Here is a 71,886-nt window from a genome sequence, read left to right as displayed (position 1 = left end):
GCATCCTCTTGAAGTGTGTCTTTGTGCCATCTGTGATAAGCAGGGCATTTGTAGCACTGTTACATGACCTCTGAAGGTTACTTCTCGCCCTATTTTGAGTTATTCTAGTCAGCCTGCATATCGATAGGTGGCTACTGGCTATTACTGTGTACTTGAAAGCATTATTGCTATTCACTGCCTAAGCTTGTGCTTTCTCTCTAAAGTTCACAAATTTAATTCTGTTCTTTCCTGTTGATATTGGCAAGTATCTATCAGAGAGAGCACCCTGTGTGTTTTCATTGTGGCCATCTGTCTTGGTATTAACAAAATGATTGCATAATCCAAACAACAGGATCCTTTGAGAGGGGAGGAAAAAAAGATACACACAAGTCATGCGGCTGACATGCACCACAGTGATCCAAATAATTATGAAATCAGAAATAATAATAATGTATTAGTTTTCTCAGTGGAAAAATGCCTGAACTTCTAAGGAACAATTAAAAACACAATATGCAGTAAAAGCACTGAACTGTAATACAAATGTGTACCTCAGGCTCCAGAGCACTTATAAAACAAAGTCAGCTTGGTGCATTTTGACACTGAGAAACATAATTAAAATTCCCTTCTTGATAATGAGAGGAGACATTCTTTTCTCATTTGAGTGACTTTCACATCTTCCTCCCTCTCTGCTTAGTACACAGGGAGAGCGGGGCTACTCCTGCTCTGCACCAGGGGGTCAGGATGGCTTGCAGCTCCTTGCTCTTGTTAACTTCTGTAGCATGTTTGAGGCAGCATCTGTAGGCACTGATTTTAAGTGGTCTCTACTTACAGTGACACAGATGGGAAATCTGGTTTATCTGTTGTAATTACTAAGCTGATGAGTCATATATGTTGCTTGAAAGAAGGCAAAGTTTTAATGTGATGTAGAGTCTAAGCTAGCACTGAATCTAACTGATCTATTTGAAAAGACAGAGACACCTGCAAGTGAAAATATAACTGCTCAGGAAAAACTCATTTAAAGCAAGATTTGCAGCCATCCTCTGTCCTGTTATGATGAAAACCAGCCACACAAGTTGTTTCATAAAGTAACTTCAGGCTGCTTTACTTTCTCACCTGAGCCTGTACAAGACAGCAGTACAATTTTTGAGATCATCTTAGAACTAGTGGTGGGGTACAAGTGTGAGTGGCTTTGTTATACTCCCAGAATTCAAATAGATTTGTGATCTTTGAATGGGACCAACATGTGGTGGTCATGTTTGTGATGCATCTTTCTTTTTGAGAAAGAGACAGGTCCTCAATGGGTTTATGCAGTGAAGATGCAGAAAGTGCAGCTCTAGAAGAATCCCCTATCCACAACTTGGTCACTCAGTGTGTGGTATCCCTTCTTTAGAGGAAGGGCCAAGCTTGCCTCAACTTTGACAACAAATGGGCCAAAAGAAAGTTTGTCTTGAATTAGGATAATTTCACATTGACTAGGGTTTTTACATGCAAAATGGTCATTCTTTATTGTTTAAAAATGGAATTTTGCTGATAGTAATGATTCTTTTGATCAAGTGCAGAAGTAATACAATTTTTAAAACATGATCTATTTTTTTAATATAAAGAATGTATCGTTTTCTTCACCTATTTTTCACTAGCTCTATTTAAGCTTTTATCCTATAATTATTTTAATGCCAAACTATTTAGTTTTAGTGATATTTATGACATAGATGATTTGTTATCTTTAGTAGCAAGTGTTTTTTCAAATTGTCTAATTCTGTTTCTTTTAACTTGGTAATGCATGGGAGAAGATCAGCCTATTGTCGAAGGCAAAGGAAGAGAAAGGGCAGTTTCTGATAACTGCTGCCTTTGATGTTCATATTGCATGTTCAAAGAAGAGCACACAAAGGCTATACTTTAGTACTTTCAGTAATTTACAATGACCATCATAAGGTTCAGCATGCTGGCAAGCAAAATGTAATTTATTTCATTCTCTCAGAGAAAGACTTTCAATGTATGATATGTTATGGTTACTGGATAAGAGGATCAGTGGTTGATGTGATTTATATATACTCTCACTAACATTTTGCCATTTTTTTCCCGTATATGGGAACTGTGAGGATAAAGAGGGAAGATTTGAAAACTAAAGAATATACTTTTAATCTTCAGGGAAACGTGCTCTCAGATAAAAGACTTTTTTCTGCCCCTTTACCAACGCAAGTAAGACTGGCAGAAATGACTCCTCCCAGAGAAGATGAATGGATCTGATGGTAGCAAACATTTCATTTTGAGATTATATATGGTACTAACTTTGGTTCACTGTGAAACAGCAGGGTAATGCCTGCTTTTGTTTCCTTTTTAGTTAGAGCTGGAGCTTCAGGCAAAAGTCGGCTCTTGCTGTGAGCAGAGAATTAGTGCAAGGGGCCCAACGAGAAGCCAGCATCTTACATGTTGCTCCAGAACCGGTATGGGTGAAGGTGGGCAGGACACACTCTATGGGACAATGATAGACTGGCCATTTGCTAGCTTCTCTTCAAGGCATTTTGCAAAAGCTTGGCAGGAGGAATGCACAATGCCAGTAAGGAACACAGTGCTGGTAGGGTAGTCTTTTTTGCCAGACCTCTTCATTCTGGCTGAAAGACGGTTAGTCCAAACTGACCTATAGGAAGCCTCAAGGTTCTTTATTACACTGCTCCTATTGCTGTAGCAATGAGAATAATTCCACTGGTAAGCAGCCCTTGCAGTAAAAGAGAAAAGCTTGGTTCCTTCAGCTTTTTGGACATAAAATCAAGGCAAAATTTCAACAGGCAGCTGAATTGCAGCTAAATTTTTCCACTGGGAGCTGTTCCAGTGGAACACATCCAGTGGCTTGTGACCAGATATGTTGTCTCTAATGTCTGTCCAGCTTGAGAACAAAAAGAGAGCCACAATGAGCTACACAAGTTTTGTCCTCTGAACTTGTGGCAGGCTTTGTGCAAACAAAATGTAAGTACAGTGGACTTGAATTCAGTAAGGACGAGCTGGTAGTAGAGGTTGTGCCTGAAGAAGGACTCCATAGCTCTACACAGCACACTTTATTAACAACCCTAGAGAGCACAGACAACCCTTCTGACTTAATGAATGTCTGATGCCACAGAAGGGCAGTGTATGCCAGCACAGTGGGGAATATTGCTCAGAACTTTGATTGTATGAAGACTTGTTCTTCCTGCCTCTCCTTTTTCTGCAGTTCATAGTAACTGTGGGCTAGAAATATATGCTATTTTATTGTGAAAGAAATTAAACCAGGCTCTGACTTGAGGGAAATCTTGCAGAGGAGCCAAAAGGACTGTCTTATCTTTGCTTATGTTTATGGATTCAAGAGTCTCTCTGAGGACAAGGGCAGGTTAAGGGAGGATGGTGGGAAATATCTATGGTTCTGTTCCTTGTCCTGAGCATGGCTGTAGGTTGTTCTGGACACAAATCAGAGCTTACTCACACCAAAGGAAACTTGCATCGTGTCATGCCTTAGAAATGGGAATGCCACCCTGCCTTCTTATCTCCCCACACCCAGCACAGGATCAAATCTTGCCCTTAAATGCTGGGCTGTAATATGGTTCTTGCTGACATTTTTGCTTTTGCTGTTTCGTTCTGGCATTAATTCTCTCAGGCTGGAAGGCTGACAGGTACAACCTGTATTTTAACAGCCTTGATTTTTAACTCTCATTGAAGTTAAGCTTGGAAATGGGCTTCTCTTCTGCATCCTCTTATGGGCTATTGGGGTTGTTCTGTTTTGTGACTATTGTATTTCTTCTTATGTCGGTTACTGGAACTGCATTTTCAGCTTTATGTGTACAGCACACATTTATCATTGGTTTTCGGTAATATAAATATATGGTAACAAGAATGAGGTCCTTTGATGTTAAAGAGGAGGTGATGACCAACACTAATGATTTCATCTTTAGTAAATTGGGCTAGAGGAATGAGTCTTTCCCAGAGCAGATGAATAAATATGATGAATAAATAGAGTACCTGTGCAGGCAAAACCTCTTCAGCTTCTTTCTTTCTGTAAGGTTTAAACTTTCAGGCCCAGTTTAGCATATGCTGAAGCAATGGTGATCTGCCAGCTTGATTCATAACCCAAGAATCACTTGTCCTCAGCACCAAGAAATGTATGTGAGAGAACTGAAATTTATGTGGGCATGAAACAACACCCAAAAGCATTTATTTCATACTTTTTACCTGGTCATCTGCTGTTTTGGGGCAGTGCAATTGATGTGGGATATTTTTCAGTATTTTAGTTTGACAATGTTGTATTTTACAGACCCCTGGCACAATAACCCTGCTCCCTTTACAGGTCTTTATTGGGCACTGAAATAGTTGGTGTGGATGCCTATTATAGAAGCAGAACTGGATGGTTACTCATACGTTGTTGCTCCAAGCTATTTGTCAAGTAAGGTAGACATTACTGCATAGGTTACATTTGACTTCTGTTTTCAAGGTTACCTTCGCATCATATGAGCACCAGAGACCTTTCTTCCCCTGCATTTGTTTTATAAAAGGTTTTAAAAAAATCACCCAGGAGCTTCAAAGTTGAAGTGAGGGTGGGGGTTTTGGTTGGCTGGTTTAGTTTTGGTTTGGTTCCCCCTCCAACTCATGCACATACACACCCCAAATGAATCCATCTCTTGTGGTGTTTTTTTTCAGTCAGAGACCTGTCAATAGCTAAAAGATTCTGGCCTAGTGACCTCACATTACCTCCTTTGACATGTCATGGAATAACAGAAATATTTGTACTCCATGTTCAGACTTAACAATAGCATTTTAAACCTGCAGGCTCTGCACTTCAAATCCAGCATGCTGGCTCTCTTTTTCTGGTGCTCACATTTTATGGCAATAAGCACTCTTAACATCAGTTGAGAGCAAGATGAAGGGAAGGTTAAGTTTTGAACTTAACTAGAAAATTAAGCAGCAAGAGTATGCTGCGGCATTGAGCTGTGTGGCCTTTGGGCTCTTTGCTCATATGAGCAAGTAGATGAGCTTTGCTGATGGACTGAGGATTGCATAAGTTGGTTACTGGCTGATAACTTTGTGGATCTTGGCCAAGCCACTTGGAAGCAATTGCCATACAGAACATACTGGAGTTGAATCTTGGCATCCAGATGACAGGTAGTTTTCTGCTACAATTGTACTTAACACACTCCATTAGCATAGGCGAATTCAGTCCCAAGGACTCACTTGTTTTACTACTGATCTGTTTGTCCTGAGGCAAAATGAGCCATCAGAAAAAATGTTTTGTCAGTGTGACTGAATCTATACTCTGTATTTTTCACTGGCATAGCTCTGTGTCAGGGCAAAGCAATATCTGCAAGGGGCATCAGTAGTCTAGGAAAAGCATCACAACCTGCAGAAGACAAGTGTATGAATTTATAGCAGTGAAAGAAGTATCTTCCATATGTTGATGAAGCCCAGTCATGTGCAGAGATGCTGGTTACTGACTGCTTTAATTTGAAATCAGAAGCTGTCTATTCCAAATGTCAATATGAGAACTGGTTGAGCATTCCCATAAATATGCTTCTAAGAGGAAATGACATGGGCGATCTGTATTGGAAATGAAACACAGAGCATCTTTTGAAATGTTTATGGATTTATTTATCTAAAGGGAAACAAAATACGTCAGCAAATGTCTTGGCTCTTCTTTGTCCTTTTCTGCTTGATAAAGGAGAATAAGTAATCACAGGAAAATCTGAAATGCAGATATTAAAAATAATAAGCACTCCTTAAAATGTCTGGAGGAATTTTCTGTCTGCTCTGTTGAGTGTTTGCCTGGCTGAGCCTTTTCTGAGGTGACTGGAGCACAGTCCCTGCTGTGCAGACACTGTCCCTTCCAGACAGCTGTGCTGTGAGCACTTTGTGTTTGTCACCCTGCGTCCACAGCAGTGACACTTCAGTCGTTTGTGCTTCCTTGTGTGCTGCAGTGCCAATGTAGGGCACAGCAGACAGAAACTGGCTTTTACTTTAGGCAAAGTGCAATCAATGGGAGCAGTAGAGTGGTGGAGCAGCAAAAATGCTATGACCCCAATGTCTGCCTTAATTATTCCAGATTGTCTGTAATGTCCTGCTGGTTGCTGTCAGGAGAGGACAGGATGCGCTGGTGTAATGGCAGCTGCTGCAAAGGCAAAAAGTGTCCCCCAAGAAGCAGCAACTTCAGCACTTGCTGTAACATGAGTGGCAAGCCCAGCGCTCAGGTGTCTTCCTGTGGGCTTCTGTCCTTCACCCTTTTTCAGTGGCGGGAGCTATCTGAGCCCTTGGCAAGATTCAGCCTTGCGTGTACAGCTAAGAAGCATTGGCACTCCCTGCAGCGTCACATTTCTGCACTTGTAACAGCCAGGAAAGGTATTCATGGTCGCTTGTGTCACTTGTTGGGACACTGGCCTTTCTCTGACCACCATTACTGACTACCCTAACCATTGCTTCTAATAACAGCTAGCCAGGGCCCTGCCCAGGATTTCTCCCTGAGTTTCCACAGGTGAAGCATCCAACGGGAAACAACTGCGTGTTTAAAAATGGCATTAATGTGGAGGAGAGCGTCACCCCCCATTTAAACTGTCTTTTATCTGTTCAGTTCTTCATAGGTCAGGGGAATGAAGAGTGAGTTTTATGTTGAATGCCAAGGGACCAAGTGTGGTTGAAAGCCATGACCTCTCCAGCTACCCATTTTTTCAGAGGCTGTCTTTCCTTTCCCTGATCTCATTCATGTTGCTATGGAGTTTTGCAGTGCTCCGCTTGGAGGCTATTTACACGTTACTTACACGTGCTTTCAAATGATTTAATGAAACGTATACAAACTCTTACTGAGATGATCTCTGATTTATTGATTGTCTACAGTGTGCTTGGTAAGATATAAACACTGGGGAAGATTTGGTCTCTGTTCCCAAAGAGTTATAATCGGCTTTAGCAGAACAAATCAGGCCAAAATGTAGCCTGCAAGAGCTTTGGCTTAAAAAACTCCAACAAAAATAAAAGATGAAAACTGCCTTAGTCTGAAGATTTAATAGAATTTGAGTGATGGAAAATGGAATGTGTATTTCAGCCAGTATCAGTATGTTCCAGTGCTTTATTCATTTGTCAGGTGTGAGAAAAGGGAAGATGATTGTTCCCTCCCTGACTGCTCTGCAGGTGTTTGCACCACTTTACTTTGGTTTAACAACTTACCATGTGTCATAAAAACTGCAGTAAGTTGCCTGGGAACATTTTCTTAGTTCACAGCAAATACAAGCCAATTTAAGCTACAGTAAAAACATTAAAAGTATTGTCCCAAGTTGCTTTTGCTGCAAGTAAAAAGCATGCTTACAGGCAGCTACTAGGTCTCAGCTGTTAACTGGGGGCTTCTAATTTATGGATCTGAACTTTAGCTTTCATCCACAGTTCTGTTGGACCAGCCTCTGCTTAAGAGATTTGCCAGCATAGCTATGTTAACAAAACAGTCCTGGTGTAGAATCATCTTTTACTGAAGGAAAAGTGCATTTGCTAATAAAGTTTATCAGATCTGTTGAGTGAAATAAGCCAGACCAGTAAAAGGACTTTGAAATTCTTGAGCTTTCACTGCCAAAGCAATGTCAGTTATATCTAATTAGTGTATCTATACCAGCGAAGTCTCATACTGGAGAGTTTGCCTTAGTTTCATTTAAATTCTTGTCATTGTCCCTCTCGACATTGAACCTATGAATGGAAAATGGTGAAGGTGGGAACATTCACAGTGTATGCACTGCAGTCCCGCAGTCAATAGTGCTTGAATGGATTAAGCATCCTTCTGTAATGACTTTTTCACCTGCAAGTAACTCCATTGATTTCAAGCGAGTTTCTCACATGAAGAAATCTTCATCATATTCAAACCTAAAATATGGTGAGAAAATAGAGCTCAGAGTTCAGGTTTAACTACACTTAATGCAAATACCTTTCACATGCATGGAATACTGTGGTATAATGTAATTTTGTCCATTGTATATGCTGATGACCGGTTTAAGTGCTTAGTCAAATCATTGTGAAAAATTATTCATAATGGTATAGAACTGTGAGTTTAGGTTATAGATCTTTAGCCCATTAAGTATTACGTATAATTTGCTGGGGAAGATCAGTGCTGTTTTGCGATCTCCAACTTCAATGCTTTCTGTACACCTGTCATGGCTCATTAAGCCTAGAACACACAATAAATGGGAATGTCTTTCTCTTTTATTATTGTTCTGCTCCTGATTCCGTTCATTACTAGTCTGAGTGCTGCAGAATCTCTCAAACATGTTGCAAATGTAACGAAGCTCTGTCACTGGTAAGTTGCCTGGAGCACATAATGATTGCAAGGCAAGACTGTCTGCTTCAGTCAGGTTGCCATGAGGATGGAGCAGCATATCAAAGCCTTTTCAGAAATCTTTGTCATGCTCTTGTGCTACAGAGGTTATACCTCTTATACGGTGAGACGAAGTCTGCTTTTGCTCACACCTGGGTGGCTTACCCACCTTCATAATAAACTGGATTGTAAAGTCGGTGTGAGCCTAGAAAAGTGAGAGCTGAGCATGTCTAAGGAAGCACCAGCTTTGCAGCCTGGGGTGTACCAAACCTTCTAATGGCATCCTTGAAGTTTTCTATTGTTGCTAGTAAGCATAGGTAAGGCTACGAACACTCTCTGTTGCCTGTCTGCTGTGATGCTCTGCTGTATTTACTCTGGGCTCACATTTGGCCCCTGTTCCCAGATCTCTTCAATGAAGTGCTGTTGATATATTTGCTGGTCACAGGTTTAGAAAAGCTTGTCAGAAATTCTGGCTCTAAATGCTATGGTGCAGGTTCAGGCAGAAGAGGTGGTTAAAGTCTGCCGTCACATTCTGCTTTGCCTTTAGCTCTGATGATGAGGAATATAAAGTCATTCCTGCCACGATGAATTATGTTATGTGTTTAAAAAATAATAGATATCTATGACTGAGTAATGAAATTTGGTATAGATGTGCTAATTTAATAGGTCAGAATGGTGCACTTGTAATAGTGATGTCTTATTTAATTGCTATATTAACCTGCAGTTTAAAGCTAGCTCAAAAAGGTGTGGTAACTGGAGTTTGAAAAGCACAGAATATATTTCCATGCAATCTGCTTTTCCTTGCTTTAGCAAATGTACTTGCGCTCCGGCATCAGTTTTAGACCAGGGAAAGGGGAAAGCACTTGCGCTTAGTGTGGGCTTCAGTAGTACCATGGGGTAGAGAGTTGCTTGGCTGCTAAAGGTGCAGCAGATGAGGAGGATTTGTACCACCTTCTTTCACTGACACACTGCATACTGTCTGTCTGAAACCTACCTGAGCAATAGGAACCTGTGAGACTGCTGAGATCTGGGAACAGATTTTTTTTGTGATGTTTCCAACACATCACGCTTCTGGTTGGTCTGGAGTTGTGTGAGTACAGCCTGTTCCTCTTTGGTGGATTCGAAGTCTGGCTGAACCATACTGCTAGGATGGAGCCCATATGAAGCTGGGGGAGTGGGAGAGGCGCAGAGGAAACATGAGTTACTTGTGTGGATTTCTGGTGTCTGTGTGAGAAATATCCTTTCAGCAGTAGCCAAAGATGAAAAGCGATCCTTAAGCCTGATCTCCATCTTGAGTTCAGACCATCAGCAGTTGGTTTGGGCTCCTACAAATCTCAGTTAAATGCAATGGTAGCACAATCCTTCTGGCTGCTTCAGCTAAGCAAAGCCCTCAGTGCAAACCCTAGTGCTTAGCAAGAGCCCCACAGAGTATTTCTGCTTCACTAGCCATGCAGCTAGTACAAAGAGAGGGAACAGCAACATTCATTTTGCAAAAAGCAAAGTATTCTTGCCACTCTATAAGTACAATTCCTACGTATCTCTCTATAGGAATAAAAATCAGAAGAAATCTCTGTAAAAGAGAGTATTTAATCCTCCAGTTTTCATGTTCTTCTGTGGGCTGGATTCCCATTCATTTTAGTAGGAGGTTCATACATGTTATGTGGACACCGGAATGTGGTGCAGATAGAAGGGACAGTTTTGCCTGTGGTGACATGAGATGGTAATGACACACCTCATTTTCAAAAAGGTGATTTGTGATTGCAGCAAGGCTGGTCAGTCTTGAGTTGTCATTTAGGGTTCTGCTCTCTAGCAGTCAAATAATTCTCTGGGTAAATAAACAAAGGAACATGCCCTCCATGAAGAAAATGCAGATATTCCTTTAATTAATTCTCTCACTCTCTCTTCTTTCAATTTATGTTTTAAATTAAGTACTGGCCTGGCTTTTGGGCAGTTGAAATGAAGGATTCCCCATGCTGGTTAAATAAAAAGTCCCTTCATAGTCATAGAATAAAAGGGAAGGGCTGGGAAGAAAGCAGGTCATGGCTAGGGATGCACAACCTCTGGAACTCCCACCCCTCAAAGAGACTCTCACTGAGCTTCCCAGCTGAGTGGAGTAATGTGTGGAGCTCTGTTTGCTGTTTTGTTTGATGTCCTCTTTATTTCCTGTTTGTTGAGTGATCTGAAAGTAAAACAACCAGCCCAACCAACCCAGGAAAAAAAAAAAAGTGCTTTTAGAATTCTAAATGGGGCGCAGCTGTGTAAGCTGGACTGCACAGACACTGACTGAGATTGCCAAAGAGACACGTGTCTTGTATCCTTTGCTCTGTGGGTGCTCAGCCCTTGCAGAGTGATTTCTCTCTCTTCTTCCTCTGTATCCCCTCTTTTGAAAGCATCTCTAGCAAGAAACTCCATTAACTCCTGAGCACAACCTCTTTTCATGTCCATGTCTATCAGAGCTAATGCTACTGGGGATAAGAGAGGCTAAGTAGGGATACTGCAAGCACAGATGGAAATGTCACATCAGTTGTCCATAAAAGTGTAATATCAGTGGTCAAGGGTAAAGGATTTGCAGGATACATTTCTCAAAGCACCTTTTGTTATTGGTACTGGAAGACAAATGACCCGCAGGGACATGACATGACTGTTGTCACGGTATGACTTGCAACAGGTGTGCTACAGTTATGATAAATTATACAGAGTATGTCAGTAGTGACCTGTGAATGATGCAACAACAACAAAATCCTTCCTCACCTTCCATGATGCTACCTGAACACAGTTTATGCAAGATGCTGTCTTGAAAGCATTTGCTTTGCTTGAGAGGAGGCGATAAAAAGCAGAAAGAGAAACTCAAACAACCAATATAAAAGTTACACTACATAAAAGTAGGCTCCTGCAGACAACAGATAGATAAACAACCATGCACCTCAGCATTGAAGATGATAATACTTAATTTCAAATAAAATCTATTACTGCTCAAACCCTGAGTGTATTGACGAAGGCTTTGCTCTTTTCAGTCGACTGAACAGTACCATGTGAAGAGGGGAAAAAAAAAATCAAACAATATCTGTGTGCATTCAAACTTTTTTAAAGAAACAGCAGGAAAGAATTCACTGATCTTTCCCAGCGCAACTTTATGAAGGGCAGCACAGGTAAGGAAAAAAAAAGTTTTTCTTTCCAAAAAAAAGATGTTATCCTCTCACTTACCATTCAGAATCTTCTAAGTACTTGATTGCTATCTCTATAGATATGAAAACTGGGTTTGAGAACACATTTCTAAGCTGTTGCCAATCTCTTCAGTGAATTCTGTAAGTCACTCTATGTTTTGCTTCACCTTTGCCATCTGCAAAAGACTGTCTGGTGGAAAGCACTATTCAAGAGCTATTTTCTGTATTTATTTGCAAAAGCTGTTCCATGCAGCAGATAGCGCTTTCCCTTCCTCGCCTTCTGCTTGGCATGAGCAGAGCATAAAGGATGAAGCTCAAACATGTGCAATGGCCCCAGAGGTAGGTGGGGAATGCTTCTTGGTGGTAGGACACTTGGTCACCGAGGGCCCAGCCCCATGGGTGCTGCTCCTAGGGTATCACACTTGCAGAGGAAAGACTGGAGGAGCCTGTGGGGACCCTTGCTTTGTATGGAGGGAGAGGGGAAGGAGGGGACCAGGCCTTGGAGCAGGCTCAGCAGGCTGCTTGGGAACCAGCGAGTGGGGAAAGGAGAGGGAGCCGAAGGCAACCACTGCCATAGCCGTGTTGGCACGATGTCAGCAAGAGCAGTAGTGACTTGGACCAGCTCTCCGCTGTGACCCTTCCCGACTGCACCGCGGGGCCGCTGCGGTCACCACGGCAACAGCGCATCCCTGTGGCGCGGTTGCCTGGTGACGGCGGCGGGGCCGAGGCGGCCGCAGAGGGTGAGCGGGGCCTGACCGAGCCCCTCCGTCAGCGGCTGACCCGGGGCTGGGTCTCCTCGGCCTGGCTGGACGCTTTTCCCAGAGCACAACCCCTCCTGATGGCCGGCGCCGCAGGGGCAGCCGTGCGGAGGTGCGAGCGTGGCACCAGGATGGGAGCAGGCGTGGCAGGTCCTTGTCATAGCGAGGGCTGCATCACCTAGCCGGCATCCCAGAGGAGAAGCAGGTGTTGCTGATGTGTAGCAAGGGGACTAAGCTGTTCCCACCTCCATCCCAGCAAGGATCCTCACAGAGAATCTGGCATAGGATGTGGCCATGGGTAAAACTGGGGGGCTCTGACTGGGCAGATGTGGGCACGCAGGCACGCAGGAAGGTGTCCAGTGGAGGCCCAGTCTTGCAGGCAGCTCCTTCTGGGGTCTCATCTCGTCCACACCCTCCATGCTGCTGAGCACCTCAGTCATGCTATCGACATGTGCTGACCAGTGTGCATGGAACTATACAGGTCAGGCAGCCCTGGCTATCCAGCGCCTGCAGGACTAGAAGAGTTCTACAGAAGCATCTCCACATTCCTTCTCCCAGGCTCCCACCACTTGTGATTCAGGGACTTACTGGCATTTCTAACAGTCCTATGAGTGTGCAGTGACCTAGGACTAGGACTGAGCATCCATCAATTGCTGGCCCAGCTGAACGCAATAACTTGATCATGTGACTCAGCCCCTGATTGCACATACTCTTTATTTAATTCCCATAGGCAACTTACGTAATGGAAGTAGAAACTTACTTGTATTTAATTCCTGTGGAAGTTTTCTTTCCGTTTAAAAATATGAAATTATCTGTTTCATTTAGTTCATACATCCATACTCTTAAGAGAGTCCATGGACCTGGACAAGGTATTGTTTCAGCAGGTACTGTATCTGTATGCACTCTTGACTTCCACACATCTTTCTCAGTATCCTTCAAAACAGTATAGCTCTAGCATTAGATGTCTAGGGTCTTTCTTGCCCTCCTCCCCCACCTTGTCTTTTATTTAAAATTCTCAAACTGATCCCAGGAAATCCAGATGAGATGAAAGCTTTCAGCTCTAATATTCTAGATGCAAATCTTATTAAATTCCAAACCCCAAACCAAGCAACATTGAACACTGGGAATAAAACCAAATGAAGAAGATCAATCACTCTCAAGTCAGTTTAACAGCTCATACAGACATATTCTCTCTGGTCTCATCAAATTCATGTTAATGGACAAATTTGCCTCTTGGATAATATTCTATATGTTACACTGTGTAATGAGAAACTAATTGGAACTAGTAGGCAACATGCTAATATTTGTGGTGTTCAAAAATCAGTCACAGCTCCAGCATTTGAGGAAAAACCTATTTATTTCAGAGTTGTTTCCGACTGTGACTTAACAAAACTTGCTTCTGGATCCTCCTTCCCCCAGACTTCCAGGTTCTGGGAAGCTGAACTGCTTGTAGGTACAATGTTTAGGGATTACATGTGTAATTAAATTAAAAGAAATATTTAGGGTCACAAATCTAAGCAGTGAACATAAGCCTGCCACCTGCCTCAGGCTAATGTCAGCATTAGGAAACTCCAAATGTGTAGTTATCCTAGCCTTGAGGAAAAACTGAAGGATGGTACTTGGAAAAGACAGCATGGAACAAGGACTGCATATTTCTCCAAGACAAGGCTGTATGTGCCCTGTATGCATACGTGGGGGTGCATGCCCAGTTCACAGGTTGCATTAAAGTCTTAAAGTTTGACTTCAGAAGCTGAACATGGCATTTTGAAAAAGAAAGAAGTTCATCCCCTCAGAGGAGTAAGCATTCACAGGAGCAGCTGATGGAAAATGTTTGCCTCACATTTAACCCCCTGGGAAGCTGTTCCTCGCTAACTAAGCCCTCGGTTATATTTGTAACTTAGTTAGCTTTTGGGTAGCTGTAAAGCAAAACCTTATTCTAAATCAGAAATCTGCTCTCTCTAGGTGTGGTCTGGTTTACACTCTTGGCTGCGATTGTGAGACAGAGACACCATCTCCAGAATGGATCTTGGAGCCCTTTTCTGTGGTTTTGTGGGGAGAGCACTTGGAAACTTGGTCACCTGTCTGCAAATATCTGACCATGTGGTGGTACTTGGTCCAGGAATGGGTGAAGCTCATTCAGACATTGGTTATGAACTCTGTGTCCTTTTAACTCCTTTTCAATTTAGCATACTTTTCATGATCCCACCTCCTTGTTCTCTGGATGTGTCTGTACATATTGCTGCCAAAGGCTTTACGGCTGGGTATTCCTGCTTTCATTGATAAGTAACCATTAATCACCTGTGGTGGCCTCTCACTCCTTGTTCCTTGTTCCTCACTTCCTGTGTTACTCTTTTATCATGGGAGTCATGAAGAACTGTAGAGAGGAGAATAAAACATAGTGTCTTCTAGCTGCAGATCTTCTTCTGAATAGTTTCCCATGTTAAATGCATGAAAATTTTTGAATCCTTAGAGATTTTTGTAAAAACAAGGTCTGAATACTTGTGACTGACACTTGTTGCCATGCCAGAAATCAGTCTGACAAATTCAACCTTTTGTTTCTGAATAAAATATTCTTATCTTCAGCCTGGTTCCAAATAAGCTCATGGGAATGGAGAAAAAGCTGAAGAAAAATACACTTGCTAGCCTGTAAGCCAGTCCCCCCTCTTTCCAAATCCCAAAGCAGGAGAAAGAAAAGAATGCAAAAGGAGATACTCAGAACTCTTACAGACATATTCAAAGACTGGTCCCTTATTCTTTTTTAGCCGTTGGATTACATTAATTGGCTTAATAAACTTTAAACACTGAAGACAATGAAAGTCTAGACTTTTTGTCATAGGGTCAGTAGTTCAGACTATTTCTCTTCTGACATCTGACTCTTAATTTTCTCCAAGTTTATAATCCACTAAGAAAAGCTGCCAAAGTTTATTGGCCCGATTGGCTCATTTAATGAAAAATGAATCTCACCCACACACTAGAGCAATGGGGATTTCCTCTAATACAGTAGATGTCAGCCATAACAAGTCTCTATTAATAATTAACTGAGCTCCTGTTGGAACTGCTTGAACAATTTCCTTTGCTTCTTGTCAAGCACCATTAATGTGCAGTAGCCTCATTTAATCTGACTGTGTCACGGGCAAGTGCATCTGTCCTGTGTGATTTGACCACCCTTTCACCATTTTCCCTATGGCACGATTTGAAGCCTTTAAAGAAGTGCCCGTAAGTTCAGTTTTGTCATGTTGATTCGAAATAGTGAAGACTTAACCGCTGGAGTGGCATGGCAGGTTTGCTGGGTTTTTTTGTTCTGGCTAATGAAAGGTGTTTTAATGTCTGCTCACCTTGCTCTGGTAGCACACCTTCTTTCAGGTGAGAGTGCTATAGCCGTTCTATTTTCTCTATGGCTCAGGACTTAAGGTGATGCATTGTGTTGGGGAGTAAATCAGGTGCATGGTGTCTGCATGGTGTCTCTTCTACCCTTGCTTCTTCAATGCTTAGGCTGGGATAAGTGGTATTTCAGTGCTGTCTTGTATATTCAGGGCTCTGTGTCATCTCTCAGCACTGTTCAATGGCTAAATGTAGGGCAGGGATGCGCTTTCTGGGGATATTTGTGGTGGAAGGCAGCAAGAACAGATGCCTCTGTCACAGCCTTGAGTCTGAAAGACCTTTGTGGCTTCCCACATAGACTGAGATGAACTTGACAGAGTGTATTTAGACCAAATAGTCCCCTGCTCCTTGGCTGACTCCTGACTCTCCAGATTGCTCCAGGATACTGATTATGGCCATTGCTTAAGCTGGTGATCAGGAGTGCTTGGGCTGACAGCACTACTGTCAAGAACCAAGAAATTCCAAGTCCTAGACATAGCTGGAGGGATTTTATCAGCATAAACATGGCAAATCCTAACAGGGTTGAACACTTGTCCCTGTCAGCCCTGTTAATAATAATAATGTGTTAGGCTGGTCGAGTAAGTGGGCTACTCAGAGTCAATCAGTGAGGAAATGGTGATATGACTCATTTCTTACACTTGCTCTTAATCACAACTGCGCTGAGTCTCAGCTGCTTAGAAGAGACCTAAATCAGTTTTAAAGGAACACAGGAAGAAAGTAGTGTTTCATTCTCAGGTCAGCCCTCTTTGCCAACCACTATTTTCTTTATACAAGGATAAGCTGGAAATAATTGGGGGGGGGGGGGGGGGGAATTACAGAGGGTCATTATTATTATTTAGTTTATTTGTTACATGTCACTAATGGGAAGCAAGGTTTATTTTTTTGTTTGGATTCCAAAGGACAAAGGTCACTTGTTTTGCCCAAAGGCTCAAGCTTTAATCATCAGTGAAGTTATTTCCCTGGTTCCAGCCCTGTCCTTTCCAGGATGTGTGTCCTGCTATTTCAACCATTCCTTTAGTTGAATAGAATCAGTTAAGCTGAAGTTCATGTCCTGAACTGCACCCAAAGATGCATGATTCTGTTTTAAAAACAAAGCTTTGAGTTTTTGGGCAGCTTTAGTCTCCTTGAAGAGATGAGGAATACATAGGATCCCTGAATCTGCGTATTTTATTCCTAGACCTGAACAGGTTGTGCCTTTTCATGCTACTGGGATAGCAGGATTGTACTGTCTCAGTGTTTCTGTGCTCATGAGGAATCTCACTATTGCAAAACCCGTAAGTAGCTGCACATCAGGAACTATCTGAAATTTTGTGGAGCAAGATTCTACCTGGCCTAATCTTGACTGGTCCAGTCAGAGAAGCAGGCTGGGGCTGACACAGCTCAGACAGACCTCCTTTGTTGAGAAAACCTGCTAATTTTTATGAGGTACCTTTGAGGTACCTTAAGCTTATCTCCTTCCAGGTGAAAGCGTCTATCAAACATCCTCTTTTTTGTCTAGATTGGACCCTAAATCTCTCCTTCATATGGTACAAAAGTAGGAGCACATGAAAAAAACTTGTAGTGTATCCAGATTTTTTTGCTGTCTAATGTGCCTTTGTATTGTGAGAGTGAATTTAGAAATCACTTGTTTCGAAACCTAAAACTTTGCTGTAGCTTCATAACACCAAAGCTTTACCAAAGAGTTTGTTTTCCCTGTGTGAATGAGTTGTGCATTTCAACCCAACATTTAAGTTCAGAGCTCTAACAGTGCTGTTACTGTAAGGTCTTTGTAGTTTCATGCTCAGTTGGAAATGGCTTCTCAACTTTTGTAACTCCTACTCAAGTTTTGCAAAGAAGAGGGTCTTGAATGCAGATACAGGTTTTGAACATGGGATTGTATTACAGTTGTCACCCTGACTTCCAAGGTGAACAGAGACCTACCTTTTAATAACTCTGTATTTTGATACTTGGCCAGCATCACAAATTCTTATATACGTCTATGGAGTGTATAGGTGAGGGTGAAGACTGGCAGGCCCTACCCATCCTCTTTTGGTGTTCTGAGGAAAATCATGGTTTTATATTGCTTACTTGGATATGATAGTTGGGGATCATGGGAGTGGATATGTACATAACCCCACCAGATGTGTGAGGGTGCTTGGTCCAGTTGTAGGGTCTGTTGTCTCCCATATTACAGCTACTACCATGGGAAGACCGTTCTCCATTCCCTAGGGCTGTTGAAGCCTTAAATGGGGAGGACTGTGCTATAAATAGGGTTGAACCCTCTTCAACAGACTCTTTGACAGACCTTGAACACCTTCCTGTCCAAAACTTTTGGGGACATGCTGGGCAGTGCCTTGTTACTGATGCTGTGTAAGAGGCTGAGCAATCCCACATGAAAGGCAGTACAAAAGTTAACTCACATCTAGTGAGAAGGACTACTGGAGGACCAGCATGCACTGCTTCCTCTTTCTGACTGAGAATCACACGCTTCAGGCATTAATTATTCAAAGCTGATATTTCTGCACCATTTAGGAAGAATCCGGTTGCCCAAATGGCTCCAAGAATAGCTTCCCTTTGTTATTTTTTAATGTGAACATTTTAGTTTGCTTCATTATCCAGGGATATTCTTGCTAAAACTATAGACATCATCCTGCTGAAAGCAGATGAAGCATTCAAAATTTTAGCCCACTGTTTTTACCTGAACGTCTAGGTTTTGACAGCAAACAGCTCTGTCTCTAAAGGTCATATTATATCTATCTATGTGTGTCTCCAGAGATACAGGTACAGGATTGTGAGATTTTGGTACTGCTCTGTAAACAACCTGCAAGCTGCCTAATGCACTGCTTTGGTTGTATGCTTATTGAATATAAGCCTTCCTGCCAGATTTAAGAGAGGCTGTAACTGCTGCAAACTCTCACCATATTATAGATTGCTACCAACAGAAGCCTTATTTGTTTCTGTGGACGTTTTCTTGAGGTCACTGCTACAGTTCTGTCAATCAAATAAGCAAACATCTGCAGTGGCATCACTTTGTCTGTCTTGTTTAATTTTTGAAACATGGCTGAGAAGGCTGCCAGTATAAGAAGAAAAAGAATCAAACTGCTGGTTGGTACATCCTCACTATCCCAGAATGACTGTAGGCAAAGTAACCCTTGGTTTTGTTGTGTTTCTACAGTGGGCTGTGGTCTGATAACAGTTAGCTGCACTCTTTCCTCTAGATAGTTGTTCTACTTATGCATTATTATTAAATGTTTTTATCATGTTGATGGCCCAGCTGGAGCCCAGCCTGAGACATACAAGCAAATACATAGTAGCAGAGGACGGTTGCTCCATATGCAGCCCCAGTAAGACGTAGAAAACAGCAGGTGGCTATGATGAGCTGAGAGCAAGGTAAGAGAGAGCTGTGATTAGTGCAGAAAGCATTAGTCATAGCAGGACAGCTTCCAAGCCATTTTGTGCTGTTTGTAAGAAGAGAAGCTGTAAGAAGTTTTAATTTTACTTTTAAGTGAAAGTCTGTTAGCCTTTCACACAACAAAATTGGTTGATAGACTCATGGGTATATATATACTGACTGAAACAACACAAAGACATTTCCTGCTTTCGTTCCATCCTTGAATGCCAGAAAATTTGGGTTTTAACCTAAGCTAATACATGAAGTATTTGTGAATGTTTTAATAAACCTGTAAGTTGCTTTCAAATGTGTCGCCTTCCAGTCCTGTGTCCTCCCTGGTTTTCCCACTCCAGGGAAAAAAGTTCCCTTTGTAGATGTTGTTTCCGCTTGGGTTGGTAGGTGAGTACTGGTACTGCCAAGTGGCTCAGCTGGGCAGAAGACCATAGGAGAACATGGGAGATAGAAGACGTTGCTCCACAGGTCATTTGAGATGTTTCTCCCTCTCGCCTTCTCTCCCATTTCCACCTGCCCCATTCCAGCTGCGTCTCCCAACTGCTTCGTCTCCTTTGGTGCTCACTGTACCCATGTAGGAACTGATTTAACTAACTCAGCAAAATGCCTTGTTAGTTTTATGCTGAGAGAAATTCAGTTAGCTGCTGAGACCGGTGCCAGGCAGATCTCAGGAAGAGGCTGGACCATGCAGGAATAGGGGAAATGTGGAGAAAAGAGAGGGTCTTCTGTCTCAGCTGCAACTAAACGCTCTTCTGCTAGTGAAATTGCAAGCACAGGCTGAGCTGGAGGGGTGATTCAGGACAGACCTCAGATGCTGGAGGGTTTGGTGATGATGGAATGCTAGACATCCAAATCCTGCACTTCACACAGATAACAAATGCTACAAGCTATCACCAATCAACCTCAAATGTCTAGGATCTCTTATTTCTTTACAGATGAATTAAAAGTGGAAGATAGTCTCCTCAGGATGTTTTTAGCATTTGCTTATGAGCTATCAAGTGTCGCTTGGTTACAGTTCCACACATCTGTAAAACAGAAGTTATGTTTACTTTTTAAAAGAGGGAAAACATTTCCCTGTGTAATATTTGATGTATGAGACTATACACAATACTAATTTGTTTGGCTTTCCTAGGCAAATAATTGGGCTGGGAATTTGTCTGCCCACAACTACAAGCCTGGATGAGTTGTATTTATGTGATGTATATTGTTTTATTTTATATGATTACAGGAGTGTTGGAAAATATTTCTTGACTTAGGAAAGTGCCTGCCCTGGTCCCAGTTTACATGTGTACCTGGAAAGCTCTGTGTAAGAGCTATTGCTTTGTGTGAAGCTGTGAAGTGTGGAGCTTTGCTAAAATTATAAGCAATCAAAAGTCACACATCCAATTAATGTTTTGAAGCGTTATGACTGAGGTTGTATTTCTCATGTGGCTTGCTTGAACTGTCTCTGATGGGATGAAATTTGCCTACCAATGTGCTTTCCCTTCCAATGATGTGAGACATCAGCCTTTATCTAAGCAGCAGTCTTGGTGGCGTCAGTGGGAATTTTGCCTGATTTAGAGGATCTTTTGTGGAAGCTCTTCAACCCATTTTTCAATGCTACAGCTTACCAGGACTGTGTTATCATTCTGAGATACCTTCCTGTCTACACACTGACTCTTGCCTCAGAGCCATGACTTTCTGAATGTCTTCCTCCAAGTCTTCAGTGCCTTTCTGTATACAGACATGCACAGATTAGGGGGAGCAAAACTTCAACATTTTGGTGGTGGTTTGGGATTGTTTTGCTTGTTTGTTTTTTTTTGTGTGTGTTTTGTTTTTTTTTTTATATTTTTATTTGTTGTTGGGATTGTTTTGTTTTTCCTTTCTCCCCCTCTTCTTTTCCCCCAATGCGGTAGAAATTGGTGGTTCTGGTTTATTCTGCCTGTAAGTAGCGTGAGACTTGGAGAGGTTTGTGAGGCCATGTTCTCCTTTTATAAGGTACTAAAACTTCACTGGTAAAAGAATGAACTTGACCTTACAGGAACTCAGCAGTGCTTTTGGTACTGTCTTCCCTGAGGACTTTCAGTTACCAAATAAATCAGTGCACACAACAGCAAAAGAGCAAAGTGAAACTTAATCTCCACCTGCTTGTTCAAACAGCCCAAGGCACTGCTGATTAGTCTCAGCCATGCAGTCACGTCCGCCAGGGCTAAAAGCAGATAAGACATGTTTATTTGATAGCTGAACCATGTTGTGCTCTCATTAGTTGAGAATGATTCATGAGGTCTGAGAAGACTTTTCCAACTCTTTAAACTTTGGAGCAGCTAAACTCATGCCTGAAATACACATGAACCCCAGAATCATCTTAGAAACAATCTTCCTTTTTCCATGCCCAGTGCATCTTCTTGCTGAAGTTGCATTTATTATTTTTACTGTCTTTCCCAGCGCTGCAAATGGGGACTCTATCTTCAGGGAGAAACCTTAGGAATATATTCAAGGGCTATGGATGCATAGTGCTTCACACAGGGAAGCCCTTGGTGTGCCCAGCACAGGTGTGGACAGCACAGGAGGAGGATACTGGGTGGATAGGAACATACTGATGAGAATAGCCCCCTCACCCCTCAGGTTTGCAGCCCAAGATTCCTTTCTACATCTTGTTTTCTAGAAAGTGCCAAGAAAGGAGAGCAGCAATGGACCAGGGAAGTCAAGATTCCTTCTCTCCCATTGAGTTGCCCACCGTATTGCTGCCCCCTGAGCCTTGCCTTGCCTTTATGCGCAGCAGACAAGCTCCAGCAGGCAGGGCAGACAAGAGTCACTGTTGTGGGGGGTCTGATGGGTCAGCTTTTAGCATCCAGGAGAGTCTGAATAAAAGGCTTTCTAAGCTAACAGCTATCTCTGGAGCATGCTTTCAGATGTATTTCCTAAAACCAGTGTGTACTTCTGCTGTGGTTTCCTAAGATTCATATTGGTAGTATTTTTCTTCCACCAGAATAAACTGCAGAATAGGAAAAGAAAAAAAAGGTAAGGATATGTTTTACTGATCAATAGAATAATTTAAAATTTGTAATATCCTTTAAATAAGTACAGAATATTAATGTTCTTTATGAAATTCCTTATAATTAGCTGTCCTGTGTTCCCAGACTGGAAAATTGCATGTGGATTTTGATTTCTGGAAGCATTGTGAGATTGCAACTTACCAAAGCTATAAAGCAGTTTGCAGTGTTTAATAAATACATGTAATTACTCCAGGAAAATTGGATTACTGTTATGAAAAGAACTTGAAAAGCTGTTAGTATCACCATAAGTCCCAGCTCACATTCGACAATTAAGTCACAATTTGGATAACAGTTCATCTATAATGCTGTCATGTCAATAAGGAGAAAACACAACAGGGCTCATAAGAATATTTTCCTTTAGTATAGAGATTTTCAGAAGGCAGCAATAACTTGAATCTTCTGTTACCCAAAGCTTAAACCCATCTTACAGAAAAAAATCTGTTCAAGACTTGTCCTTTTCTGTAGGTGGATAGAACGTGAAGGTTGATAGAATATAAAGGTGGATGGACTATAAAGGCAAACTTTGTAATTTTTATCTTTTGCTAAAATGAATCAAATATTTGGTTCCCTCCCCTGACACTGTGATAGGCTGAGGCCAGTCCTTTCATGTGAGGCAGCAAGTGGAGGAAGTTAAAATGAGGCTGAATGTTGCTCAAGGTTATACAAGAAGGTGACAATTAACTGGGGTAGGGAAACCACTGTAGACCTAAATGGTGTTGAACAGAAAGTCAAGAAGTTGCTACCAATGCTGGAAGAAGAGTGGTAAAATTAGGAACTTTAGAGACACGGTATGAAAGGCAAACATTCAGTTAGGGAGGAAATCAAACTGTACAGTAAAACCGGAGACATGAAAGGCAAATTTCATAACAATGTTCAGCTTTTCAGAAAAAATCTGTTTCTTGGAGGTTGCTGAATGGTTGGAGAGCTGTTTTCCATTCAATGTATGTGGCTTTTCTACCCACTGATCTCTCAGAACCCAAACTTCAAGATAGTCATACAAGCTCCTAGGGCAGGTTAAAAAAATAAATTACATGCCTGAACTGAACTAAGTACTGGTCATTGTCTCTGGAAATTGTGGAGAATCTGAACATCCAAGAAGTGTATTTGCCACTGTTCTACATAAACGAGATATGGCTTTCCTCAGTTTGTATTTCAGCACGTAAGCAGATCATCAGCCACAACTCAGAAGAGCATTGTTATTCCTCACCTGCTAATGAGCACCATGCGCTGATTTCCTGCTTGCTGTCCATAAGACATCCCCTTATTTACCAGAGGCTGATCCAGGATGGTTGCAGGGCAGGTTCCGACTGGAGTAACATGGACATATGGTGGTGCCTACAACTTTCCATGGGGATCTTCACAGTTCCCAGAGGCCAGCAGCATCTCAGAAACCCTCAGTCACAAACATCAGGTGTGGGACTTGCCATAGCTGAGTGCTCCTGCGCCAGTGGGAGCTGGGTGTCCTCTGAAGTGTGTGACTGTGTTGACCTCTAGTGGCTGTAGAGCAGAGAGGGACAGACCTTCAGGTGGGTGAAGCAAGAGTGGCTCTGCTGACACTGGTGGAGCTTCCCCAGTCAACATGCCCTGTATAGCTAACTTGCCGATGGCATATCACAGCTGCTCTCTCGGTAGACTACTTTCTGTAAGATAATATCCTACCTGGATATAAGTGAACATTTTGCATTTAATCTGTTTATGGACAGGGGGTTCCCCAAGAAGTCTTTATTTTCCTTAAGAAATGCTGCAGCTGTTTGCTCTAGGGCAGCATACTATAAAGTCTGTAATTCATACCATTGTGTTCTTCTTATCTTCTATGAGCTTGCTTTCATGACACTTCATGATATGCTTCAGTCATTTCCCACCCATGGTTAAGTCTTCTACCTCCTGCAGCACCTTGAGCAAGGCTCCTCAGAAAGCCATCTTCACAGAGGAGAACAGGAGCAGGACATGGCTGAGCTAAGCTGTTACCAACCTTTGCATTAGGAACAGCAATTTGAAGATTTGAGTTGCGTACTTTAAGTGTGCACTTCTCTTCTGGTCAAGGCATTGACATTTTTATTGGGGTAGGAAAGATTTCTGCCTATCTCAAATGCTTCTGTGAAACAGCTCTTTATGGAGCTTTTTCCCTTTTTATGGGAAGCAAGTAGCACTTGCAGGTATTGCTGATAGTATAGGGGAACTGAAAGAATCATTTGTGATCCTGTGCGGAAGTGACAGCTCTTCCACACGGTGGTGGACCCTTAGCAGCCCTCATCATGGCATTGCAACGCTGAAGCTGGAATCTGGCCCTGTTCTTATACCATACAAACAGACATTCAGCCTCACTAGAGTCTGCGAAGACTGTCAGAGGATGACATTTATCCCAACTTTATCTCATAACTTAGCTGTAATTGAACCCAGTCCTGAAAGCCTCGGTTTGAATACTGTGAAAAATGGGCTGTCTCTCTCACATCTCTAACCAAAAATGGGCATAAATAATTCATAATAGATCAAATTTGCTGAAATATATAAAGGATGTCATCTGTCTTCTTGCCGGTTATTATGTTGAATAACTGACACTGATGACAACATTTAATGTCAGTCACTTTGTGCACACTGTTCTTATAGTGTGTAATTTGAAAATAGTGCTGTGGGCTAAAGAAGGTTAGCAATAGGAAAATGAATGCAGGGAAACCAATACAGCTCTCTGAAATGGAGGAAATGAAATAATGTGTCTAGCACATATCACAATAGCCCTGAGGAAGCTTCACAGCTTCCTTCCAGCTGGGAGCCTGCTAGTGCTTGTGCACGGTTTAGCAGGGACTGCTGTGCTCTGGGACATGCCTCCACCGTGTCTAAATCCCTCTTGTAGAGAACTGCAGTTCCGGCATCATTGCTCTCACAAAGAGAAGGTAGCTCTTCACTGGCCTCCAGATGCTTAAGGCTACAGAATAGGTGAACTAGAGAGAACCTGTATTCCTTCAGTTCTGTCACTTGACTTAAATAAAAGATTAGCTCTCCTCGGGCACCTGTCTTCTTAAGAAGAAAAGAATGAGGTGTGGAAGTTGATGGCTATATCTTGGATATGGGAACGAGGATGAGGCCAGTTTATGACAATGAAGTGTTTCCTCTCATCTTGTCAGCCTTGTCCTGTAATTAGAAACTATTTTGTAACTTGTTTTCCATGTTTAGTTCAGGTGCTCGTGCTCTTCAGATGACAGGAACTAGACATTGTGCACAAGCATTACTTGGTTCTAGTGGGTCTTATTTGTAAATTAATATAATTAATTTAGCTTTTCTGATCTTAGTTTCACTTAACACATTGTTTGAGAGAAGAGCTGCTGGTTTAGGGCTTTTGTTTATGGTGGTTAGCATCAGGCAGTCTTCTACTTTCACCTTATGATTGAATACATTACCTCAATGGCTGAAAATGGCTCTTTTTAAAACAATGCAATTAGCTGGTTGGATTTTAGCCTTTGGCTTTAACAGCTGCTGTAATGTATTTTATTATACCCTTAACCTTTCATGCTCCTCCTGTTAGACCTATGAATTGGAAAAGTCAAGTTTGTGTGGTAATTGATAAGCAGATTCCTAAAAGTGCTTGAAAGCCTCTGAATTTAAAAACAGACGCTAAAGGTGACTGAAAATTCATCCAGCCAAAACCCACATGCCGGCGCTAGTTTTGTTTAAGCAGGAGGCCTGCAACTTGCATTTTTTCCATCATTAACGTTGTATTGTTCTTGTCTTTGGCTGTAAACAGTTTTGCTCTAATAAATGCCAGAGTTTGTGTTTACATTTAAGAGGAAAAAAAGTGTGTTATTTATTTATTTATTGCTAACCCTCTTTCTGTGGTCTGATTTTTGGCAGACTGCCTTCCTAGTGCTCAATCTTGGTTGAACCCAAAAACCTTGAACAGAGTAATGCAGTTATTGACTTCTGCTTCCAGTGTTCTACTGCTTCTTTAAAAGGTGTGCAGTCAAATGAAAACAGTCTTTTAGTTCAAAGCCATAGCTGCTATTTTCAAGAGGAAGCTGAAAGATAGAGAAGCCTGTACTTTCTGCTGATTTATTAACAAAACCACTGTTCTGGAAAGCTTTGTGAAACTTGTCCTGAATCTAATCTTTCTTCTGAACCTGTCTCCCTAGAATATGTAAATATATAAATCCAAGAAACTGAAAAAAAAAGAGGAGGGCACAGAGCAAGTCAAAGTAATTTACACTTATTGTTGGAGTTACATTGTTTGAGATGCTCTGATCAGAGAAACAGGGCACAGAAATGTCAAGTTATTTGTAAATCAGAGGCGTACAAGTACTGTTACTGCCTCTTATCTCTCCACCGCTATGTTTCATGACTAGCAATGTGAAGCACAGATTTAACTAGGAGGGAACGTTAGTCATCCTTTTGTAAACAGTAATATGATTATAAACCCCCTACATGATATTATTTTGCATTTGAAACTTTCTTTATTAATACTTCTTATGCTGATTATTATGCTAATTATAAGAATAATTCTTATACTAATTATTTCCTAAGTTAAATCCAAACCACTTTTGATCTTTCTAGCTGTGGAATGTTTTATGGGTGAACTGAAACCTCCTGATACTATGGAAATAATCACTGTGTAGTTCTGAACTACACTCCTTTGTAATGTCACAATTTAGGATACGCGAATGGCTTAAACTGTTATGCAGAAGTTTGTGTTCTCTACATTTTGTTTTGAAGTAACAATCTTAGCACCCTAATCAGGGGCTATTGCTGTTTTGTCCAAACAGTCCTTTGTGCATTATTACATTCAAGTAGGACTGAACTTCCCAAGTCTGTAAAACTTGTGTTTATTCAGAGCATCCCTGAACATACCTCTGTTGGTGTCTTAGTGACTTAGCTTTTCTTTCTTTAAAAAAAAAAAAATAATGTTACTCTATAACCTTTTTCTATCTGGGGCTACTAAATAATGATCTAATACAGACAAAGTTGTGCCAAATGATTACTTGATTTGTCAAAGAAAGACAAACAAAAATGTGATATGTTACATTACACTGAGGCATTCATTTCTGCTCTTCTTATTTCTTAATTTTGTGGGCAAAGGCTGGAAGAAGTCGTATCTCTGAGCATGGTGCAATACACATCCAAAGCAATGTTCCTACCCACTGAAGTGGAAACAGCCAGATGCTTGAATGTCTGCTTGACTGAGGTGGGAGCACTGAGGCTGACTTCTTTTCCTTGGAGGGAAAACATTTGGGAGGAATACAAAACCAGATGAATTAAATAGCAGATCTCCCATGCAGAGACTCTTGGTATTTAAAGATGGAATTCTGTTAACAGTGACAAAAGATCCTTTCTTTTTTTATTGTGGTGTTTTTGTTTGTTTGGGTTGTTGGGTTTTAGGTTTGATTTTTTTATTAACAAAGAAGTTTCCAATTTAATTGGCTCTTTTGCTAGGTGAAGTTCAATTGCAGAGAGACATTTTGTTAATGCAGATGTTGTTACATGTGTTTTGTGTATCCAGATCTTTGAAATGTGGTTGTTATAGCAACAGGCTTAACTATAAAACAGGTTTTAGTCTTATATCTGCTTCACAGCATATAATGTAATTAGGTTTTTGCAGCATCTTTAAATATCATGCTAGCTAGGATATGGATATGAGTATCACTTACCTCTCTCAGTAAATTAGCTAGAGGGTATTATTCTTCCCCAAAGACATTATCTCTAAGATGTGTGCATTATTAGTCTGCCTAATTTCTTTCTGCCTGAGAGAATGTGGAAAAAGAAGTATTTTATCTACACATGCAGTGTTTAAATGTGCAAAAATTGTTAGATTTCAAAAAGCTCGCAACAGTGGTAATTCCAAAACCCGATTCCAACTGCATCCTTTCAGCATTTGATAGTCTTAGCCAAAGTCTGCGTTTCATAATTCCCTGCTCAGTAGAAGCTATCATTGCAATCACATTGCTCCAGGCCTGTTCCTGCAGACTAAGTTCCCAGCACAGGATAGAGTTAGACCATCTGGTGAAACGAGTACTTTTGACATGTCATTTTGAATCTGTTTTTCTTTTTAAATTTTGTTGCAATTAAACTCTGCTGTGTGAGCTTTCAGCTCAAAATCTACTTATTAATTGAATTTCCTGTGCTAGGATCTGCTGGCAGGAGTGATCTCTCAAATCCATTTTCCCTCTCAACCACTAAACTATAGGAAAGGGAAAGTGGGGATGTGAAGGGAGAAACCTTCAGTTTCTGTATGCATCAGCAGATGCTCCCAAGATAGGAATAATGCAGCTGTGGTGAAAATTTTACAAGAGGTACCTTGGTGCCTGTGGTGATGCCAAGCTCCCCTTGCTGCTCTGTGCAGGAGCTCAGGTGGGGCTGGGTGCTTGGATGGTTCCCGGGGTGCAGGTACCCTTGTGAAAGGGCAAATCCTGCTCCTCTGGTTACAGCTCCAGGGAGGACAACCTAAAGAAGGCTCTCCCAGGCACTACACCTTACGCTCCCTAGTCAGTCACACATGGGCGATGTGGTGCCAGGCCACAGGGATGGAGAGCTGTGCCATGTTGAATTCTAATGTTCAACCATCAGAAAATGGGCAGTATATAGTGCCAAAGCAGTTTCTGCAGGCAGCAGCTTCTTAGGTACTGTAGCTCCTTGGGGCCATGGAATTTTCTTTCCATCTGAGGTCCACCTTTCAGACGCTTGGGCTTTCTTCTGAATTGGGGTTTTAGGGGTTTTTGTTTTTTCCTTCTTCTTCTTCCTTTGATGTCTCTGAAAAAGGAAAATGCTGTTTAATGTGAAATAATTACTTGCAGGAGGAACTAAGCTTGTACTGCAGTTTGTTCAACAGCTTAATGTGGTGTGGGGCCTTTGGGGGCAGCTTTTCTGTTATTCACTCTTTGTAAGTGAAGCCTTTGACTTCGCTAGCTGCATGTTACTGCAGTGTCTTGACACCAAGTCTTGTGACTGAGGGTTTGTCTCTTGGAGCTTGGATCCAAACTCTCATGAATGCAATGAGAGAAGCTCTTCACAGTCTGGGGGGGGGGGGGGGTCAACACAGGATGAGGCGACAGAGTTTGGGGGTATAATTCCTTTAATTAAGAAGCCTGAAGTCTAATCATTACAATTACTAGTCGTATGATCAGATCACGAAGCTTAGAAAAAGCAGTTCTGCATTACAATTGGATAACTGCCAGTGCGAAAAGAACAGCAAGAATTTTAGCCATGTGTGCATTTTAGCATCTTATTTGCCTATGGCACTGTGATAATTGAGCATATACGAATTATCTGAAATCAGATTTGCATATTTCTGCACAAAATAAATGTGGTTATTTTCCTGGAACGTATGGCCAGAACTTCACCAGATAATCTTGCTATTGGGTAGTATTATTAGGTAGTATTGATCGTAAGAAAAATGCTATTGATGAATTTTAATTCATTCTTTTTAATAAATGAATTTTTCTTTAGTAAGGTTCCCTGTGTTAAAAGGTAGTAATAGGGGATCTACTAATGTGATGCCTACAGGACTCTGTGGTTACGCTTGTGCCACGGTGCCTGCAATACATTTCAGTAATAAGGTTCCAAAATTAGCAATATTGCAACACTGGGGTGGCTGTAATTCATTTATTGCCATGTGCACCACCCAGCTCTCTTTTGGATCAAGTTACTAAACCTGCAGTCCAGCTTTTAATGCTAAGAGGGCGTTCTTCTGAGACAATGTGTTTGGCTTGAGGGAAAAATAAATCTTGGATGAAAGAAACTACATTGTTGGGGGTTTGGTTTGGGGATTTTTGTGGTTTATTTTTGCCTCTCTGTTTTACTTGTGTTAAAAATAGATGGGAAATCTCAGTCGTGCCTTTAAACACCCTCTGCAAATTGATACTGTAAGTTTGTAAATAGTGTTCTGTCAGTTTAAAAAGCAGCCGTTGCCGGAACTCGTATGATACATTTGTACAATACCACCTTTTATTTTTTAAAAAAGTAGTTTTCAACTCAGCCTCCAAACCCTGAAACTTCTGGTTTCAGAAATATGTTTGATTTGTTTTGAAACTCTCTCTTTGGTCCCATTACCTCCCTGTAGCTCATTGTACAGAATGGTGTTGTAGTTGGATATTTCCTTTACTTATCAGTTGGCCTGTAGAAATCAGGCTGGTGCTCTCCTTGCCAACCACCCAAAGTATGCCTGCTTCCTGGGGTCAGCAGCACAGCAGTTGTCCTGTGTCACTTCCACCCTTGGCTGGTGGAGAGGCCTTGAAATGATGTGTTGTTTCTTAGCGAGCATTTAGGCTGCCTTAAAATCCATTAGCGTGCAAAGTAGCACTTGCCATACCCATGTGGAGATGTAGGAGCCCACCAACTGGAGCACCTCCTTTAACTTGCTTCTTTAGGGCAGCCCTGAAGCAGCCAAGAAACATCTACCACCGCTTGTGACAGGACATTCAGCAGACTCATTTAGCACTTGGGTGACTCATTTAGCTACGGAGGAGATTAAAATCAATTCTTCATCTAAGGACGACAAACTGCCCTTTTGTGCCACCCATTAATCTACAGCAAGTCCTGGGCTGGAAAAAACCAGCCCATAATTGTCAACGTGGCCACTAGAGGGAGCTCATAAATCCCACAAACGCAACAAGGATGTATGGAAATGGACAAATACATGTATTTTAAAGTCAGTTATTAGAAAACAGCTGATTGTTTTTTAATTCAGACCAACTTCTTTTGAATGTTCTTAAGCTTTGGGTTTTTTTCCTGAATTTTTTGGAAGGTGTTGTTATATTTATTGGAGAAGTGGAGGCGACCGTATTCAGGCCTCGCTTGTGCTTGTTCTGTTTCTTGTGTTTTGGTTAAAATTCAAGTAAATTCTGCTCTTGTAAAAAAAAAAACAACAAAAAAAAACAACAAACAAACAAACAAAAATGCCTCTCCTGGAAAATATGGAAACCTCAAACATGACCAGTAACTGAGCATTAACTTAGATAGCATATGCATGTAACCTTCCTTTCCCCAGAATTAGACTGTGTATGAGGGCGTGTATGCAACACTACTTCCATTTCTTTTAAACTCATATTGGAGCTTCAGAGAAAGGACAAAACTCAAAGGGGCCTCAGTCTTTTTCTGTCTTCAGTAAAATATTGCAAAACATCTATCTGGAGAGCACATCTATCTGGAGGCTGTTACCAAACAAAACCAGATGCTAATTGATAGACAACAGACATATTTTTTTTTCCCCAGCTAGCAGGTCCTTCTGAACTGCCTCTGGGGAAGCAAGACTGTCCTCAAGTCATTGGAAGCAGGACGCAGCATCCATGCAGTGTGTATCCCACATTTCATTGCTCAGAGCACCTCTAGGCTTAACATATTTTCCAAAAATCTAGTCGTACCATAAGAAATTGAGAAAAGCAGTCACAAAAACTTCCAAATAGCAGAGGGAGACTGTGCAGCTGGTATACTGAAGGGAATAATTTCTGGTAATTAATCAACAGTTCAAAATGGGGGAGTAAGTTTTTTGTGGGGATTTTTTTTCCTTCTTCTCTTTTATGGTGTAGGTTAGCTGAATGTTTTTTCAACACCATATGTACTTCTTGGGAGACCTTGGCAAGGAAAAAGGTTCTTGAAGCAAAAGGGTGCAGTAGTGCTCAACTTTTTATGTATGCATGAAACTGTGAAACTGTTTCAAAGGCTTTCTTTTTCAACTTAAGTCTCTAAAAGGACTAATCAGCTTCACCCTGAGATTATTCTCATCTATGTGTCTGATCTATTTCCTTCCCTGGCGTGCTTTGTTTGCTTCTTGTTCACAGTGCAGCTGAAGAGCTGGCTGGCTTACATGTGATTCCCAGCATCATGCTACTCACACATCCTGTAAAGAAGGAACCATCATGGTGCTATATGTCTGTTTATTGAACAATGAGGTGGATGCCTTAAAAGCCTTTATTTCCTCTGGTTGCAGCCCCTGCACACATCAGTAGACTCATTAAATAACCATTTGGATGATACGCACTGAGGGGTGTATTTCTCCATCTCCTGCCAAGCCCAGTGTGCTTTAGTTTGCGGTTGAAGGTTCTGAAATGGTGTGGGGCTGGAAAAAGCAGGATTCGCACCTGCTGGCAGCAAAGGAAGTGAGGGTGCACATATTGAGGGCTGAGCAAAGCTTAAAAAAGCTGTACTTCAAGAGAACTGAAGTTCAACCAGTCCTTGCATGCCCCGATGCCTACACCACTTTCTGTGCCCTGTTCTGGCAATAGGCAGAAACTTGGCTTGGTCTTACAGCATGCTGCCTCTGAGACATTGTCACACTCACTAGGCATGTAGTATCCCAGTGTCCAGGGCCCAGAGTAGTCCTTCCTTTCCCATACCTCACACTGCCTTAGTGAAAACATGGATACAGCTTGTTGCAGCAGGTTCTCTTGGCCCCCAGCCCATTTACTCCTTTTCCTGTGCCTATGTGGTGGCTTCTTATGACCAGTCACTTGGCTGCATCCTTGAGTTTATTTCCTCAATTAATCAGATTCCCATATAGTTTCCCCAATCAGATCTGAGGTCTGTACAGGAGGATATACTGGATTTGTGTTCTGCTGTATTATCTGTAACTCCCATTTGCCTGAACACTCAAGTGAGACTGTATGACATGGCGTAGAGGATCCAGGTTGTTGTAATTTCTTTGTCATTCAGGATTGACTTGCTGATTAATGTCTGAGAAATTACATGAACTTTTTGCTAAGAAAAATGTGTCATACTGATAGAATTTTCAATCTTGTTCAAATGTCAGGCAATGTGCTTGCGGAAATTAGTGTTCTCATCTCTTGACTCCTCAACCTTAATAACCACCATAAATATCGAACCAACCTTTTAAAGCTGAGATTACTCATTTAAATCCAATTGGATTTAAATGGTCATGGTAAGGAGACAAATGTCAAGGAATGTGAGGGGCTGAGTTATATTTGTAAGACACATTAGGTTTTTAAATCTGGTAATTTCCTGTTTGGAGCTGTTTGTGGAGATCAGCTGCGTTGCCCTAGATGTTACAGGTTGAGATGAGCTTTCGTATTTCCTTGCAAAATGCTCTGTTAGGACGGAACATCTTGTGCTCCTCTGCTTCTGGTTGCTAAGTCCCCATTCTTCACAGCTGTACTTAGAGGTAGAAATTTAATAACCCTGTGATGTTTACTCTCTTTCCTACAGAACCACAAAGTTTCTAGTAATAGGAAGGAATGTATCTCTTTAAGGTCAGACTGTGCTTTCATCAGTAAAAACTACATAGAGTCATATTATTGGACTGGAGTGATATGTATGCGTTGAAATTAACTAATGTTGGCTAGTTAAGATGTTTGCCTAATATTAATCTGCACTTTTGTGGACAAATACTGTATTGGAAGGAAAGGGAAGGACAGACAGAGAAAAAATGGAAAGTTATTTTAAATTCTAAATCACTGTCTTTCCAGAGATATAATAGGTTATATCTCTAAAGATAACTTGCCTTGAAGCTTAAGACCTGGGCAAATATCAAAGCTGTTACGTAGTAACAATGCAAAGAAAACTCAAACCCAAATCCTTATCTTTCTGAAAGAAAAAGCTTTACCATTCCTACTGTGATGAATGATGGGATCCATGCCTTTGGATCCGCGGAAAGCCTTAAAGCCAGTTACAATCTATGTTCTATTTCCTCTTACTAAGAGCTCTAATTCTGTTGACCACATCTGTGGTGTTGTGGAATTTAAAGCTTTTACATTGATAAGGATTTGGCACATCAGAGCTGAAGTTATTTGCTTCTTTGATTTCTTAGTTACTCAGGGAGCTACACAGAACATCTATGTAGTAAACAAAATGGGATTGTGTCATACAAGGTTTCTATTTGTTGGGTTAAATCTTTGGCCACTTAATAAGGTAGGATGTTGACTTTGACACCTTTCCTGTCTAAAGAACACTAAAATGTTTGTCTCTCACCTTCATGCCTCACTCTTGTGTCTCTAGTGAGCTTAGCCAAGAATCCCACTTACAAAACTGGATTAACCGCATCTGGAGCTGGTCAAGGGCATTCTAGTTAGATTCCACCTTTCCTTATATTCTCACATATTAGAAAGGTGCAGTCTATTTTTCCCCTACATATTTGAAGGAACAGTTATTTCTAGTTTTCCAAATTAAATTTGAGCAAGTCTGCGCTTTCTGGTTTGCCTCAAAAACTCTGTGAACAAATAGCTCCCCAAAGGGCGTGAGTGAGTTTGTTCTGTTTCTCAAAATGAAACAAGGGAACAAAGGACCATCTTGCAATGCGGGGATCTGCAATAGAAACAGTACACATTACCAGAAGGAGGAAAATGCAGTGCTCCAAACAAAATGAGACAATTTTTCTTGATGAGCCGTGTATTTAAACATCACCATCTTCAAACAGTCAAAAACATGACCATCTTCAAGCAGTCAGAAACCATGTGAGATATTTGAATTTCTTGTTTTCCTGTGTGTTTCTTTTTTCCTCTCAGGCTGTCAGCTGAAAAGGTTGGGATTTTTCTAGAAAGCTGACAATGAGTTCATGCTCCAATTTGTTATTGAGCACCTCAGATTCTGGGAAACTACATCGGAACATCGTGCTCCTTCACTTTGTGTGGATCACTGGCTGCCTCAGCTTACTTCACACTGCAGAACTATTGAAGATAATGATAAATGATCATGTATTTTCAGATAAAGGTTAACAATAATGTACATCTAGTGGTAACAATGAAACTCTTAATTTCCTAGCTGGGTTTGTTCCAGTGTAGGAGTGTAATTTTGGTATCTGAAGTAGGATACTCTAGTAACCATGCAGTGTGTCATCAACCCTCCATGAAGGGGCTGTGTTCAATACTCAAAAGAATTTCTAAGGAACTCATCCTAGCGAACACTGTCAAAGCCTTTTGCAGGGCTGTCCTGCGTCCCAGAGGAAGGGAAATCCATGGTGCTTTTCCTCTCACTGAGCAAGTTCTTCATATTGAGAAACAATTTATCTTGACAAATTTGATTCTCCAGCTTTGAATATTTTGATTCCCTCGCTGTGAATTCAATACCACCACAATGAAACAGATTTACTAATGTAGCTTTGTCATTTTATTAGTTTTTTTTTCAAGGTGATCTATGTTTCTTAACTTACAGATGCAAATGGCAAGCAGCGTGGATGCATGTTTTGCTTATTAGATGGGTGTGTACCTCTGCAGTTGGGAGAATGAGCAGATGCATGAGTCCCAAGAAGCTCATGTTCACTTATGCCATACCTTACTTTCAGCATAGGCCTTTACCAAGGGTTGATCTGTAGGTTAGAAATATGGTGTCCTGAGAAAAAGGCACAAAGGGAGAAGTAAGCCATTTCAGCTGAATGGCTCTTTTATATTCTCTGTGTTTACCTGTTGTGTAAAAGTGAGGCAAATCTACCATCTAATCCTCTCTTGAGAGAGATGCACAGAATAAAGATGGGTGTTAGGCTGTGAAGAAAAAGAACAGTGACTTGGATCGATCCAAAAGCATTTACTCACTCAAGCAGCAGAGATAAGAACAAAAGTGATAAAGAAACCTAAATCCCACATCAACAGCACAATATTAGAAGGGTGATTAAGATTACAGACCTAAGGGAATGTGTACATTGCATTACTGAACATGGAGTACCTAAGTTTTAGACTACCTAAAAAAAACCTGCAAGCTTGACTGACCTATGAAGGCTCTGTGTAATGTATTGATGAAGCAAAGAACACAGACCGATAGCCATCAACTTTGGGGTGTTATCGGCTGTGCTGGGATGTTGGGATGCTATGCAGGTAATGGTGTCTAGAGATTTGCCTCTCACTGGAGAAAGGGCTGCATGGCAGGGCTGTCTGGCAAGCTGCTCTTCACTAGTCTGGACAATAACCAGTTTGGAGCCACACGGCATGCAACCAAGCAGCAACAGCTAAAGGACTTTGAATCAAAGTGAGTTTGGATTTAAATTTTGACTCTTGGTTGCAAAATGTGCCCTTTATGGCTAACAGTGCTCAACACCGTCCACTTTGGGCTTTTTTCCCCAAATTCTACCGCTTATCTGCAATAAATTTTGATTTTAATGAACCGCACATCTTCCAGTACTAATTATTACTCATCACCTTCTTAAGATCCTTTATGCAAATGTATACATGCTGTACTCTGGTTGGCTCTATTTATAACTGAATGATGCTGCTTTGTACTTAAATGCTAAGATATCACAGCCAAGTGCAATTAGCTAATTCATTAATTAACCAGAGAATTTATACCTCTGGTGATACACTCCAGCTTTGCTGTTCAAAGAGAGAGCAACAGGAAATTGTTCAGATTTCTAAGGAGGAGGCTGGAGTAAAACTGTTTGGAAAATCTACTTTCCAGCATTTACCATACCCTTGGATGACGCATTGAGGCCAGTTGGCAGTTTTTTCTCCAAAGAGATGACAAAACTGATAAAATTTTATAAGCTCCCACTCCAAATTTCTGTTCTTGTTACTATTCTTAGAATGAACGATGTTTATGAATGTTAAGGATACCATTATAATGTCAACTATTTGTGCCTTCTCTAAGAAAAATGCTGTAATCCATGCAAACTTGCTAATGTCTCTTTGGATCCCAAAGATGTGTTAGTGGGTAGGTGTGACCCACAGCAAATGCACACTTGCAAATCTATCAAAATTAAGGGAGAAGATTAAAGAAAAGAGGTTGCAAGAAGCATGAGATGTCCTCTTCTCTCTCCCCTGACTGCCCAGGCTTGAGTATGTGCTCGCTGTCAGCATAGGGACCAAGATGACATTCTCTGAATGCCCCCTTATGGGTTTTCATGGAAAGATTAGAGGTCTCTGGTGTTACAAAGCACAGGTACATGCTAGGGCCACAGCCTGCATGGAGACACCCTTTCTTCTGTTCTGGATTAAATTTATGCAAGCAAATTTCTTGTTCTTTGCGCCACCTCTAAAATCTGGTGCAAAATAACATCCAAGTATTATCAGAAAGGTAGGACATGTTTCAGTTCTTAGGATTGTCTCAAATAATGACATTTGGTGCCTCTAACCTAAATGTCATTAGGTCCTGAATGACAGTCAACTTTCTTGCAGCTGCCTACTACTCAGTCTGACTTAAACCTGACAGTTGAGAATAAAAGACTTTTCTGCAGACCTGTCAATTGAAATGGGTCATGAAATGATGTCAGATAGGTACCTTAGGGGGGGTGTATGAGGTGTTTCAGGTGTTTTGGTAAGCTTAGGACTGAAGCTGTGCTTTACAGGCCTGTTTGTGACTCAAATGTCCTCTTCAGTTCCTTGTTTTTCTGTTTCTTATGTAGCTCTCCTGTTCTTACTGAATTTACAGATGGCATGCTTTCTTTGGGTAGATGGAAACACACATGAGCAAATGCTACATGTCAGTGTAATGAGGCTATTTGAAAAGAAGTTACCACCTTTGCAAGCCTGGAAGATGGTTTGAATTGAGAGGATGGACTGAGATGCATATGAGCTGCATATTTTAAAACACAGGGAAGTATGTGCAAGGTCTTAGGAGCAAAGAGCCTGGAAGGTAAGCCCATCATTTAGTGACTACTGAGAGGCTCAGCGAGGGGGTAGGGAATGGAAAGTTAATGACAGTACCTGTGTCTCTTGAGCATGTTTGTGGTTTCTTCTGTTGCAATGATACACAAGCTTGATTTCTTGAAAGAGTGAAGTGTGAAAAATAACTTATTCTATTAGACATATTCACTTAATGGTTGCTTGTACTTAATGACCTGCTCACTCTTCCCACCCAGACCTAGAGCCAACACCAAGTCACTCTGGTTTGGAGAGTCATGGAGGGCAGCAAGTGTGCAGTCATTTGCTGTGCTAAAGTGGGAGATAGTCTGTCCTGTTAGCTGTTTCAGCAGCCAGCCTACCTTCCTAAACGCCACACTTTTTTACATCCAGCCTTTTCTGTGGTTCCTGCTGCACTTGTTGCTGCTGCAGTCACACATGGGGTCTTGTGCTCCAGGCACAGAACAAAGCATCTGCTACAAGAGAAACATTGAGAAAGAGCAGCCTTTTGAAACTCTATGCTGTTAAAAACTGTTCAGCTGCTGTCTAGAAAGATGCAAAGGGTCCCTGCTCTCAAAAGCGCTCACAAGGGCAGCCTGGAGAGAAGAAATATTGTCTTTCATTGATGGTCCTGGGTGAGTCATTCACCCTCTGTCTGACTCAGCACTGAGCACTCTTGCACTCCCCAGAACATCTCCCAGCTCACACCAGTCATTGTCCAAGACAGTATACTCAGTCTTAGGAGCATCTTGGTAGCTCAGCGCAGAGCCTTTAGCCAAGCTGCTGTGCTAAGGAGCGTAGGGACTGTGAGCCTGACCCTGACATTGTTCTGCATCCCAGCACCTGGAAGTCTTGCTGACATCTGTTTGAAGCAAGTGTGTAAGTACCCTGGTGTCTCATGGCCTGCTTTCCGAAGAAACCTTCTAGTACAGTATCAAAGTCTAAATCAAACCAATGCCTGCGTTTTCTAGAATTTGCTTGGAAATCTTAACAGCAAAATTCCTAAATGAGACAAGAAGATCTCTCAGTGATGCATAAATACATTGCTGCTAGACTCAAGTAGTAATCTAGATCATTTTCATTTGCTGAGAAAGTTTATTTGCATGGAACTGCAAACCATCGTCTAGGGAGGCTGCACTGGCTGCTCAGCTTCTACACAGCAGGATCTGCTCTTGTGCTTCAGCAGTGCTGTTGCTATGGCTTTGCCCCAGCATATATGAGATCAGAAAGTGGCTCACTGCCATGTATATGGGTTTTGCGAGAACTGAATTGAATTATGCTTGTCATTGTTTGCTTGGGGTGTTTTTCCCTAGCAAGATTAACAATAGCACTGCTCACAAAATCCTCACCTTAAGAAAGAAATTATGTTGATCATTCCTTTAAAAGGGAAAACTAAAGAAACTAAAGAGGGAAAACTAAAGGAACTAAACTAAATCAGAGAACCGAACAGCCCAAACCAATTTGGACACTTCTGTCTCAGGCTGTTTTCAGTGCTTTCATCTTCAGTGGCATTTTCAATAACTTCTGTTATTACTTGGCTAAGCAGAGGGCTGGGATACAGGAGATACAAGATGGACTCTTCAGATCAGCCAATGAGATGCTAGGTAGACGGGGATAAGTGGCTGAATCTCTTGATTCTGTTGCTCCTCTTCCAAAGAAAGAATTTGGCTCTTTAGGGGACAGTGATGACATCGTGGTGTGGCTCTGCAACAGTTCTCTGTCAGGAGTATCTGGAGCAACAACTTGTCTGATTTCAATTGGTAAGTGTATGAGTTGGAGGTAGCTGATGTAATGGTAAATACAGTAGCAAGGAGAGAGACTTCATGCACAAAGAAGCTTTTTCTATTCCCTTTTCATATGTGGCTGGGAATATTTTTTGGAACAGGGCTTTTCCTTTCCGTTGTGCTATGTATGGCAATTGCATACCAAATGCGGCTACACATCATATGTGCACAGCATTCAAAACATGTGTGCTATGATATAAATAATTGGGTTGTCTGAACAAAAGCTTCTCCTTTTAAAATGTCTCAATGTTTTCTGAAAAAGTTAAAATGAAAACACATTCATAGATGTGCCTCTAGCACTCCTTGTGTGAGGAATTGTCTTCCTGTAAAAGAGTTATTTTTTATTTTCACTATCTTTTTATGAAGGTTTAAATTATCTTGAGTTATCCAGTAAAACCCACAAAATTGCTTTTTATGCAATTACTCAGAGAGAGTGTTCCATTATGTGACAGTCACACAACCACATAATATTCCTTTCATCTATAACTTTCTGTTACTTTTGTCCACTAAGTGTCTGAGAAGGTAAGATAAGTTTAAAATATTCCAGTAGACTCATGCTGGCCTTGGGTGCTGCTGATGCCAAGGGAGAAAGTCAGGAGATTTCTACATGGTCCAGAAACGCCTATTTGTTAAGATAAATAATGTGGATGTATCCCATTGCCCTAAACAGGATCCTCTGACTTGAGCTGCTTTCATAATTTCAGAGCATCTGATTTTTATCCTCAGCATTGACCTTCTGATGGGTGATTTTTACAGCACTCTGGTACGCAGAAGGTACGATGACAAGAAGAGGGGTGATGGTTTTAAACTAAGAAGAGAGATTCAGGCTAGACATGAAGACTTTTTACGATGAGGGTGTTAAAATCCTGGCACAGGTTGCCCAGAGATGTGGTGAATGGCACTGGAGACATTAGAGGCCAGGCTGGATGTGGCTCGGGGCAAGCTGGTCTCTTTGAATATGTCCCAGCTCACTGCAGGAGGGTTGGACTACATGATCTTTGAAGGTGTCTTCCAACCCAAACCGTTTTATGGTTCTATGATGGCACCAAATATTGGAAATAAACTTTTGGGTAAGGACTCAGTGGGTTTTCAGGAGCAGTTAGAGGTGTAAGTTTGAGTGTCTCAGTTTTGGAGCCTAGTCCTTATAGGTTCGGTATTCTTTAATGGATCAGACTCTTGTTTCTCAACGCTGCAGTTTCCAGCCTATAAAAAGAAGAAACCAGCATTTCTCCACCCCTAGGGTACTGTGAATATAAATATGATAAAAATTATGAAGCACTCCAATACTATGGTAATGGAGGCTATATAACAAGTATGGGCAGATAGCCAAGAAAGCTTTTTACATACTTCAATCTATTTTTTTTGGAATCTAATGAGATTGAGTCAAGTCCGTAATGTATAAATCAGAAGTTTCACCGATTCACTGAGGATCAGGCTGGTTGAAAGTTTTGCAAACATTTCTACAGTTAGAGCTTCTTACACTTACACGTGTGAGAAGAAGAATTTCCTGTGTGACTCTGCACATTGGGCTCCAACAGTAGATTTTCAGAACTGGTTTCCTCATCCTAGACTCCAATGAGATGTTCTAGTACACGCACCTGCTGTGCTTGGTCAATAGGAGCTCACAGATTTATTAAGTCTTGAAAAGCCCACAGGAAGGAAGAAAGGTTGAATATGTAACAACCTGTAAAACTGTAGTGGTTTAAGGTATATCAAAGCTTTCTTTTAGAAAGACAGATTACATTTTTACTTTTTATGTCTGCAGGCTGAACTCTTTCAGCCTATGATCCATTAAAGGGCTTATTGTGCAGAGCTGGCTGAGCGAATGGTTTAATGATAAACAAACACTGCATAAAAACATGAAAAGCTGCAGGTGCAGGTCCCCCAGCAGGGCTTTTTGAAGTCAGACTCAACTTTGAAGTGCTCTTTAGGTTTTACTTTCACCTTCCAGCAAGCCTCCTGGCTAGCAAGGAAGATTATCTATTTCAGTGCTGTCTATAGACTGGTTAGCGGCTGGCAGGTGGGTAGTTGAGGGGATCTGCTCTTCTTTAGTGCCCCAGGAAGACTGCAGAAGGGGGATGCTGGCATCTCATCTCTTTAGAGGGGCTCCAGAGCACTTTGGAGTAACATGGTTGTTGAAGTTTTTCCTGTCTTTAATACAGCTTCTAAAAAACAATATAATAGATAAAAATCAGTTCTCCCCCAATGCACTTAATAGATCAACTTCATTGTAGGGGATTTTTGGAAGTTTCCAAAGCAAACTGCTCAGTTTAACTGCCTGATTAACCACTGGTTACAATACAGAGGCTCATAGGTACATCTGCAAACCTGTGCCCCTTTAACATGTTGCAGAAGCTGATGGACTTTACCGAATATGCTGAACAGCAGCAGACTGATTTGAGCTGTTACAGAGCAAGGAATTCTTGCTGAGAGGACAGACTACTTTCTAGGCCTTTCTATTCTTGCCATCACTATAGCACATGGGCTCTGGTTGCTTTGCTACTCTGCTTCATGCAGATGCAACAGCAACTGTATCTGTCTAAATAAAACAGTACCTGAGCAAGATAGATAGATATGCAAAGGACAGTAAGAAGTCAGGCAAACATCACTGTGCATTTTTTGTTTAGTACATGTGAATAAGTAGTGTAAATGCCTAGTTATCAAAATTTCCAAGGAGTGAGATTTCCCATTAGCATGAGGATTAATGCATAGAAGGGACACTGTAAGCATCATCCAGCATGAGATGTGCACCAGCCACTGTGTCGCTCCATCACTGCTGCCATGAATTGAGCTGTGATTTCTGCCTCTCCTTTTCAAAGGGTCAGAATTGAGACATAGATAGGGATAAACAGTTGCATCTATGAATTCCATTTTCCTTCATCTTTCTTTCTGTTACTTGGGTTTCCATTAGAATCTTATTTAAATTGTTCATTTGGTACTCGGCCCATGGAGAAAGTATGAGCCCCATGCACGGAAGCTGGAGGTTGCTGTGGATTTTCCTAACCCTCCTACTGGAAATTGGAGTGTTTGAACCCAGTCATGAAACCTAATTCAGTGGGAGGAAATAACGTGTTAAAAGGGCCAAGGTCATCTTTGTGATTGAGAAAAGTGGGACATCTGAAGAGGCAGTGAGGGATCTCTCATGTCATACGTGGAAACTTTCAGCCATCTGCTTGTGAGAGCTCCAACAGGGCACCTGCAAGGTAAATGGGAATGGAGGAAAACTCACCTTGTTCTCTTTCCCCCATGAAGATACAGCTCTTCCTCACTGGCATACCAAAGGAGAAAATGCCATTGCTGATGCCTAAAGTGCCTGTAAGCTCAGAGAATTCAGTAGTGATGAAGAAGGAAACAATAAGAAGATAAAAGGAAAAGCTAGAACTCATAGTGGGAGAGATGATTTTGTCCTGCCAATTTACATATAGACCAGGAGTTATTCCCTCCTTGAGACAAAAATGTAAGGACTAAAGTAGTAATGTGTTTTTCTTTTACCAGAATTAAAATGGTAGAAAGTATTTCCAAATACACTCAAGGAAAGTGACACTTCTTAAAAAATATTTCTTGGAAAAAAAAGAGAACACTTTCAGGAGGTTGTGATCAGAATGAAGCACTAAGGACAGGCATTATGTTGGATCACATGTCCAGGTTTTTTTCTTACTCTGTACATAAAACAGGTCTTTGGAATTTTCCTGCCTGCAGAAAACAAAGCTTTTGGCTGTCTCTGCCTTGTGCATCCTCTGCCTGGCTCCCTGCAAGAGCAAGTACTGTCTTTGACACACGTGGCTCTGCAGAAACAAAGGTCTGCTGGGGTTACCTGGGGGTAAACCAGAGTGGAAGGCAGTTCCATTTTCTTGAATTACCTGCACCAAGAATGGAGGTACCTGAGCTTGTGTCATGTAGTGTGCTCAGATTCCTGGGAATTAGGCACTGCCCAGTCTTGTACATCTTATTGCTTAGGTGGTGGCCTGTTTCTTAGGAACAAATACTTGCTTTTGACCTTCTGTCGAGAATATTCTAAGTCTTGAAAATTTCTTGATGGTAAAAGATACATTGCAGTTAACCTTTAGCATGTTTCATTTTTCTATGAACTCTTTACATGTCATTATTCATAGCTTTATGTGAGAGTACTTGCATGTGTAATAAATAGGATTTATTGTTGGATTCCTTTATTTAATTCAGTAAGTAGTCATCTAAAATACAGATTCATGTCTTTAGATTAGGGGAAAATGGACTTCATAAATTGCAGCCTTTGATATAATCAAGTATCCAAATGTCTTCGAGATCAGACATACCCAATAAATCATTTAGTCAAGCTTGTTGTTTTTCAATTGGGTGTTGAATGAATGTGCTTTAATCAAAACCCTTTCAGGGCCAGAGTTTTGGTCAGAAACATAAACAAATGCTTCCTTATCTTAAAACAGAAATGTTTGACACTTCATAGAAGTTAGAAAGCATTAAAATGTGAAACCAAACTAGCAAAAGAACAGAAATGTGTTATCCTGCTTAACTGTGATTTTAATATGTAATACAAAGTCTGCAGATTCTGTGACCATAACGATAAAAGTATTTGATCCCACAGAATAGGACAAGCAGGGCGAATTGATCATTTCCTGTTCCCTGCAAGCCAGGTTTGTGAACTCAGGTCAGCTACTGCAGTTAATTATGTCCTGGTGCTCACAGGTATGCAGAGGAGAGGTGTTTGGAGATGCAGGCCAACAGGGCTCTTCCCTGTGGTGATTATCCCACAGGCAGCAGAGCAGATAATAAAAAGCCTGGCAAGGAGGATTACAAGTGAGAGCAGTGCAGGTTTACCAGTGAGTCACAGTGTAATGCTGGCAGCAGCAGGGAGCTTGTGGTGTGTTCATGACAGGATGAGTCAGAGAGTGGAAAGATAAAGTTAGGGGTTCCTCAAGCTGGCAGTGGTTGTTATTGCCCATCTTAATACTTGGTGCATGTCCTTGTGCTGCTGCTCCAGAGAGGATGCGCCTGGGGAAGCTTGTTGTTATGACACTTGGCCTCAGAGGTTGCTGGACACAAGCAGGCTCTGCAAGGAAAGCTGGGTATCACTGGCTTTAGCTTGGCTCTGGACCCAGGCTGACCATGCTTGGTGAGTTGCTTCCACTTCAGACCTGCTTCACAGTACAGGCAGAGCAAACTCACCCATCTGCAGAGTAGCAGTCAGCTATTTCCCTGAAAAAAACTGGAAAGTAACACACAGTAACACACATTCTGCTTTATCTGACAAAATAAAGCTATTGGGAACAGAAAGGCACAGACCTGGGCAGAGGATGATGATGCAGAAGCAATAAAAATGCTGTCTCTGATCCTTCACCAATTCTTTTACAGCCTGGATACCACTTGGTTAGGAATTTGCAGTGCCAGCTTTTCTTGCCTGCATTTCTATGTATGATCTTCTAGTGCTGGTACAGGGATGGGGGATTGCCCAGTATGCACACAGTACTTCACAAATAGTACTGATTTTCTCTTTACACCATCCCTCCCATCAGAGAAGCAAATACTGATTTCCTAACCAGTAAAAGAAATAGCAGTTAAGGGGAGATACAGCAGAAATTGGTGGTAGGGATAAAGCTAGGGCATCCGAGTATCACTGGTACCAGTGCTACCCCTAGACTTTGATACAGCACAGACCATTGCCCACTGGTCAGTGAGCATCACAGATGACAGCTCAGGATGGAGCTGGTCAGGATATTCTCATCCCAGAAAGCTCGTAGGGATGTTTTCAGTGTCCTGAGCCATTCTACTCTTCTCTCTCTTCACTTAGGCAGAGTGGCTTCTGAGCATGCGTTGAGATGCTCCATATGTCAGCTTCTCAACCCCTGTGCCCATGGACACAAATCATCCTCTACATGCCAGGGCTATACAGGTGCAAGAAACTCTCTTGGGGCAAGCTGGGTCATAAATCCGGCCATGAGCACTTCATCAAAGGGTGATTTCAAAGTAGTCCAAAACAGTTTTCCAATGCAGTGTTTCCCTCCTGCCTGACACCCTGGTTCTGCTGGAAATGTTCACCTGTTAGTTACACTCTGCTGGAGAAGGTAAGCTGGGGAGGCAGGGCACGAGGTGATGCGCCACTCAGAGAGACCAGGGCTGCCTCATTAATTGTCTCTGGCTGTAGCCGTTGCTGCTCTGCCTTCCTGTTGCTAAGGAAGGTTTCTATGGCAAAGGCCCACCAAGAAAGTGAGAATTAGAGAGAGTTAATATTCAAAGCAGATGAGCTTGACAGTGTTGGCAGCTGGCTTCTTCAGGGGAAATAAGCTGCTGGAAAGGAAGACTGGCAATCTTGGATGCTGTGCAGAGTGGGAGATGCAGCTGGTGTGTTTGCTGGTTTGTCTCCTTTTAATGTTGGTAGTTTGTGGTAATTGCAACCTGTTAAATGCTGATTGAGAGATATTCTCATTATGGATATGTTCTCTTAGGATGATGAGCTGCAAACTTCAGTGACACCCCGAAAGTTCTTGCTGTCCTGTAGGTGTCTCCCCATCAGTTGGAAGAGAGAGTGGTGAGGAAAACATGACTTAAATCCCTTGAGCAAAAATGCACTGGTTAAACTGAGACACCAACTACACACTGAGGTCTACCAACAACTAAGACCTGTGGAGCACTCCCTAGGCATCCTGGAATGGTCTCACAGTGGTGTCAGTCTACTTTCTGTGTGCTGCAGAAACCCAGAGGGACTTTTGTCTCATCCCCTGTTCTCTGAGGTATTGGTAGTACCATCAATGCTGCCTTTGGTGTTTGGAGCACTCCACAGGAGACTGACTCTCCCACACCTGCACAGGGCTGAACACCCAGTACCTCTCTCAACAAAGAATTTCACCTTTGTTTCAGATCGGTGCTGTCTGGGAGGCACAGAGATCCTGCACATAGGACCATGTTCTGTCGACAGTGTCCAGTCCCTGGGAGAAGGTAATAGAGAATGAAAGGGCACTTGGCCCATGGTGGCATGATGTTCACCTGGGGTTCTGCCTACTTTGAAGGACTGTTATGGTCCATCTGACAACGGACCTGCCTACTGCGTTTGTAATTCACTGCAAGTTGGGTGGTTGGTGCAGGCTCGGTGCAGGAGGGATGCTCCAGTGCTACAGCTAGTGTTGCATGTGACCTCAGGCCCCAGCAAGCATGGTGTGCCTGATCAGCATTAGTATGCTTCATCAAGGTCCAGCAGAATGTCTGTTTGTCAGACATGTTGTTATGTACAGAAAATTGGCAGATCTGGGTCCAACTTTAGAAACAGGCTTTCATGCTGCTGGACAGCCCTTGCACCTTGTATAAATAGGATTGTCACAGCTTCTCACTGGAGTGGGGGTTCCAAGATTGAGGTGAGCTTCTTGACAGAGGGTATGTGAAATCTCATGCTACTGCTACCAGTTTCCTTTCTTCCTTCATTTCTCAGTGCTGTTGGTCTCTCAGCTTTAACAAGTTTTACATTTGCTAGCGGAAAAAAATGCATTAGGAAGTGATATTTGCCACTTTTCTGTGGCTGCTCTACTTGCCTGAAGCCTGCCTGCACTTGCAGAAAGCTTGAGCTAAGCTGCCAGAAGTTCCTCTCTTCATGTGGTGGTGCTCTGGTGATTTTCTTTACTTCTCAAGCCTATGGATGCTGCTGCTAATTCATTTATGACCTTAACCTGGCCAAAGCTTGTCCCACTTCTCCTTCATGGAGGCAGAATCAGAAGAAACTCCTGAGGTTAAATAAGTGACCTGGCAGCTCTGTTCAGCATTTCTATCTTACTTTGTTGTGCATGGATAGTGGTTGGCTTTTATGCAGCTGATTAGAAGAAAAGTGGTTAGAGAGAAAGCCTGCATTAAGGCCAGCTCCTGTTTTCAGTCTGTGATGAAGGAAATACTGGCACCACCACTGGCCTGCCCTCCAGCCCACCCTCTTAGGGGATGGAGGGAGTCAGGGACAAGCAGAGCCACAGTGCTTCTCCCACCGACCACCAGAGCCTGCAGGTCCACACACTCACTGTGAGAATAAATGTCCCTATAGTCGAGCCCTTGGTCCTGCCTCACTGTGCAGTGTCTCTGTCCTATGGTGCCAGATTGCACATTTGGGTTTAGAAACCTGAATCCCTCCAGTGTCCAATCACCCTACTGTGGACCCAGCTCAGCCCTCACCCGCTCTTTGATAATACTGCTTTGTTTCCCTAGAAGCCTCTCCATCTAACCAGCCTTCAGCATGATCCCTTCTGTGCTGTTGGCACAGGCTCAGCAGGAAGAGGTTGTCTCTGCCTGTGCCTGGGAACCTCCGCGTGGAGGGGTGCCCGACCAGCGTAAGCTTGTACAGAAGGATGTGCTGTGTTCCCACCATCACTGAAATTTAGAGATACGTATGTCACAACTCTCATATTGCCTTTAGCAACGTGTAAGTTGTTTGCACAGCTAAATTAACTTTAATTTCAAAGCTAACTAAATTTTCACATAACCCTTTGCTGCTCAGACGCTTTCTTTCTCTTGTGCTACTGCAGAAACAAACACACAGGCATGAGCAGGGTTTTGGGAGCACAGACCGAGGGCTTCCTCTTGACTATAGGGACAGAGAAGATGTCACTCTCATCTCACACACTCTAAAAGTTAAGTCACCTTGCCACAGCATAAGGAAATAATCACCTGAAGGAAATTACAAAAAGAGTAGATTTACAGTTAACTTTCTTAAAATGTGTATCCTACTCATTCCTCATGCTCTCAGGTACTCATCTATAGAATTAGAAGGGACTTAATTCCTAAGTGGAAAGATCATTGGTGGGAAGCACTTTGCAGTGTGTTAGTTTTAAGAGGTGCAATAATCTATTATAATAGGCATGCTGATCCTATGAACTGTTCCAGGGAATGAGGACAGATACTGCATTCATGATCTGGGCTCTAATCATTCTGAGAGTGTCTTACCCACAGCTGCCTGCCACAACTAAGAGTTATGATTTTTTAATTGGCATTATTCATAATTTAAAGATGTAGCTTAAAGATATTACAGACTACTGCGAGAGCTGTGATGGATGATCTGCAGAGCTTTGCTTCCCATTAGATATTATTGTAGAAGTGACTTAAATCTCCCTCGGTTAAACAATACTCTAAATGTCATCACTGTTTACACTATTAGTAGAGCGCTCAGTAGCAATGATCTGTGCTCTGACAGTCGCTGAGCCTCTACAAGCAGAAGGCAGATTTACACTTTGGTGAAAACTGGCTCATTATCTCCAGCAGCAAATTCCTCTCATAAACAGTCCTGTGTGCTCAAGCTGTAAATGGAGTTTGCATATACTGTAATGAAATTTATTTCCTAAACGTTCTCCTAAGTGTTGAACATAGATGTTTTTTTCTCCTTCTCAAAGGCGGGTGCATCCAGGCACTAGTGGCAGCCAGAGACACTGGTGTGAGGAGCAGGCAGGTGAGCTGTGGAGCAGGAGGGGTTTGTGTCTGCTCTTGCGTTAGTCTTGACTAAGTACCAGGAAAAGTAACAGGGAAAAGAGCATTAAGACAGCCCCATGGTCCATCTGGTCCAATGGTTCTTCAGCAAATAGGGTCTCCAAGAAGCTCCCAGGAAGGCCTTGAGAGCCTTGCTTTAAGCTGGTCCGGCTAGTCTGCATTTCCAAGAGTGCTCCGCCTAATCCTCACAGTATCACAGTATCACAGTATGCTAGAGATTGGAAAGGACCTCAAAAGATCATCTAGTCCAATCCCCCTGCCGGAGCAGGAACACCTAGATAATGTTACACAGGAATGTGTCCAGGTGGGTTTTGAATGTCTCCAGGGAAGGAGACTCCACAACCTCCCTGGGCAGCCTGTTCCAGTGTTCCGTCACCCTCACTGAGAAGAAGTTTCTTCTCAAGTTTAAGTGGAACCTCTTGTGTTCCAGTTTGTACCCATTACCCCTTGTCCTATCATTATTTGCCACTGAGTAGAGCCTGGCTCCATCCTCGTGACACTCCCCCTTTATATATTTATATACACTAATAAGGTCACCCCTCAGTCTCCTCTTCTCTAAACTATAGAGACCCAGCTCCCTCAGTCTTTCCTCATAAGGGAGATGCTCCACTCCCTTAATCATCTTCGTTGCCCTGTGCTGGAGTCTCTCCAGCAGCTCCCTGTCCTTCTTGAACTGAGGGGCCCAGAACTGGACACAATATTCCAGATGCGGTCTCACCAGGGCAGAGTAGAGGGGAAGGAGGACCTCTCTCGACCTACTAACCACCCCCCTTCTAATACACCCCAGGATGACATTGGCCTTCTTGGCCACGAGGGCACAGTGTTGGCTCATGGTCATCCTGTCGTCCACTAGGACCCCCAGGTCCCTCTCAAACAGGTCGTTTCCCAACCTATACTGGAACCTGGGGTTGTTCCTGCCCAGATGCAGGACTCTACACTTTCCCTTGTTATATTTCATCGAGTTATTCCCTGCCCAACTCTCCTAACTAGTTAAAAATGGGGAATATGTCGTGTTACATCGTTTCCACACATACAAGGTCATTAACTCTTGAAACTCTATTAATCTTTTTATACAGATAACTGTTCAAATTTCACTGTGTCCTTGCCCTGGATGTCCATTCACAGCACTGTGTTCCTTGGTCTAATTATGTGTTCCTTGAAACAGCCCTTCCTTACATAAACTCCTTGTTTGCTGCTTTTAATGTCATTGATTGCCCATGTGCTCTGAGAGGGGAAGAACAGTAGCTCTTGATCTGCCTTCTCTCTGCACTCCTGATCTGCTGCACTTTGGGGTTTTTTTCTTTGTTGTTGTTTTGTTTGGTTGTGGGTTTTGGTTCTTGGGTTGTTTTTATTTCCCCTGAGCTGGAAACAAAGGCAGGGAGCAGAAAATGGAAGGGGAGAAAATCACAGCTGTTTCTAAAAGGAGCTAAACCCTGTCTAGCATCAGCTGCATGGTAGTGGTTTCCGTGAAGCTGAGTTAAACACAGTTTGGTTGGGAGGATTTTTTTCCATAGCTCTTGGTTAGGCCTGGCCTCTTCCAGTCCCCAAACACTCTCTGTTCCCTTCTGTCACTGAGGGCACAGCAGGAGCAGCCCACTGGATAGGCTGGAGAGGTAGAGATGCATGAAGCAGCACGGGTGTGATAAGCTCTTTTTCCTACCCTTGTTTCAAAGCACTGCTAGCCCTCCCTCTACCCAGCTTTGTTCCTGTTAGCATACTCAGTGTTCCTGCTAATAGGTTGGTGTGTGGACAAGAAGACACTGGTCACAGCAATCATGCATGGCCAAGTACCACAGGCAGTCCCAAAAGCTCTCAGAGTCCTGGGGCGGGAAACCCATCACCAGAGCAATTCGGAGGGTGGCTGTGAGTAATGAAGGCACTCCTGGAAACCAGCTTTGAAAGTCTTAGGGGAGGGAAGCCAGAAATACTTCTGTTTTTCCCTTAAGACCATGAAATAATCCCTGGCCGTTGCACAGCTTTGGTGTATCAAAAATGAAGTTGCCCTTCTGATGTGCTGTGCTGATGAGAGCAGTCACTGTGAGCCCACCTTCCTGAAACAAAGCAGCACTGCACTGTACATGTTTGAAACGCCTTGCTTGCCACAGAAGCAAGAGTGTGTGAATGTATAGCAAGAGACGCTTCTAGAAGCCATCCATTTACTAGCAGATAGCTGCTGTTAAGGACAGAATAGATGGAGGAATGTCCCATCTAGAGACAACTGGCCTTTGGCTCTGTTGTTTGTGGCACAATTCTTTGCTTTCAGCAAGGAAGGCACAAACCAGTTGTACTTCAATGAACCTTACTAACCTTCTTTTAATGAATCTGTTTGAACAGAATTTCATTTCCACTTGCACCATCAGCCTGAGAAAGGCAGATAGTCCTGCATAAAGAAATCACCCCAACAGGAAAAATGCTCTCAAGGGCAGGCCTGAGAGATTCCAGGCAGGCAAGCAAACTATGATAACAGAATGGGAAATTGAAGAACAGTCTATGCTGCCATCTCTCCTAAGTTCCCCAAGTCATCCCACATGAATGACTAATGGTACAGAGGCAACTGCTGCTGCTAACAGAGGCCAGTATCTCATCAGGACTGGTACAGCACCGGCCTGCCTTTGCACATGCTGGACAATATCAGGAGATGGAAATGGCTGCCTGGAGTCTCTGGAGGTGACAACATAAGCTGGGTGCTTTTAATTCTGTTGCTTTCTAGTGATCCTCCTTTAGCTGTATGTCCCCACCTACATACAGAGGGCTTCCCAGGAGAAAGTCCTGGGACTGTGTCATCACATAAACTCCCACTTGGCAGCTATAAACATCCTGTTACAGCTTTGTTGTTTTTATCAGAATCTTGAGCGATTTTACTATTTAGACTGTAAGAACATATGAAATCTTTTCTAGATCTGTGGAAGGGATTTGGAACCTAGTGCCCAGTTAAGGCAGATTTTAACACAAGATTTAAAAGCTTAGAAACGGGATTAGAAACAGGAGAGAGCTTTAGAGCTTTGCCTTAGGGACAGAATCTGCTTCACAGACATGGTCTCTAAGGATCAGAACAAAGCCTGAGAGACAATAATGGTGGTGGTGGACTCCTGCTGAGCTTAGTGCAACCAGATTTTCACCATAAATTTCTCTGTAGGTATTTACTAGCAGAGCCCAGCTAAGCAAGTGGTAATGGACTGTGCTACAGCTCTACAAAGGATGAAAACAGAATGTAATAAACTCAAAATACTTTCACAATAAAAGCAAATACTCTGAACCTCATCCAGAAAAGGACTTGTGAGTTGTCTTACGAACTTGTGAAGTTGCATTAGACATTGCAGAAATATTTGGAAACTGATTAGCCAGACTACGTGTGGGTAATTTTTTGTATTTCAGCTCCTAGAAACTGAACTGGTGTAGTTATAATCCCATTTTTTTTTTTATTTGTTGTGTTATATGACACAGCCAAGGTCTGATCAGCCTGTTTCTGCCTCTGTGTTTGCCGCATACACCAAGCAGCATCTCTTGCTTTGTCTGTGGTCTCTTAACCATTTTCTAAGGTTAGCATGGATAGCAGCGCTGTCTGTTCAAGCTGACCAGCAGTGGACCTGTTTCTGTCCTGGACTGTTGTGGATCCTATGTGGACATAGCCCACAGACTCCCATATGCTATTTCCGAACTGCCAGCAGGGCCAGATGGGTGGTGGAGTGGCTAATGCAGATGGGATACACTGGAAGCCCATGCAGAAAGGGGGCAGCAGCATTTGGGGGTGCCAGGTTGAAGGTAAGAAGACCTTGTGTTCCTGGGGACACAGGGAGCACGGCCAGGAAAGCTCCTGTGTTGTTGCAGGAAGCCGACCCAGTGGGTTTGGTTTCAGCTTGGGTGGCACCAGGAAAATAATGGAACAGAATCCTCCAGATTTTTTTGGAAAGCCTCCAGCCATCTCTCTTTAAAGATAACACAGATTTGTGTTTAATAGACTTGGCTTCCTAAAGGCAGGCAGGAAAGTAGCGACCACTAACTGGACGAGTGTGATAGAGTAGGAACAGATGGATAATGATAATCGCAGTACATTCCCAGATCAGGGTCCCTCTGGTAATGTTGGTACACTTGGCATTTGCCTCACTAAACTGTTGTGTTGCCTGCCCCAGTGAGGTGGGATTCTCCTCTGGGCTTGGAGGAGCTGCTGAAGTGCTCAGGAAGGGGTGAACTCACTGAAAGGGCTCTCCGGCACTCACAAGGAAGAGCAGAGAAAGGTAGGAATGTGTACCCCTTTGGTGGACCCAAAGCTCTAGCTGCCCATATGAGCAGCCCTCTGGGCCTATGAGCAGGGAGAATGCTTCACCAAAAAGAGTCTCAGGAATTGCTTCATCTGACAGAGATATACACACATAGATCTCCTGCAAGTGCTGTAGCATCAGGTTAGGCTCAAGAACATAACATTCTTTGCAGACGCAGTAATCCGGCTCTGTGATTCATTTACCCTATGACTCGGTGCTAACATCAGAGCTACTGCAATTTCAGGTCTAAGGAATTACTATCCTATAAATAAAAGAATAATTGGCACGAAAGTAGCTAATTGGCATCTCAGCACTTTGATATATTCACTTACAATAGCATTTTGTGTTAGAACAGATTATGTGGGGTCGCTAATGCCGCTGTCTGTCTTCCTCTTTGTGCTTTCTGCAATGGACAGAAAAACATGCTGCAATCAGAGAGATAGTCTCTGCAAATTACTTGCTAAATTGAAGTCTACTCTGGAAATGAACTTTAAAAGTCAGCTGAACTGTACTGTCAGCATTGCAAAATAGAAAATTATATCAAATTTCAAACCACGGGCAAAGAAAGCAAGCTGGTTTGTTCTGGGGAACAGAACTAAAGCTGCTATATGCTGTAATCATTGATGATCCCTGTCAGGCTTTTCTGTAATCACAATACTTTCCTGGCGGGAAGGACACTTTATTTCTGATGTGGAATATGTTGCATTGGGCTTTAATGCTGCCTCAACACATTTATATGATATGTAATTCTTCAGTAATTCCCTTATAAGAAGGATTGCAGAAAACCTGTTACAGATGCTGTCGGTGACAGAAGCACCTAGAAAGAAGATTTTGTTTTCTGCTTCCTAGGTTAAAAGCAGTGCATGATCTTTTCTTTTCTTGAAACAAGATACTGTTTTTCCTAATAAATGGAAGTCCTCATTAAGTAAAGCAGTCTGCAGATTCCTGGAAAGGGAAAAACCCTCAGAAGCTGAACTGAAAAGGAATTTTCAGCAGAGAATGTACTTCATTTCATCTTGAGCTGGTTCTTATCTTCACCTTGTACCTCATTTTTATACAAGATCTGTGTGCAAATCTGTGTTGTGTGAAATGAAGGGTTTGGGGTTTTTCAGTTGGAGAGGTAACTGAATGAGTGTGTCCTGAGGTAGCTCCCAACGGGTTCAGTGGGAAGGGCACAGGGCCCACAGAAGACTGGGGAGTTGGGCTGTACCTGTTTAGGCAAGGTGTATAAACAGTGGAGTACATTAGTGGGTTTAAAGGGTGAACAGTGCCGCACCTGGAGACTTCAGGCCTTTTCCCCTTCAGCTCTCCTCTTTCTTGGGTCCGAGGAGGTGGTCCTGTCACAGCTGTGTCCCTGTGCCATGTCAGTCATCTACTGCCTGCTGCTCACTAGGGCACAGAGAGGAAACAAGCTGTCCTGAGCAGGGACTGATGCTTCAGCTAGGTGCTGGGTGCACGTGCATTTCTCACACAGTGAAACACTAATAGATCTGTGGGATAATTTGGCTTTATGTAAACATTCGTCAAGATGGCCAAACTGTCTGTGCTCAATGAAGGCAGCAGATCTGCAGTAAGTTACCCCACCACACAAGGCACCTATTTATAAGGAAAAGCAAAGCCCAAAGTTTTCAGCATTTTCTTAGTTTAGCAGCAAAGGCATAGCAGCTTTGAAAGACGTGCTGTTTTAATGGAGGTGCTCAGTTTTAGACAGCCAAAGTATTTTTAGGTGAATAGCATCCCTGGCCATAGTTTCTTTCACCAGAAATCTGCATAAGTAGTGGAAGCCCTGATTAGCCAGGGCTAGTGCCTTCCTTGTGAGAAAGTCAAGCTGCAAACCCATCACCAGCTGCCCAAGTCAGATCTGGTGGCAGAACAGGTCCCCTCACACCTCACTCCTAGCCTATGAATGTCAAACAGGGGCTTGCTTGCTCCCTTTCTCTTTTTTCTTTCCCTATCTGTAGCAACAGCTTAACTGAAACACCTGCTGTTTTGTATATTCCAATTGCATCTGCTATAAGATGTGTGTGTGCGTGTGTGTATATACAGATATATATGTGCAATACAATTCCTGTGCTTACCCACCAAGCATTGGTAAAGGAATGCACTCCTCATTCTTTGGGTTTTGAAAGATGTAGAGTTAAAGGGCAAACCACAAATCCAACTTAGGATATGTAGGAGCACAAATAACCACATCTTGTCAGGCAAATGACTGTTTAAATTATTTTTTCATCTCAACAGATAGGAAGCCGCAGCTACCGAAATGTACAGCTCAATAGGTAAAATACGCATCCAGTCTAGAAATAAAGTACATCTATTTTCAGATACCACAAAACACATGCTCATCAAGACGACCATTAAAAATTTAATTTCTTAAGAACGACAGCATTAGACTATTGAGAAGATCGAGCACTGGATAATGAAATGCGCAGGCAGAAAAGGGTACAATATCAAATGTGAGCTATAAGGCAAAGTAATTTTCTTAAGAAAATACAAATGTCCCAGCAGCCTTGGTGTAGGATAACTAAATTCTACGTTATCTTTGCAGTTTGATATGTAAAGTATGCATTTTTTAAAGGTCGTATAATTTATATATTTGTAAACAGTCTGCTGCTCCTTTTGCCTGCTTCTTTGGAAAGGTGCTGTAGCACAGGAGTTAATTTAAACACCCGCAATCCAAAGGTGAAGTCCCACTTTTTTATTTCCATTCTGGGTATTTTAGTTGTAGGAGCTGGTCACCAAGAGCTTTATCTGCAATGAAATAGGCTCAGAATATATAATGAAGATGATTAAGCCAGGCTTACTGAGTCATGCACTGAGCTGCGCCAGGAGGATGGTAACTGGAAGGAAAAGAAATCACACAACCTGATTAATAAATGAGTTAGCCCAGAAGGTAACCACAGAGGTGTCAGCTCAAAGATAGAAGGCTCCCCAAAGCCTAAGGTTGCCCAGGGAAACTGGGCTCTTCGGTATTCCTGCTGATCTGCAGGTGGTCACCAGTATAGTTTCCCCCAGACACCCCAATCTGTGGCATGACCAGGCTGCCAGGTACCATTTATCTTCTCTGTGGCAGGCAGTGGTAGCCAAGTGATAGGAATGGGAGGCCTCCCCAGCCTCATTCATCACCTGGCTTTGGAGACCACTTCAGTGAGCATCCAGTATTAAGTTATAAATGTAAATGTTGCCTTTAGCAGGGTTAATGAAATAAAGCTAATATGATTTTCTGGCAGTCTACCTGTAGATCAGATAGATGGGGAAAGGTGTTTGAGCATAGTATTGATTATATTGATTGCACTTCAGAATTTTCTTGGAAGTTTATTTTCAAAACTTTGTTCCTTGGGGACTTGATCTGCCTGCCACAATTTGTCTTAGCATATTTTTAACATCCAGACTACTTAACATCCCCTCTGTTGTCTTCCTCATGCTTGAACAGAGTTTTGTATTTTCTAAGTTGATATTTCAGCCTGTTTGGAAGGCAGGTGGGGAGGGCTAAGGGGGATCTACAAATAGCATCCTAGTTTGGAGCCAAGAGGTTTGGAGTCTGACATGGCCATCTATGCGTGAAGCAGCGATCAGCTCCACAGAGGGTATATTACACTCACCTTAAAGGAACTTCATGGCCAAAACAATGCTGAAGAAAATCAGACTTGCTCCTCAGCTCTCCATGCAAAGTGTTCTTTTTAACTACATATTAAATGATGGCAGCATTGAACACTGGTCCATGGCAGAGGCTACATTTCCAGTTCCTGCCCCTGCATCTTCTCTCTAGGATGAGTTTCAGCTTAAATATGGCCTCGTTATGTGGGATATCATAAAATTTACTGGCATGGAAACAAATAGTGCTATACAGTACAGAATTACGTGAAGTTATTGCATTCACCTGTATTGTGTCAGATATAAACAAGACTGATGTAAAAGGTGTTGCCAAATTGGGAACCTGCCCACATCTTTGAACTCTTGTTTAGGATCAGCATTGCACAATATACTGACTCTAAAAGGAGCAGAAGAGAAACAACATAAAATTAAGCCAAAAGCAGTGTTTTTGTAACAGGTAAGAAAGACATTGAGGATTTGATAAATATTTTTAATTGTTCATAGTTGTGGTATTTTCAACAGGGTTTTGTTTGTGTTTTTTTTTCTAAAATAAAATATCCATGAGCTCTTCCCAGCAGTTACAGATCCCTTGGATGGAACAACTCCTTTGTTGGGAAGGGGAGGTTCAGGAATGCAGAAGACAGAACCTTACAAAAGCGGCCACTGTGCCCCAGCCACCCCTAGTGGTTTGCATGACTGTGGTGGTTTCAGACCATGCATTCTGGTGAGGAAGTGGCCAGAGGGGCTGCCAGTTTTAACTAGAAATTAGAAAGCTAATAATATGGGTAAGCAAAGTTCAACCTGACTACTGCTTTAGTAAAGCAAAGTCCAGGCCTGTGGGTGAGGGTAAAGGACTTGTGAGTTTGTACAGTAACAACATTCCTGTTGTCTAAATTAACTAGTGGAATACGATGGGAGCAGCAGACTTTCATACAGGAGAAGATTTATTTTTTTCTGAGTCTCCCTTAGCATGGTAGTCACCAATGCAAAGTTTCCACCTTGTTGCATTCACGTTTGTAAGAGGAAAATCAATTTATCATATACTGGATCTGAGTAAATTTAACTTTGCAGAAAACAGTTTTCCTACAAGGTTACATTTGCATCCCAAAACTTACTTTCAGGGATTTAACACCTCTCCCCTGGTTATGGCACATGAATGAAAAGCAAGGAATACTGAGTTTATCCCCTTCAATGATTTATCTTTATTTTTATCTTTTCTGTGTCTGTACATAGTGTTCTTGCCTGGCTCTTACATACATAATATGGGAGTACAAGTACGGGTTGTGTCTAAGTGGTTTGTTGCTCTGCTGTAACATTTATTAGTGGCAAAACATATAGCCAAAACACATAGCTATGGTAGAAAATGTATTCCTTGAAGAAATTGTATGTTGCATCTTATCCAATCTGACACGTTCTCTTAAGTTAAAAAGGAGAGATAAAAGTGGGTGTGGGAGGGGTTTTTTCCATTTAGGAGCAACAGATTTACAATGTGAATATAAATGGGATTTAAAATTGGAGCTGAAGAAAAAATCCAATGAAAGGAAGTGTGGTTTTAGAAAGTGGAACGGCCACTTGAAATCTCAACAGACTCAAGTTTGGTGACATAATCAGGGAGCCACAAAGGTGGTATAAAGCTCATTATTCCCTTTAAAGCCTGTCCTGGATCCTGCCCCTCTGATCCAAAGGACTTGGCTGCATTGTGGCACTCCCACCAAGTCACCGTGCGAGAGGCTGGCTTTTCTGCCAAGGTAAAGCCAGGGCTCTATTTTTAGGCAGCCACCAGAAGGGTTTTTGGGAAGCATATCACAGAGCAGCAATGTAGGAGCTGGGGAGCTGCCAAACAACCATTTTCTAGCTCTCCACCCTTGGGCATGTAGGACCTGCATGGGCTCATTGTCTGCAGGTTTTTGTCTTAGCAGGGGAAGGCAGAGCTCTGGGTTGGACCACTAATCATTACATAGCAGAGCTACTGAATGGCTGCAGTGAATTTAAAATCATTGCACTGTAGTTATCCACCAGTGTACATTACATTGGAATTAGAGGTCACTTTTTCTTTCTTTACAAGGTGAAAACATTGTAAGTGAATCCTTAATTTTGAGTACGCTAATTCCAAGACATTTGCAGATGCTGAGTGGTTTCCTGAGTGGTTCCTCTCTCAAGAGAAACGTCAAATGCATTTAATCAGCCTCATTTAGAGTTCTACAACATCTGCAAATGAATTATTAACAATCTCAAATGTTGTTGAATGATCCAAAAGTCAGGAATAGCATGGTTCTTCAGATAATCAGCTCTGATTCAGGGCTTCTGCTTTCACTTTATGTACTAGAGGCGCTGCATCTGCCTGCTGCTACTAACTGGAGTTCCTTGTAGCTTGGATAAACCTCTCTGGAGGTGCTTGGGTAGCTGAACACATGTAAAGTGCAGGTGGCATCCAGCTGTGTCTCTATAAATTTATACATCCTGTAGTAAATAGCCACCGATCGGTGTGCATCTTGGAGGGAGGTGAAGGATGCTCCAGGGAACACAGTCCCCATGTGGCAGTCATCACTGCACACAACTGTTATCCACTGAGGTGCTCCATTCCCATTACGCTACTTATGACATGAAGCTGTAGAAGATTGGTCTGGGTAAGTTTTGCCTTTGAGAAGCAAGTTTGAGTCATCAGTTTTCTTAGCAACAGCAAGAATGGCAGGATAAAGCTGTGAAGCAGAGCATGATTCAGGATGCCCAAGTTCCAGCCTCAGCTTGCCCTTTGCCATGTTCAGAAAATCATAGATAGCTTACACTGAAAAACATGTTATCTTGTAAAGTGCTTTGAGCAATGCTAACGACTGTCACATTATATGCAACACAGACCCCTTCCATTGCAATGTGGAAATGCCCCTTTAGAAAAAATAATTGCAGCAATCTAATTTCTTCAGGTGAGGTAATGTGGTGACATTAATTTTTGAATCAACAAATGCTCTCATTTACGAGCCCCAGCTGACAAAATGATGGAGCCATCGAGATCAAGATGCAAACAAAACGCTCACTGTAGCATGTGAATTAATGAAAAAAATAGCAGCCCCAAATGTTAACTCTTATAGATACCAATACAATGAATTCTGGTGTATGTAGAAAGAAGAAATCCCTCGGGTCTTTAGAAAGGTGTTCAGCAGCCTGTTACATTCAGACCAGATTTGTGTTCAATGTGCTTGTTGGGGAAGACCTTAAGTATGAGGACACGATAAAGCTTACTGCAGGTTTTAAGAGGGAGATGTGAGCAGAAACATTTTCCTTTGCTGGAAAAAAGACGTTGATAAACAGAGTACAAACCAGCTGCATCTGGGATGCTGTCAAATGGTGGCACAATAGAGGAATTTAAAATCTGCTCCTTACTTTGCCTGAGTAAAAATTGCAGGGCAGTCACTTTATTCTTCATATAATTATAATAATAAACTTGATAGTGTATCTGTTATGGATTATGTATTCTGTGTGCATTATTAACAACATGACTGTTTGTCCCACTATACTCATAAGGAAAACATAAAACACAGACAAATGATAGCAGAAGCGTCTGTGGTTATTAAGAACAATTAAGCACTACACAGCCTCTATGCAGGGATCCGCTCTGGTGTGGTTTAATGGAGCAGATCTCCTGTTATAGTGTACATTTTGATAATGCTGTCTTGCATATTTAGGTATATCTATCTGCTCTACTGCAACAGCTTTGATTACATAGCAAGAGGCAGCTATACCCACCAAGAGGGTGCTGCCTATTCAATACGTGCTGGTTTAATTTAATTTTGAAATTGAGTTTGAGATTCATTTATTAGAAATGAAGAACTTCACAGGGTGATTTGCAGCCCACTTTCTGTAGCTAGAAGAGGAAAAGGTATTGATGTCTCTTTTTAGCGTGAAATCAGCCTAAAATTTCCAGTTGTTCTGTTATACAATGTGGTGGGCACAGAGGTAAGACTGTCCTATAGTTCCTCAGGCCTTCCTTTTCTCCCTTTTTAAAAATGGGGGCTTATGTTTCCCCTTTTCCAGTCAGTGGGAATGTCACCAGACTGCCATGACTTCTCAGATACAATGGACAGCGGCTCAGCTACTTTGTCTGCTAGTTCCCTCAGGACCCGCAGATGCATCTTGTCAGGTCCCATGGATTTGTGCACCTCCAGGTTCCTTAGATGATCCCAAACCTGATCTTCTCCTACAGCAAGTGGTTCTTCATTCTTCCAATCCCTGCCTTTGCCTTCTATGTGGGCAGTGTGGCTGGAGCTCCTGCTGGTGAAGACTGAGGCAAAAAAGCCATTGACCACCTTAGCCTTCTCCATGTCCCAGGTAACCAGGTCTCCCATTACCTTCTGGAGAGGGCCCACATTTTCCTAACATACCTATAGAAGTTTTTCTTTTTGCTCTTGATGTCTCTGGTTGGTTTTAGTTCTACTATCTAGGAGAAATTTAGCTTTTCTAACCTGATCCCTGGCTGCTCGGATTATTTCTCTGTATTCCTCCCAGGCTACCTGTTTTTGTTTCCACTCTCTGTAAGCTTCCTTTTTGTGTTTGAGTTTTTCCAGGAGCTCCTTGTCCATTGATGCAGACCTCCTGGTGTTTTTGACTAACTTCCTCTTTTCTGGGATGCATCCCTCCTGAGCTTGGAGGAGGAGATCCTTGAATATTAACCAGTTTTCTCGGGCCCTTCTTCCTTCCAGGGCTTTATCCCATGGAACTTTGCCAAGAAGATCCCTCAAGAAGCCTAAGTCTGCTCTCCTGAAGTCCAGGGTAGAAAGCTTGCTAAATGCCCTCCTCACTACCCTAAAGATCTTGAACTCCACCACATCATGGTCACTACAGCCAAGGCTGCCCTTGAGCTTTACATTCCCCATCAGCCTCTGCTTATTGGTGAGAACAAGGAATAATAATAGCAAGCTACATTCACATACCTGCTGTAAAACATTGCTTTGACATAGGCAACATTTTACATTAACTTTTGAATAAAACAAGACCCTTTAAACCAAAAATCCCACTGCCTGATAGTTTTATTTTCCACTTGAAGAGGACATCAAATACATGCAGAGCCAAATCCCTTAGGAAGGCCCTCATGTCTGGGGACTTCTGGTGGCGTTAGAGGAATGATGTTGCCACCGGTATCAGCTCATGGGAAAGAGGAGAATCACAGAGCAATGCGAAGACCCATGTTGGGGCTGGCTGGGTTGTGCTGAGAGCCATCTGAGCACGATTTTAGGACAAAGCGGAATTGAAGGGTGGCACTTCAAAGCATTTTCATCTCCATTTCCTCAGCACTGCGGTGTGCTGCTGGGAGGAGGTATGGCTGCCTCCCAGCTGCCATAACACGTGTTGCTCAGCCCTGCATCACTGGGGCGAGGGTGATGCTCCTCTGAGCCTGCAGCTCAGCAACTCCTGTGGGGGGACATGGAAAACTTCCTTTTTAACGCGCCTCTGTATATCACCATTGAAAGAAGGGAGGGCAGTAAAAGGGGAAAAAATGCAATTTGCAATTTTAATTTTCACTGTGAAAAAAAACAATAGACAAATTTGTATCTGTTTTAGCCATGAGGCATGAGCTTTGGTGTGTGGCTTGACTATCCACCCAGACTTGGGGGCAGAGAGCACACATACATACATGTGCTTTAAGGATACTGCTACAAAAAGGAAACGCAAGGAAGCACATTGAGAACCACCTTGGTATCCTGCTCATGCTTTGAGCTGTCTGAGGCAGGAGAAATGTGCTGTTTCAGGGTCTGTGCAAGAATCAGGGAGAGATTATTGTCTGCAGTCCTGCTTTAGTCCTGCTAAAGATCCTTTAAATCATTTAGTCTGGTATCATGTTATTGTTTATTAAGTGTTTTGCATAGCATGTTTGTGACCACTGTTTGCATCTATTGAAACTCTGTGTGTGTGTATGTGAATAAGGGCAGAACGGAAGTCTCCTGTAAATTATGACCTTGGAAAGCAAATATGGAATTACAAAGCTGTGCACTGAGAACCGAAAACATTCATTTATGTCTCAGTATTCTTTTTTTTTATTACTTTTCCATAGTTCCATGTATTATGTAATTAAATGTTACTGTTTTGTCCAAATTTTCTGGACTATGAGGATTGAAAAAAACAGTATTAAGATCAAGGAGAATAACAGTATTAGGAATCAAGGTGCTAAAATATATTATTTGTTTCAAGCACAGTTTGGTTTTGAATAAAATGCAGTGATTCAAAGTTTGCAGTGATTCCAAGTTTGCAGTGTCACAGGCAAGCGCATCTCGAATGGCAACAGATTTGTCCTCCATTAAAGTACAGAAGTGAATTTCACTATGGTATCTTTTCAGTATCATATTGAATGTTTTGACTCATCCAAATAACAGGAAACTGAAGCTCTGACTGAACTCTTATCATCCGCAATTGCTCAGGGTTATAGTGACACTGAAGATGAAATCTTATTTATGCATCCTTTGTACTTCGCTTCATCAGACATTGCCTCACCAAAAATCATCCCCACCCCACTTAGCAGAGATGAGCTGCTGAAGAATACCACAGGGAAAACCACTTTTAAACTATAATCCTGGAAATGCTTATGCCTGAGCTGTCCTAGTGAAAACCATGTCTGACTCACAGAGTTACACAAGCACATTTCCTTCCGTAAAAGAGCCAGAGCTTTTCCAGAACATCCACTGCAGGTTTTAACAGCATCTCAAGAGACATTTCAAGTGTCCAGGTAATGTAGTGAATAATAATGGTTCTTTGTATATTTATTTATAGGTGTAACATTAATTTAATGGAAATAATATTTCATTGGGAATAATTTTTCATTTCATTGGAAATAATACTTTATTAGACAAAAAACCATGATGTTACCTACAGGGTGAGTTCTCTGCTTGCCTTGCACTGGAGCCCATCTCTTTCTTTGTGGTAGCCCTTACAAGAGATAGTGAGGAACCTGCCTGCAGAGCTTCCCAGAGTTGCTGCTACACACAAAGGTTCAATTTTTTTATTTATTTAGAGCTTTGTCATAAAGTCTGTCTCAGCTGGACAGATCATCTTCCTCCCACTGCCAAGTGATATTATCAATTATGTGGGCCCAATTTTCTGGAAAGATAATGCAGTTACTGCCTTGGTTGACTTCAGCAAGCTTTTCAGGTACACGCTGCCCTTAAAGATAATGCCAGTCAGTGTTCTCACAGCCCAGAAAAGCAAATGTGTGCTACCAACTTATTCTATAATAAAATACTAAACTCCGGAAGAGCTGTCTGTGGAAGTAAAAAGATATGTTTCCATTTCACATTAGTATGACTTTATCAACTGCCACAAAGAAAACACAGTCTATTGTCCAGAAATAATTTATTCATCAACAATAAAACACTGAATAGAAAAAGCCTTGTAAATAAAACTATATATATAATGCTTTATTTTTTTAATTTGATACTCCACAAAAGACACTACAGACAGTAACAAAATAATCCAATTAATCTTAAAAATTTCAAATTATAATTGTCATTCTTCATTTATCGTGTTTTATTAACAATGTAAAGGTCTTTTGTTTACATATTATAGGTTTACTTGATTTCATTAAATTGTTTCTTAAAACACTTCAAGCAATTTGTTGGTTGCCCCATAATTTATAACATATATAAGTATATCAATAAACAATATAACAGCTCTGAGAAAGATATGCAGACTTTTCAATGGTAAGTAGTCTACCATAGGTTGTTCAGTGGGAGAGCGGGAATAAATCACAACTGAATTGGGATAGAAGTCAACACATTGAAGAGAAATAATGTTTGGGGAACAATTACATGTTTTCCATTGCCCGTTTAGTAATGTGATCACTTTCAAGCTCTGATTTCTCCTGGTTTAGATACTCTAACACCTTTGTTAGCATATCCTCATCAAGATACTGCCTGTTTTGGGTGTCATCAGTTTCTCCGGCCATGGAAAGCCTTTTGCTGAGTGAAGCCAACTTCGCAGCCTCCTGTGGTCCCAGCTGACTTAGGTGCTCCCTGATGGCCTGGTCCAGCTGATCGTCTTTCTGCAGGTTGCTCTCAGAAGCTGGAACTGGGACTCGTTTCATCTGGTTCATATTGATAACTTCGGGATATTTTGCCAACACCTTTGCCAAGTAATCGGCCAGCTCTTCATCCTTCTCATTCAGTTTCTCATACTCCAGTTGTTGCCTTTCCAAATCGTTCAACCAGGCAGCCTTAGGAAATGGGTGTCCTTTCAATCTTCGGGGAATGTAAGACAGTCTTGGCAAATCATTTTCTTGATTAAGATGATTTAGGAAGTAGGAGGGATTCTGATTAGCTAAATTGTCAGTTCCCAGAAGACTGACTATATCTTCAACATTGAGGTCTTCAGGTAGATTTTCTGGAATAAGATTAAGAGGCTGCTTCATGTACCCATTTTTAGAGTTTACATTATGTTTAAATATATCTCTCTGTCCTAGATTGGTTTCAGTGATCTCGTCGAGGTCTTCTGGGAATTCTGCTTCCTGCTCAGCTTCCAACCTTTCACTCTGAAGCTGCTTTTTTTCTCCAGATTTCAACATGTCTATTAAATCCTCGGGAGGAATTTGTAAATTCCTTGAGATTTCTATCAGCTGAGCTATAGACTGTGGATCAAGTTGCTTATCCAAAAATGTGGGTGCTCTCTTTTCCTCAAGTTCTCCTCCAGTCCTTAATTTCCTATTCCCAGCACCACCCATCAGCCTCTTCAGGTAATAATTCATTAGTTTTGAAACATCCTGTGACATTTGACCTTTATTGTCTCTTCTTATTTCATCCTCAAGGAAGTTGAGTTTCCCTGATCTTTTCATTTCATCGTCAATCTCCTCTTCATGTTTATCAATTTCCTCTTTGCTATCTTTTATCTCCTCCTGAGTTTGACTTTCCACTTTTTCTTCTATGGGATTCCAATCTTCTCCTCCAACCACATCTTCATAGGCAATGTTATTCACTTTGTATACATCATCTTCATCATCTGCATACAATTTCTGGTCCTCATCCAACCTTTCTTTCTTATGGTTACTAGGTCCTGCCATCTTCCCCAACTCCTGAAACACAGACTCCAACGTAGCAAGGCTTTGGGGTGTGTATTGCTCTTCCACTATTTCATTAGTACGCTTGAAAGGACTATCTCTTGAACTGTCTTCATAGTGACCAAGTGGCATTTTGAGATATTTTTGCCATCTCTCAGGCCACTTGTAAGCCTCATAATCATCAGTTCCTCCAGCTGGAAGATTGCTGTCAGAACTCGGACCATAAAGCTTATTCTCCTTTGGGCCAACTTTTGACTCTTTCTCAGCTTGCCTCAAGGCTTCCAACATAACCTTAACCCACTGGGACTCATCTTCAGTCAAAGAATCCCTTAAATTATCTGGTAGGTGAACTTGATCTTTGCTTTCTTTCTGTTGCAGGAGGTATGGGATGCTCTGATAAGAGTTGTAATCAGGGCTGCTTTCTCCTTTGTTAGTTTGCTTGCGAAGATCTTCTATGTATTCCAAAGCCTTGATCATATCAGGATTTGGAAACCTTTGTAAGTTTTTCATTACATAGTCTGGATCTTTCTGAAGCAGCTGATGCTGCTGGAAGGAAGCTGCATCAACCCAGCAGATCAGGACAAAGAAAAAGGTAAGAGTTTCTCCAAGTTGGAAGGTTTTAGTTTCTGCCATGTTTAAAATGTTTCCTTGAAATAAAGAGGAAGAAGAAAAAAAAAAAAAAAGAAAAAAGAAGCAGTTAACATATGGAGACAGTCTTAGGAAACAGAGAGTAAAATAGAAATTGGTATTTTAAACTCATCATGAAGAATACCACCAGTACTACACATGTTTTTATTAATTATTGAAATCTAATATAACTTGTACATGGAAGCTGTATATTTTGGGAAATATGAGGTTTTCTGAGTCTTTTCTAAGATTCCTCAGTTACTGGAAATTATCAGTTTCCTATACTAGAAATTTCTTATCTCTATACTCAAAATAGTTTATGAACATTGATTTCCCAGCGGCAGCACCAGAGAATAAAATGTAATTCCTATTTAGCTCATGAAATGCCGATAGAGGAATCTAGATGTCATTTTGATTATCAAAATGAAGACCTCAAATGGTAAAATCAGTATATCCATATATTTAAATGCCATTTTTAATATTTAAACTATTAAAACTGCATATAGAAATACTTTGTGAGATTATTCCATAGGGCATGTAATTTCATGCCTGGGTAATACAGCTGAATGATGCTATACTGCAATAAAATTAATGTAATGAAGTGGAGAGCATGGCATATAAAACAACTTGCAAGTTTATTTCTCTCATTCCTGTCTGTGTCATTACTTTCTTTTTCTATAGATCATAAAAAAAAATATTATTTGGATTACAGTTGAATTTTAATTACAAGACTCTATGGCTGAACGTTTTTCCTATGGGTAATAATCCCTTATATGAAGGACACACTATAATTTATCCTAAAGGTACAATATAATTCTACTGAATCCTTTGAAACCCATCTTGGAAATGAGCTTGAGTAGGTAGGTTCTGAGTGGTGATTTCATTCATTCATTGATTTCAACAGACATTGAATCAGGTCCCAAGACAGGCAGAAACATCAGCATTGGCAAAAGTGGGCTAAATTCAGTTAGAATAGATCAGTAGAAGCCTAAGTTTAGTCAGTCTGCCCAGCTTAAGTCAGCAAGCAGTAAAGTCTGAAACAGAAGTGGGAAAAATATGCTTCTGACTAAGATTACAGCACTGCTGCATATGAGGATAAAGCCGCACAAGCCCAGTCTTGCAGGGAGCTGAGCACCCTTCACCCAGTGTAGAGAAACACTGCCATCGCTCATTCCCTGGGAGATGCTCAGACACTGATACACCAGGCTGTGAGACTGATGGTTAGATACTTTTCTGATCCAGTTGCTTTAATAAGGTAGAATTATGAGAAAGAAATGATGAAGAAAGAAACCACTTTGATTAATTAACCTATTTTGGTTCGTTTGGTTTTTGGCTTGGTAAAAGCATCTTGCTGAGCCGCAGGTGGTTCAGTTTATCATGAAAGAGCTACACGTACCACTATTTACCCCCTGCTGCAAGTAGAAAGTGAGTGTGAATACACTCATTTCAGTTCACTTGTAGATTTTTCCACTCAGTTTTTGTTCCTAACATAATATGACTTAACTAAAGTTAACTAAATACCCTAACTAAATATGACTAAACTAAATAGTTAAAGCAGTACCAGTTCAGACAGCTGCTTTTTGGTTGGTTGGGGTTTTTTGGGTTGTTTTTTGTTTTGTTTTTTTTTTCTGAACAAGGTAACAGCTGTAATAGCAAACAATTTCCTTGAACATTTCTGACTTCAAGCCTCGGTACATTTGAGCATTGATTTTACAAAGGCTTAGTTCCAAACAACTAATTAGAAGGTCCCACCCTCCAGATCTGAGTTTTCCCTGAAAAAAAAGCCAAGACATTCCTTCATTTTCTGTCACAGAAAAGGCATTAGTTCAATACATAAATTTATATCTCCCTGAAGAAAGAAAACACTTCACTACTTCTTGCAGCAAGTAAATGAAATTAAGACTTTCTTTTCCGTCAGAGAGACTGGTTATGAACAGAGTTAGTTTGATTAGCGTATGAGAAACTGTCCTTTCCAAGGGGTGGGGGAAGGGAGAGTTGTTCAATAATTATCTGTCAGGCACCTCCCACTTACAGACGCCAGGAACTCAACCTCCTTCCCTGCACATAATCATGTATTGTTAGAGCCTTTGTAAGAGCCATCAGCATCCCATTAGAATCAAAATGTGCATAGCAGGGCAAAGTTCAGTTTAGTGTTCCACACGAAACTGATATTGCTCAATGAGACATTTCTGCAGCAGGAATAAAAGGGCATTGGCTACCCTCTGCATATTTTGGGTGCATTTGTCTCTAAATCAATTTTCACTTCTTTTTTATTAGTAGATGATACTTGAAAACCTTGTCAAATGGATCTGGGAATGATTTCTTTTAAAATCTTTGAGTTCAGGTCATAAAACCTTGTCATTAAATATACCGCGTTACCTAGGGTCAGAGGACTCCTCCCCAGTCTTTCAGACTTTAATCCCATTTAAACAAAACAGGTAATATTTTTTACTATCCTTAGGATTTATACTAAACATTTTCTTCTGTGCCTCTCAAAGGAGAATATATTAAAATGGCTGTTTTGTCTGCAGATAGATGATTGTGAAGCTAGCCTAGACAGGGAGCCTAATAGCTAATAGCTATTCCATTAGCACCTAACAAACAGGAAAATCATCTTTTCGCCAACAAATATAGAGGTTCCTATTTACAAATTAGGCAATCGAGTTCACAATCTGACATGTACAAAGGCAATGCAGACTGGCAGAAGTTCCCTCAAAACAGACTAAAAAATAAATCTTCTTTCTGGGATGTTTCCATGGTAGCACTAATTTTTTCTCATGATCTCTCTCAGCAGCCGTCTCCGATGTAAATGCAATGTTTCCAGTGAAAAATTGGGATGAAAACTCATAACTTTTCCTATGGATGAGTCCCTGCCCTGAAAGTCTAAGGGGGAATCTGATAGCAGTTTTCCATAAGGAAAATAAAGAAATATATCACACATTCTTCCTTCCACTCACTTTTGCAATCAATAACAAACACAATTGCAGTAAATTTCCCTTGTTTTTAATTCTATCCAACCCTTTACTGTCTGCAAGGGACTCAAAACATTAACAAAAATAAAAATATGGTGAGGAAAAGGGGAAAAAAAACAATTCCCAAGCAGTTCTGAATGTATATACCGCCTGTCTTTTTATGCATACATCTGGAAAGTTGTCAGATGTGTTTGCATCCAGAGAACCTCTTAGCCTGTATTTTGAAGCGACTGATATGCCATGTTGGCAAGCTGGCACTCCTGAACGCAGTCACAGACAGAAACACAATACTTTCTGCCTTTGGCCACGATATATAGATGATATATAGATGTAGATGTAGATGATAGAGATAAAAGACAGAGATGTAGATAGACATAGACAGATATAGATAGATATAGATACAGATTAGATATAGATGATATAGGTATAGATGCAGAATATATCTTTCACTATAGGTCTGTATTTTGCAGACATATGTTTCACCACCAACGCCAGCTACAGCCCATCACCTCTCTGCTGTAGCTCGCGCTTTAGCTAAGGCTCTCTCTTTGCCGTGGGTCCCTCCCTGGTGGCAGCCTGTTCCGCGGTTCCCGGCCGCCCCCCGGCGCAGCCCCTACCTGCCAGCGCCGCTCCCGCCGCTCCCGCCGCCGCCGTCGTTTTCAGCACCGGACAGCGCCCGCTTATACTGCCCTCGCCGCCCGTGACGTCAGCCGTGAGCTCATGCCCCGCCCGGGCGGCGGAGACTCGGCAGGGCCGCGCCGCGGCCGCGGGGAGCGGGTCGTGGGGAGCGGGAGCCTCCCCGGTGTCCCCCACTGCCGTCAAGGGTAGAGAGAACATGGGGAGGGGAGGGAGATGAAAGGGAGATGGCGGGGGGGGGGGGGGGGGGGGGAGAAGGAAAAAGGCAAAGGAAAAAAATAGGAAAACAGAAAAAGGAAAAAACGGGGAAAAAATAAATAAAAGAAAATAGAAAGAAAACAAAAGGGGGAGAAAGAGGGGAGAAGGAAAAAAGATTAAAGGTAAAAAGAAAAGGAAAAACAAAGAAAAAAGGAAAAAAGGGGAAAAAAGGAAAAAGGAAGGAAGGAAAACAGAGAAAAGAGGGAAAGGAAGAATAGGGGGAGAGAAAAAAAGGAGAGAGAAAAATGAAATGAAATTAAATTAAATAAAATAAAGAAAAATAAAATTAAAAAAGAGAAGAAAATAAAGAAAAAAAAAAGAAAAAGAAAAAGAAAAGGAAAGGGAAAAGAAAAAGAAAAGAAAAAAAGAAAAGAAAAGAAAAGAAAAGAAAAGAAAAGAAAAGAAAAGAAAAGAAAAGAAAAGAAAAGAAAAGAAAAGAAAAGAAAGAAAAGAAAAAAAGAAAAGAAAAGAAAAGAAAAGAAAAGAGAAAAAAGAAAAGAAAAGAAAAGAAAAGAAAAGAAAAGAAAAGAAAAGAAAAGAAAAGAAAAGAAAAGAAAAGAAAAGAAAAGAAAAGAAAAGAAAAGAAAAGAAAAGAAAAGAAGAAAAGAGAAAAGAAAATTAAAGGAGAAAGGAAAATGAGAAAGAAAAGAAAAGAAAAGAGAAAAGAAAATTAAAGGAGAAAGGAAAATGAGAAAGAAAAGAAAAGAAAAGAAAAGAGAAAAGAAAATTAAAGGAGAAAGGAAAATGAGAAAGAAGAAAAAAAGAAAAGAAAAGAAAAGAAAAGAAAAGAAAAGAAAAGAAAAGAGAAAAGAAAATTAAAGGAGAAAGGAAAATGAGAAAGAAAAGAAAAAAAGAAAAGAAAAGAAAAGAAGAAAAGAAAAGAAAAGAAGAAAAGAAAAGAAAAGAAAAGAAAAGAAGAAAAGAAAAGAAAAAAGAAAAAAGAAAAGAAAAGAAAAAAGAAAAGAAAAAGAAAAGAAAAGAAAAGAAAAGAAAAGAAAAGAAAAGAAAAGAAAAGAAAAGAAAAGAAAAGAAAAGAAAAGAAAAGAAAAGAAAAGAAAAGAAAAGAAAAGAAAAGAAAAGAAAAGAAAAGAAAAAGAAAAGAAAAAAGAAAAGAGGAGAAAGAAAAAGAGAGAAAAAAAAGAAAAAAAAAAAGAAAAAAGAGGAGAGGAGAGGGGAAGGGAAAGAATAAAACATAAAAAGGGTGGTAAAGAGTGGAAAAGAAAAAAAAAGGATAAAATGAAGAGCAAGCAGGCAGGAAGAGCACAGTCAGGACCTTCTGCTTTTCAGCTCCCATAGCCCAGGGGTGTTGAGGAGCACTGGGAGGGAAGTTTATTAAACTGAGCAACATCTTGGGTTTTAGGTGATAGCCAAGACAGGGGCAGGGTGACATGCTGGGGCTGTGGGCAGGGGCACACAGGGGCTGGAGGGTGATGATGAGCCAAACCGTGAGGAAGGCCATGTGCTGCGGCAGCGCAGTGCACATGTGCACATGTGTGTACCCATGTGCATACCTCGTGTAGACAGCCTTCCAACAGCTACAGTCAGCATGGGGGTCTGCGATCTTTTTAATCCACTGAATGAGCCACAGTAGCACAGTTCTGGCTTCCTGACAGGGTGGGGACAATCCACAGCATCCATGGCCTCTTCGTCAAGCGTGGGAGGCCCAGGAGCTCTGGACCAACTACAGCATTCTGATGAGGGCTAGGTGCTCTTGGAATAGGAAGGAGCTAAGGAAGGGAATGACACACCTCCACTGTATGCCTGACATAGATGGAAAACCTGAAGGTCAACAAGGAAAGATAAGGCAGAAGGG

General features: G+C 41.7%; 1 protein-coding gene and 1 long non-coding RNA gene across 4 annotated transcripts; one reads left to right on the top strand and one right to left on the bottom strand.

Annotated features, from left to right (window-relative positions):
- The first annotated feature begins 12,141 nt into the window (after positions 1-12,141).
- Positions 12,142-38,871, top strand: LOC133268227 (uncharacterized). Its single transcript, XR_009743012.1, has 3 exons — positions 12,142-12,405; positions 37,281-37,484; positions 37,929-38,871. It is a non-coding gene; the product is annotated as an uncharacterized LOC133268227 (long non-coding RNA).
- A 24,996-nt stretch (positions 38,872-63,867) lies between these two features.
- SCG2 (secretogranin II) lies at positions 63,868-69,932 on the bottom strand. Of its 3 annotated transcripts, none has more exons than XM_061453031.1 (2): positions 69,797-69,932; positions 63,868-66,227 (listed from the first exon to the last, which is right to left on the bottom strand). In XM_061453031.1, the coding sequence occupies exon 2, from the start codon at positions 66,211-66,213 to the stop codon at positions 64,336-64,338; it is 1,878 nt and encodes a 625-aa protein (XP_061309015.1). In that variant the 5' UTR covers positions 66,214-66,227; positions 69,797-69,932; the 3' UTR covers positions 63,868-64,335. The 3 variants fall into 3 exon arrangements, with proteins under 3 accessions (XP_061309015.1, XP_061309013.1, XP_061309012.1); XM_061453029.1 differs by having other exon boundaries at positions 69,689-69,825; XM_061453028.1 differs by lacking the exon at positions 69,797-69,932 and adding an exon at positions 69,630-69,779.
- Between the last annotated feature and the right edge of the window lie 1,954 nt (positions 69,933-71,886).

Source organism: Pezoporus flaviventris, unplaced genomic scaffold (genome assembly GCF_033815535.1).
Source record: "Pezoporus flaviventris isolate CSIRO_AGI_PZ_B2104156 unplaced genomic scaffold, CSIRO_AGI_Pfla_v1 ptg000013l, whole genome shotgun sequence".
NCBI lineage: Eukaryota > Metazoa > Chordata > Aves > Psittaciformes > Psittacidae > Pezoporus > Pezoporus flaviventris.
Note: the sequence above shows the minus strand (reverse complement) of the source record. Positions and strands in the feature narration are given on the sequence as shown.

Bases quoted from the DNA above. Each gene is read 5' to 3' on its own strand.
- SCG2 (XM_061453031.1), bottom strand. From the start codon at position 66,213: ATGGCAGAAACTAAAACCTTCCAACTTGGAGAAACTCTTACCTTTTTC.